A 61,781-nucleotide genomic window follows, 5' to 3' on the forward strand; every position below is an offset into this window, starting at 1 on the left:
GCCTGACAGGTGACACCAACAACAAAGTTCAGTCGCTCGCCGGGGTTACCGCCAGTCGGTGATTGAATGATCAGCACATGACCCATGCCTGCCACCTTTTCCGCCGGCGAACGATCATACACCTGCTCCAACTTATCGCCAATACGAAGTAATCGTTCTCGCCGCTTGTGGACTAGTGGACTTGCCAGCTCGGGTTGCTCGTCAAGTCAGTGGACTGGGTAACTGAAAATGCAAGTTTCCTTTTGCTCACGCCATGTTGGCGATATAGTTTACTTCTCTTTTCTCAAGCCATGTTGGCAGTGCAGATTCTGGTGTACTGTAAGACATATGTAAAAGCATTTAAAAGACACCCTTAGCTCTCGTACCTCGAGCTCGGTGTCTTGTGGACTAGTGGACTAGGCGAGCCCCTAGAGGGGCAACGCCCAGCATGTATCCCGCCCCGAGGCGGGGCCCTGGCCTTCAGATGGGCCTTGACCTCGGAGGCCCAATTGGCCCAATAGGTAGTACCCAAGCTCTATAAATAGGAGGTAGTTATCAAGTGTAGGGGACTTTTGGCTCATTGGATGAAATAACACTCGAAATTCAGCACACTCTCTCTCATTCTGATTCTCTCTTAGCACAATCCCTCTACCTCTAGGTACTATACCTCTCCTCAATGTTCATTCCCAGAACAGTACTGTACTGTGACTTTGCTGGATTTTCCATCCTCTTTTAATATTTAATTTCTTTGATTCTAAAAAAAAATAATATATAAACCCCAAACATTAAAGGGAAACAACTTATAAACCTCAAACAAAACCGCCTCCGGGGCTGCATCCAAAACAAGATCTATGAAATTTGGGTAAATACTAAATAGCTAGTTAGTCCTTAAAAGTGTCAAGCGCTATTAAGTTGATCCTAAACTTTAAAAATCCAGTCGGTGGTCCCTTAATGTGGCAAACTTAGTTAAGTTAGTTCCTTCATTAGTTTAGTTAACTATCGAAGATGACATGGTTATTCAATGCTGATGTGAAAAACGTCAGATAATGTAATCCTTAAATGTAACAAAAGTCTGGAGATTTAGTCCTCAATATAAATACACCCACAACAAGATGGTCAACAACCAACCAACCAACCAAAATCCTTTAATTCTTCATGTCGCTTCTTTTAAACCTTGTAAGATGATCAGTAGAAGATCAAGATCATCTTTACTACAAGATGGTCAACAACCAGCCAAATTGCAAAGCACCTCTAGACAAGAATACAAGAAAAATTGAAGACATGGTGTCCTGGTATCTATATGTAAAAAGTGCACCATTATCTTCTCCAACCTCCTATTATATTTAATTTGTACTACAAAAGTGGCTTTATTTCCACAATGGGTGCTGCCACACTTGATAAAATAATCTCTCACATTATGTCACTATTGTGAGATTCAAAAAAATTCTCCACCTTGCCAGTTTCATCCTCCCACTCAATGTTTGCATCTCCCACTTTTATTGCCTTACTCTTTCTCGTGTTCAGAAATCGAACACAGTGCAACAATTCCTCGTGTTCTACATGGTTGATTATTTTAATTAGTTTTTGATATGTGATATCAATTATCAATGATATGCATGCGATGGCATGTATCTTATCTTTTTAATTTTAGTAGTATCTCACAACCAACAGTTATCACTTATCAAACTAATTCTTCGGATATATGAGATTATCCTACTTTTTATTTGGGTACATGAGATTATCCTACTTTGAGTCATCATCATAATTATTGAATCCATGAAACTTTTTTTATTGAATTTAGGGTTAGGTACTAAAAAAATCAGAAACTGTTATCTTATCATGTCAGGATAGTTCTATCTCAACTCCCCGCACATGATAACTTTTACATATAATGGACATGATAAGATAAGAGACATGATTACGTTATTCTATCATGTTGGCGCAACAAAGAAGAGAATAATACTAGATATGATTACACTATCATATCATGTTTGCTTATTCCGTCCACCAAACTAGTCTTTATTAGCTAGTTCCACAAAGATTATTATTATTTTTTCTCTTTTTATTTTTTCTAAAATATTTGTTTTTTTTTTATAAAATTAAGACACTATTTTCTATTTTTTTCTTTTACACTCTAATTTAATAGCTTTTCTTTAATTTATCATATTTTATATTAACCAATCACAAGTTTTCTTCATACAATTCTTCTTTATTGAAAATATAATTTTTTTGGTACATCGGAGTTTTAATTGCACCCGCGAGGGACTGAATTATGTATCTTCACCTCCCAACCATATGTCCCCTAACTCTTACCACTTGAACTATCATTCGGGGACTCCAAAATAGAATTTATTAGCTACACATAATATAAGTAAAACTAAATAAAAATGATTTAGTAAAATAATTTTATTAATAATTTTTATTTTACTCTTTTATCTCCATTGTGCTATTCCCTCTTCATTAACATATATATATATATATATATATATATATATATATATATATATATATATATATATATATATATATATATATGAGTCGCCACAAATATTTTTGAAGCGAGAAAACGTCAGAAAACCCATAGAGCTGGATCCGGGAGTCGACTACGCGTAGGGAATGTACTGGCACCATACGACGTTCGTTTATGAATGGTTACCTCTAATATATATATATATATATATATATATATATATATATATATTCTATATATGTAAAGCTCACTTGAGCTATAAAATATTAAATGCATTAAATAATGAAGTTGAACAAATTAAATTTCTATTACTTTCAATATAATGTAACTTTTGAAACATGTCAATTTTTTTGTTTTTTTTTTTACTTTACACATGCCAATATACCATAACTTTTGAAAAATGCACAAAACCTTGATGAATTAAGAGATATTTGGGTGCTACATTATACCTTTTGTCATTTATCTTCATATCTTGCATCCAAACGTAAGGTACTCTTCGAGTTTTTAATTGGCCGAAACTACTAACATAACCTTTGTATTAAATTATGTAATAAAAAAATTCTTTTTATTAAATAAATTAAATATAAAGATTGAAAATTGAAAGAAATTAACTACGGACTATTTAGCTACCTACATTAAATAATAAAACTATAAACTAAATTTTGAATTTATTTTTTACTTTACTCATACAACAAAAAAATACATTAAATATAAGAGTTTATTTATTTATTTGATGCTTGTAATTCAGTGTGTTAGTGTGGTGCGTGTATTGCGTGAGAGAAACATTGTGGCAAACCAAGGGTGTAGTAGGGAACAACAAATATGGGTATATTGTGATCCAATGTAATTACCTAAATGAGAAGGTTGTTTCCATTTTTATTGCGTTTCAATAAAGTTTTCTTTTAAAAAATATCAATTATTAAATTTGAGTAATATTAATTATTTAGTTTTATCGAACTCTAATTCTATTCAATGAAATGTCTCACCTTCATTATTTTTTAATTTATTATATTTTATAATTAAAAATACTTTAATATTTATATATTTATTAAAACTATAAAAATTATATATAATTATAAGAATATTGTAAATCAACCCGTGCAACGCACGGGTATTATTTCTAGTATATATGTAAAGCACACTTGAGTTTTAGCTAGCATTAAATATATATGTATAAGAGAATTGAATTACATTAGTAAGTTGGCATGTGAGTGAGTGAGGATTAAGAAACCGTTAGAAATGAAAAGTCTTAATAATAATCTACATTGGCATGTGAGTGAGTGAGGATTAAGAAACTGTTAGAAATAAAGTCTCAATAATAATCTACATTGGTAAGTTGTCATGTGAGTGGTTTAAGGGGATAAAGAAAATTGGCCGAAAGGAAAAGCCCCTAATAATGGTTAAATAAATACATAGATGAATATATATAATCAACTTGGTGGGTTGATGTGTTGAGAAGCTTCAAATTGGAATGTATCACTTCTGCGCTAGGCTCTATCGGGTGTACATTACCTTACATGTTTGGTTATAACAGAGTGTCTTGGTGACTTTGTTTCTTGGTGCTCCCTAAGTACCTATCTTCTACTGCATAGTTGACTTGAGAGATTAAGATGGATCTGGCTTTACTATGTGGCCTTTGCAGTTTCGTTTGCTTTTCTTTCGACCATTGTTTGGGTCCTTATGTTTCTGATTTTCTGTTTTTGCTTGGTTATGTTGTTTCTAAACTTCTAGCTCACTTGGGAGAGCTTTTGTTCCCAAGACCTATGTTTATTTATCTACTTATCTTTTGTTCATTAGCACTGAAAAATTATGTACATAGCTTTGAAGGAAATATGTTGGCTTATCATTTTTATGTTTACATATTTTACTAATAAAAGTTGTTCAATACAGGTGAACAATGCAGAGATTGGTGGAATTGTAATTAAAGACAATGATTTATACAAGTTAGCTATCTATGACCTTGGGGTAAGTATCTAGGTATGTCGGGCATGTAGACAATAGATGATGATAGTTTAACTATTCTCAGTTCTCACACTGTTTATTAGAAAGGTTGTAATTGTTTAACTTTGAAAGCAAGGGTACATGTTTAGATAGATAGTAAAAAGATATGGTGAACCAAAATCATAGAGGACAGAAGTAACTTTCCTTAAGTTTTATTAGGTTTTATGGGTGTCGACCATGATTTTGAAAATAACCTATCCTGAGTTTTCCTTACTTTTCAGACGTTATCAGAAGATGGCCGGAATAAGGCAATCCCCAAACATATGAGTTAGCTGAAGAATGCTTGCAAACAAATTATTATGGTGCTAAAAATCACTACTATAGAAAAAATGAATTAATTAGCACTGATATGGTTCTAAATTCTAATTGACGTGAAAGGTTTCCATTTTTATTGTCTTATACTTTTTACTCTCACTAAACTTACTTCTTTTGAATTCTAATTTTTGATCTTGACTTCTTATGGTTTTAATACTTTCAGAGTAACTACATACATGCTTCTATAGGAAGAAATGTTGCAAATAAATTTAAGAATGTTTTGAAAGAAATAAAATATACACAATCATTAATTGTATGGTCTCAAAGAATAAAGAACAAATTATTATAATTAGAAAAATGCTACAACTATAGTCAAGAAAATAGCATGTAATGACTTTCTTAACTTTATAAAAATCTTACAATTAAAAACAAACCCATGCAACGCACAGGTTTAATTTCTAGTTAATTGTGTAAAACATAGTATTAGCTTTTAAACTTATTTCACCAAAGGAAATATTTATTGTTTTAATTATATATCTTAATAATTGAATCTAATTAAGAAAGGAAAAAATGATTATTTATAGATTTGGCCCGACAATCCTTTGAGGTTTGCGCCTATGTATCTCCTTTGTACAACAGAGTCTTCAAGGCCACGTAATTCTTAAGGCTTAAATATGGTTTTAATTTGGGGTGTGATGGAATCGCGTCTCAGCCTACGTATTCTCTTTAGAGAGACATCAAGACATCGTATTTCTGAAGGAAAGCTTGATCCAAAAGGATTGGGAAAAGCTTGAAGAAGCTTGATTATGAAAGGCTTAAAGAAGCCAAAACTTAAATTTTAAAGGCTTGAAAATTAAAGGCCGAAGAATATTATAAAAGCTTAAGCGTAAAGTTAAAGGAGATATTTTTAGTAGTCTTGAAAAGTTATTATGAATTCTTGAAAGACATCTTCTAAAATTTACCCAAAAAAGAAAGACATCTTCTAAAAATGTTACATGATATTTTAGGTTCTTTAATGATAAAGAAAGTATGTTGATACTAGTTGTGTTTTACACTTTATTATTTAAGAATTTTGATACTAACGCATTTTAGGATTTGGGTTTTATTGTTTATGACTTTATGCTGTTTTTTTAAATGTCATTAGCCAATTAATTATTATCTTTATTATCTTCCATTATTTAAATTATATAATCTAATTAATGGCTAAATATAAGGGAAATTAGAAAATCTAGCCAGGGAAAGAAAGCAGCGCCGCTGCATCAGAGATGGGGAGGAAAAGATGAGAGAGAGGAGGAAGATTACCAAAGCGGCGACAACACAACATGGAGCGGGTTCAGAGCGGTGGCTAGCAGGGACGATGATGGGCTGGTTCGATGGGAGGAAGAAGGAGAAAAGAAAAACAGAGCAAACAGCGAAGGAGAACCGTTGAATAATGTTATGTTGTCTTTTACATGAAGAAATAAGAGTTACAAACAGTACTAGATACGCAATAAGAATAAGAAATTAATCTATTGTTTTTTTTTAATTTAATACTTCATTTTAAACTCATCAATATGGAAAATTATTATATTGGCAATTTTCCTTGATCATGTTTTTTTTTCCTTTGCCTACAAGTCTTCACGGGGGAATGGGTCTCACGTGATTAATATGGCTCGGGATACGGTAGTGATGTCTCTGGTCACAAATTTATTATTTTTTACCTCAGAGGGATCAAACCCAAGCCAGAAGCCTAAGCGAAATTCCTTAAGAAAATGCACATTCACCACTTATGTCACTCCTTGTGGTTTTGACCATGGGTTGCTACGTCGACTAGATACTTCATAAGTTTTTATTTATTTATCTATTTTGGATTAAGATGCCAATAACACTTATATGCATGTATAAAATATTTAGAATGAATGAAGAAGAGTGTATAACTTACTTGATCACGGCAGCAAATTAAATCTCCTCTTTTGTGTTCTACCTTTAGAGCATCTTCAATGCAAGGTTCTTAGTTCTTATTTTTGAGTTAAGAACTAAGAACTAAGAACTTTACCATTGGAGGGGCTGACATGAAGCTCTTAGTTCTTAAAAATAAGAACTGAGTTTTTATATAAGGTGTTTTACTTTTTGAGTTCTTAGCTTAAAATATTAATTATTTCTCTTTCATCAAAATTACTTTATTACTTTATGAGTTTTGTTTTTTACTTTATGGAAATAAAAAAGTATAAATAATGTGGTTGGTGGGACCAAATGAATAGTGATAAGAACTAAGAACTGAGAACTCATGGTTAGAGCAAAATTACTTGAGAGTTGCTTAAGCACATGTGGCAATACGGGCCCACATGAATAGTGTTAAGAACTAAAAAATAAGAACTAGCATTGGAGATGCTCTTATGCAACTCTTCTCCTCTTCTATGCTTTCTTCCTCCATATCTTCTTCCTCAAGATGAAAACGTTGGGCGTGGGATTTGAGGTTTAAGGCAAGGTAGCGAATGACTTTTGATTTTCCGCAACTTCTCTTCCTTCCAAACTTAGGACTCTCACAATCAATAATGGATCTAAGAATTTCATATCGTGGAGGCAAAATATGTATAAAATATAACACATTACTATTAAAAATTGAGTTTTATTACTATGTACGCGTACATCGTAAAAAATTACACAACTAACCAATATAATCCATTAATTTGTTATCTCATAATTAAATTAGAGTTTAAAAACATTTAAAATTAAAAATAAAGAGATTGTAATGGGATACAAGTTTCAATCATTGATTTTCAATTTTTTTCTATGTGTTCCTTTTCAAGTTATTGGGCGAATGATATGTCCTTCTCTATTACTTAATTTGAAATTGAATCCTTGATTAGGATCTGGTAGGTCAATGTCCAAATTATAATTCAATTTGTGGAATAAGACAATAAAAACAGACAATCACAAGTTAAACATTTGGTTGGGGGCAGATGGTGGCAAATTAGTTAGATGAAATTTTAGGCAAGCAGTAATTTAATACATGAATAGTATATTACTCATACATTTGATGAGAATTATGTGGGGGAAAATGCTCCATAAGTGGCAACGTGCATCCGCCTCTTCTCGGACTCTTTATCTATTATTTTAAAATTATAATTCAAAGATGAAACCACAACTCATAAGTGTTCATTCAACTATTTTCTCTCACTCATTGAACATGCCTCTACTACTAAGAACCTTCTCTATTTATAACCGTCTACCTAAGGTTTGGTGCATCTAGCCTCCCTTTAATTTACCCTATTAAATAGCATATTCCTTTGAATCATTCCGAAGTATTATTTTAAAAGATCAAACGCTTAACATTTGAATCCTTTAATTATGTATGGCTTAATTGCAACTTTGGTCCCTGACGTTTACCAATTCCATGATTTTAATCTCCCACCTAATTTAATTACACGGATAGCTCTGACTTAGCTGGTCGTCTGCAACGTTGGTCCTACCGTTTATTTGTTAATGGAGAAGGTTTAGTGGATGGTCACTTAGCTGATGTGGAAGTTGAATTGGAGAGAGAAAGAGACCAGCAACCGATTCAATCTTCTTCCTTGCCTCCAGGGATTCGTTCGTTCTTTATCTCTTCCCTTTTCGCTCAATCTCAAGCTTCGAAACATCTTCCTCACGGTGCTCTGTTTTTTAAGGAGGAAGAGGGTAGAAGATGACCGTTGCAGGTCTCACGTGCAACTCGCATGCTTCCTCTCTCTTCAATCCTTCTTTCTCTCTCCAATTGGACATTCACGTAAGCCTCATCCGTTAACAAATAAATGGCAGGACCAACGTTGCAGACGACCAGCAAAGTCAGGGACCATCTGTGTAATTAAATTAGGTGAGGGACTAAAATCGTGAAATTGGTAAACGTTAGGGACCAAAGTTGCAATTAAGCCATTATGTATTGATCATTCTCTAGAATTATCTAATTTTGTTTTTAGAATTTATTATTATTTTCGGATTTATTTAATTAATAATTATTATAATTTTTCGAAAATTTTAATTAATTATTATTATTATTATTATTATTATCATAATTTTGAGTGTTGATATTTATATATTTTAGATATAAAAGCTATATTAAGTTAATATTATTAAGGTATGATAAAATTAGGTGTTCAGTAGAAAACAGCACAGAGCAACCAAAGCCACACAATAAAGTTTTGCCACGAGGAAACTTTATACTAAATTTTTTGTTGAAGTATCGGAAAATGGAATCTTCACGTGGTGGCCCAATGCAGTCAGATCTGTAACAATTTCTAAATAAATGTATGTATTTTAATAATTAATATCTCACTCATTTATTATTTATATAGTCCAAGAGAAATGAAAAAGAAAAAAAACAAAACAAAACATTCCCATGAAATTGGAGCTCCAAGAGACTCTCCTGTAATAGCTGTATGTTTGTTTTCTCAACCTTTTGGGTTTTTCCCTTCTTTCTGATTATTCATTTTTATTTTTTATGCTGCACATGTGAAGTGTTATAGATAAGAGGGACACTTCACAAACATGGAGAATCAGATTATGAAAGAGCCATTGTTGGAGAAGAAGTACTATAAGGACTGCCCAGGTTGTAAGGTGGATCAAGCAAAAGAGCTGAAAAAGGGTGCATCAGTTCTAAATCTTTTAATTATATGGATGTTGATGATATGTGCATGTAAGCATTTTACTCTAATTTCATTTTAATCCTTTTGGCAAAAACTGTAATATTACCAGTGTTTCTGTATCTTAGATGTCTGGAATTGTGTGAACCTAGCTCAAAAGAGGAGTGTCCTATCTGGGTGGGTGGTGTGGGAAAATTGAATTTAATAATGTTTTATGGAATTTTCAATCTAATATATATTTTGAAAAGATAAAATAAATAAGTGTTTGATGTCTTCCTCTAACAGTTGAACTGTCTTTTTATCTGTCTTGTGCAGCACTACCTATATCATGTCTCTATCCATTCCTATATTTCATGGTGAGTTTAACTATCTAGCTACTATGAACAGCTGGGGATTTAATTTTTATATATTGAGTATTTCAAGTTGAAGTTCAATTTCAGTTTATATTTTATTTTAGAGATAAATTAAAAGTGATTGTCGATTGCTTCCTACTGAACATATACACTAGTATTAATCAAATATATTGATCTATTCCCATGTCGTTTTGTTCATTTTAAAGGATGAATCAGTACTAACATTAATATGAAGATTAATTTTCTTCACTATATGAACTACCCTTCACAGTTTTCCGCACTATACCATGTCCTGTTTCCTCTCAACAACACTTTTGCAGAGTGACTGATAACTGCAATTACTCTAGTTGAATCAATAAGTACACTGATGCACATAATATACATTATACATACTCAATAATATAATGCAACATTTATTTTCAGGTAAAGGACTTCAATGTTGCGAAAACAGAGGCTGATATTAGTACTTATGCTGGTTATGTGGGTAAGATTACTACTTTTTGTATTTCTTTCCATTCTTTCAAGTCTAATTCTGTCCTTCATATAGTGATACATGTATGATTGAAAAATGTTGTAGGATCGACATTGATGCTTGGTAGAGCCTTGACATCTGTAGGCTGGGGATTGTTTTCTGATCGTTATGGTAGAAAACCTGCTTTAATTGTTGGGGTTATGTCAGTGTGAGTACTATATATTGGATTTGTCATTTTGTCAATGAAATAATGGATGCTTTCTTTTAGTAATGTTCTATCAATGTTTCCTTCATTTCAGTATCATTTTCAACACACTATTCGGCCTTAGTACAAATTTTTGGATGGCCATTATCACCAGATTTCTTCTAGGATGTGGTAATGGTATAATTGGACCAGTAAAGGTACGTTTTTTGTGCAGTTCAATTTTCATCCACCAGTAACATAACAGAACACATTTTCTGAATTTACACACATGGATACATGACTGTTTGAATGACTCAAATTCATATATATATATATATATATATTCACATATATTTATATTAACTCCTTTATTTAACAGGCATATGCTACTGAACTTTTTAGAGAAGAGGATCAAGCTATAGGACTCTCTACAGTAATTATGCCTCATCATCAACTCTAGTTATCAATTGTGACTTCTCATAACTGCATTTCCATCATAATAATTTGAAGTGTGATATTGTTTCATAGGTCAGTGCAGCTTGGGCTATAGGCCTGATTATTGGCCCAGCATTGGGAGGCTATTTGGCTCAGGTACTGTGGTTACTTTTTTGCCTTTAGAAGTATAAATGCATCTTGCAAAAAGTCTTGAATTTAGTATATATGCACATAAGAATGAGAGTAAGAATAAAGATAACCATGAAACAATATGGTATATTGAAACAGTTATGAACCAACCTTACAATTCATGAGCCGATGGAAATTGGCAACTTGTAGGATCAACTTTTTGGCTATATAAGAAGCACTTGGATTTAAAAGAAAGTAAGCTTTTGTGAGACTTTTTGTGAACTGAGGTTTATGCCATAAAAATCCAAACTATTGTTCTGTGTGAGAAACTAAGTGTATTGAGGTTTTGGGTATAGACTATAGAGTGTGACTGCTTTTGTTTTTTGTTAACTCGGTTATTTTAGTAAACAAATAAGAGAATTCACAGGGAAATCAGGGGACTAGATTCGTAACCTCGAGTTATTATCAGTGAAAATGTATGTGTTTTGTGAAGTGCATGAATGTGAAATAAAGCGTTCGATTGGTGTAGAAAACAATAAAGATCAAATGAAAAGAAAGATCAAAAAGCAAAATGAAAGGCAAACGAAAATGAAAAACTAAAGGTTTAAATACTCTGGAGGTCCCTGAAATTGTCTCCTATACAAAAATAAGTCACTGAAAAAAAATTCGGATTCCGAATCCATGGAATTTTTGTTTTAATCAGAATAGCTCCCTACTCGTGTTTCCGGCCTACGTGGTTTAATTTTTGGTGAGCCAATAATTCCACGTGACTTTTATTTTTTTTTAAATACTAATGGATTAAAAAATATAAAATTAAACATTTAAAATTAAAATTAAAATCTTATTAACCTAATTAACCCTAAATCCCTAAATCTAATTAACCTAAATCCCTAAATCACTAACAATCAGGTTAGTGACCCCTTTCCTCAATAAGATTTTAATTTTAAATTTATGTTTTTAATTTTATTTTTTTAATCCATGTGTATTTAAAAAAAAATATAAAAGTCACGTGGAATAATTGACTCAGCAAAAATTAAGCCACATAGGCTGGAAACACGAGTAGAGACCTATTCTGAATAAAAAAAAAATTTCAGTGATTCGAAATCATAATTTTTTTTTCAGGGACTTATTTTCGTACGGGAGATAATTTCAGGGACCTCCAAAGTATTTAAGTCAAAACTAAAATTGCATAGAATTGAAAAGGTGGTTCATACAGGGCGTACTTTTAGGCATTCTTGTGATCATTGTATGTCACCTGTATAGGATGTATATGTAGCTTTTTAGGGAGTTGCTTCGAGTGGTGATTTGCGAACCCTTATTACATTGTGCTTACTACTATTTATAGAGGAGATTTAAAACTACTTCTAAGCCGGCAAGTTACAGAATCTTCACACGTGTCCTTCGACGTGAAGAACTTCCCATTGGTTGCTTCGTTGCCTTTAGATTGTGTAACTGCTCCTTTGGTGTGGTTTCCATGTCTTTGATTCGAAATCTGCTAGTCTTCACTGAATGTTTGTGATTTTCACTAAGTAGTGGAAGAACGAGACTTTGACCTTCGACCTTCGATCTAATCTGAGCACTTAGTCAATTTATGAATTAGAATCTGAAAATTCTATCTCATGGCCTTGACCTGTGAAGGTCTTCCCCGTATTCCTACCATCGACCTATTCTTCGGTCTTGGTAAAGTTTCAGGTTAACTGTTTCATAAATCCTTTGTTAATATAAGATTTTCCTAGTCTAGGCAAAAACTGATGTGTTTCTTTCTTTAGATTATTATTTCTCCACCGTGTAATTTCTACTTCTGCACGTACGTACAAATTCTTAACTAGTGGCATCAGAGCAATTTGTTTCTAATAGATCTTGGTCCTCTTGATGACTTCTCTAAAGTTTGAGATAGAGAAACTTGACAGGGCAAATGCCTTAATCTTTGAAAGGTTAAGGTGGAGTTTCTTGGCCAGTGGGATTGTCAATCGACCATTATTGCCGAAGGTGGGTTGGGGTGATGCTAAGCATGTCAATGCAGAATGAAAAGCACATAGTACGATATTATTTTCCGTGACTGATAATGTGCTGCGAGTGATAGGCAAGAAGATAAGAACTCTATGAGTAGAATTGGAGAGCAAGCATGCACAACAAAAATCACTGAGCTCAAATCAAAAGAGGACTTTTGGAATCATTAAGCTCAAATAAAAACAGGGTATTGTTACAGGGCTTAAAGCCTGGCATGTGCCAACCCTAGGTGGTAGTTTATGTTGATTTTGATTATGCAGGTGACTTAGGCAAAAGACTTTCAATGACGGGTTATGTCTTTACAATTTTGGGCTGCACAGTGAGCTGGAAGGAAACATTGCAGTCAACAATTGCATTGTCAACTAAAAAGGTTGTATGCATGGCACTGAGTAGCTGTAAAGATATGATAATCTTAATCTAAAAGAAACCAAAATAAAATATCAACTCCTAAAATAAATATAACCTCCTAAAATAAACTAAAACTAGATATTAAGAAACCAAACAATGTATTTGTCTGTGTATAAGTAATGGCACACAATATTTATGTGCAGTTTTTCCATTTGCACCTCTAATACTAAGGGAAATTTCTTATTGCAGCCCGTAGTGAAATACCCGCACATATTTCCAAAGGACTCTTTTTGGGATAAGTAAGTGGAATTCTTCTGCAGTTTATTTGATTTAGGCTCCCATCTTTGTCTTTCTATCATTTTATCATTTAATAATATGTGAATTTTTATTTGTCAAAAATACAAATCATTTTGCAGGTTTCCATACTTTTTGCCCTGTTTTATAATATCAGGACTAGCAATTCCAGTTCTTATAGCCTGTATTTGGATTCCGGTATGTAACACAATTAAGTTCAAACATATCTGCTCATTAGCCAGCATGTTTCTATTAATGTTTTGTGGATTTTAGTTTTAACACTTTTATGATGATATTTTTGGGTGATTTTGTCTCTTTTACCCTACTTATTTTGTCTTCATTGTTTGCACGGTCTTGTATGTCTTACGGTCTCCTTCATTGATAAATTTTTTTAAATTACTTGCAGGAAACACTTCATAATCACAAAGGTGGAAATGAGTGCACAGATGATGCTGAAGCTTTAGAAAATGGAAGCAATAGGATTAACAAAGGAAATACAACCCAAAAGAATGAAAACCTCTTAATGAATTGGCCCTTAATGTCGTCTATCATTGTTTATTGTATTTTCTCACTTCATGACATGGCTTATACAGAGGTATCATTTTTACCCAATGAGGTTATCCATATATCTATGCTTTTATAAGTAATAAAATTCATTCCTTTAATTGTCTTCAGGTTTTCTCTTTATGGGCTGTCAGTCCACCAAGCCTGGGGGGTTTGAACTTCACAACTGATGTTGTTGGTAATGTTCTTGCAATATCAGGTGCATCTCTGAAACCTATAATAATGGTTTATTAATGTTGGGCATATTTACTTCCTTACTAAATTTCCATCCATAAAGAGTACACATAAATTTATATGGATATATTTTCCGATGTACCAAAAAAAAAATCTATGGATATACATAGGGCCATAATTCAACTAACTTGGGTTTCCAAATATTAGTCAAATAATTATTAATACAAAAATCTAGTCATTTGTTCATGACAACAATAGTGTTTGTTTAGAGTATGAGTTCGTTGATCTTATTAATCTTGGATCCCATTCTCAATAGCTTTGTAGCTCTACATAAGTATGTTTTGGTATCAAATGACTTTTTTGTCACATAACATATCATGCATGTGCTTAAGGGCCCGTTTGGTGGTTATGACAAGATATAATATGTGAACATGATAGCAAAAAGATAGGATAAAAGCATGATAGACTCTTATCTTATCCTGTGTTTGAGGTGCATATGATAATGACATGATATGATAAGGAAAAATGTATCAAATTTATATTTGAATAAAAAATACATTTAAAAATTGATCATTCTATTAAATTTAAAATTTTATACATTTTCATGAATGAGTGTATATTTTAAAATAACTAAAATTAATTTAAATTTTATTAATTAGTCTATTTTGTTGTTTTGAAAATAACCTATATTTTAAATAAAATTATGAACCAATTGGTTTTCATTTAGTTGTGACACGTGATAATTAACAATAAAAGTTAACTAAATTAAGAATATTATTGTTTTAAAAGTACTTTATATTTAAATTATAATTTATTATATAAGAAGATAAATAATTTTAAATAATAGGATATGAAAATAGAAAATTAGTCTATTACTATTAAAAAATCAATATTTGTAACTAATTGGTTTTCACTTAATTGTCACACGTGATAAATAATAAAAATTAACTAAATTAAAAATATTTTTATTTCAAAAGTAATTTATATTTAAATTATTATATACGTAGATACATATTTTTTAAATAATAAGAGATGAAAATATTAAATTAGTCTATTATTATTATTAATAAATCAATATTTGTAAGTGAGTAGTCTAATTTACTATTTATGAATAATAATTTTATTTTTTCTATTTTAGTTAAATTAATATTTTATATTTATTAGTTAATATTATTATAAATGATATAATATTAAAATAAATTAATTTTGGAGTTAGGATACTGAAAGAAAATATATAACTGGTATCCTATCTTGTTCTATCCTGACTCACCCCTCAGGATAATTTTTACACATGATGGACATGATAAGATATGAGAAAAGATAGTGTTATCATATTTTGTTGGCGCAACAGATAACAACAGGTTTAATATTTTCATTTTGGGGGTCACTATGTATGATTTTATAATTATATAGACTTCTGTATTCATTTTTCCTGTTAAACTTTTATTCTATAATTTTGTAGCAAGGTTTTTTTTAGAGTTTAATGAATATGCATCGTTAGTGTAAAACAGTTTTACACTGACAACCAATCACAATATGCCATGTAGGAGAAAGAATAATTTTCATAATGTGTCGGAATTCAATTAGATGACTGTGGAAAATATGTTTACACTGACGGACGATGTTATTCTTTTAATTCTTCTTTTTATCTATTTATTAAGAAAATAGAGACATAAAAAACAAGCAAGTATACCATAGTTCAAAATTTTGATAAGTTTGGAACAGTAGTTTCATTGCCACTTGAATCATATTAAACTTATTCATTTGTTTCTACCCTTCTTTTAAAATTACTAATTATTTTTGTTTGCTAGTGATAAATGAATGTTGGGCCAAATAAAGGGTCAAATAAAGGAGATGGTTTAAAATTCGGGGGATAAAACTCCACATTGAACTTTAAAGAGCAAACCATAAGTGGGCCAAACACCACATCTTTCATCCAAAACATTAAGGAAATGGGTGTATGAGTCCTCACACTTATAAACCACTCAAACTTATCTTTATCTTCCAATGTGAGACTTACTCACACTTGATACACAACAATCTCCCCCTCAAGTGTGAGTCCATCTCAAACGAAAGTTGGGCTTGTACTCAAACAGAACCTTAGAGACCATCATTCTGGGCTTGTGCTCTCCTGAGTCTCAGAGGCCCATGGTCAAACAACCATCGGCTCTGATATCACATGTTGGGCCGAAGAAAGAGCCAAACAAAGGAGATGGTTTAAAACTCAGGGGATAAAACTCAACATTGGGCTTTAAAGAGCAATCCATAAGTGGACCAAACACCACATCTTTCACCCAAAACCTTAAGACAATGGGTGTATGAGTCCTCACACTTATAAACCACTCAAACTTATCATTATCTTCAAATGTGAGACTTACTCATACTTAATACACAACAATGAATATATGTTTACATTTCGCGCTAACCTTTTTATTTAATACCCTATTAAATAATTGATATTTAGTTTAATTACTCTCAAATTGTCAGGTCTTTTACTTATTATCTACCAGCTTACCCTATACCCATATGTGGAAAAAGCTTGTGGACCTATTCGGATTTCCCGCATTACAGGGGTTAGTTTTTATTTAATTGTGGCAACTTCTGCAATTCAGCATGTCATTATTTGTTATTTGAAATATGTATTGTTAATGAGCTACTGTATGCAGATCTTATCCATACCACTTCTGCAAAGTTACCCTTTTATAGCAATGTTGTCAGGCGTAACACTATACACTGTGATAAGTGTTGCTTCTATTCTGAAGAATATCTTGTCTGTAAGTACTCCTCTTTTTACATATTTAACCATTCATCATGCATGAGTAATAATGAGATTTTACAATAAACTGAACTATATTAAGTGCGATTCACTGTAGCATGTTTGGACTAGCATCTATAAGCTACTCAAATAAACTTCTGCCTAAACTTAATTTTGCTTTGAAAAATAATTGTAGAAGGATTTTCAAACAAGCAAGAGTCCAACTAAATTGATTTTTACAAGGTTCTCTATGTTACAAATGTGACTGACTTTATTTTTTTTTCAGATGACCATCATAACTGGTTTATTTATTTTGCAAAATAGAGCAGTGGTAAGTTTTCAAATAATTTTATTCTTCTTTTTTCCACAAGAAGTTTGAAATTGTTTTTTGTTAGGTCACCACCATATGACATGTTTATTTTGAAAACAGAAACAAAACCAGAGGGGGGCAGCTAATGGCATTTCTGTGACTTGTGTGTCCCTATTCAAAGCTATTGGCCCTGCTGTAGGTGGTGCCTTGTGAGTATTCCTTTGATCTCTTCCGCTTTTATTTGACTTGTTGTAATTTAAAATAGTGAATGTAGATCTCTTCAAGTGATGCTTGCTATAAAACTAACAGATTAATGTAAAGATTTTATATGTTTCATCACATAGATTGATTTGATTTATCTTCAGCTAAAACTTAATATTAAGTTTGTAAATGTTCAGGGTTTAAATCCACCACCAAAGCTAGTTCAAGGGTGACGATTGACTTATCTACCCTCTATAAGGACTTATTTAGATATATCTCTAACTAATATGGAGGACATCCTTAAACTTTTATCTGTCAATGTATACCTTGATCAATTATCTGTGTAATAAGAGTTCATAGAAATTACTTACTCTACTTTGATCAATTTTAAGTTGACAAATTTTTCAACAGTAGAAGTTTTAATACACATATTATCTGATTTAAAGTTGGATATTTTGAAAACAATCTTCAACTTTCTTCTTATTGTCTTGAATTTTGACAATCCAGATTAACTTGGACACAAAAGCGGATGCATGCTTCTTTCCTGCCAGGTATGATGTTCAACTAACTCGTTTGAGCCGATTCATATGTAATTACTTGCAACTTATAGTTATATATTTAATTGCAGGCACACATATGATCTTCTTTATAATGAATTTAGTTGAAGGACTTGGAATACTAATGATGTTTAAACCATTCCTTAATGAAGAGAAGAAAACACACTCAGATATGTTACACTAACATCAATAAACTTTGCCCGAGGCACCAAGGAAGGGTTCCATTATTGAGGACGATGAGGGTAACTAGGTTCTCTACTTTGTCATCAATGGGACGATTGGTTTTGTACGTAATATATAAGGTTGTTGCGGTGCTTTGTGAAAAAAGAAGAATGAACAAGACAGAAATCGGAAAAGCATGGGGAAAGAATAAAGAGAAATACCATATGTTGTTGTGCTTATCGTAAGATGAAGGTGACATAATTGCATTTTACTTCTGGCTTTGTAATACATAAAGTTGTTGTTTGCTTTGTGAAAAAAATAATGAACAAGACAGAAATCGGAAAAGGAGGAGGGAAAGAGTAAAGAGAAATACCAAATGTTGCTATGCGTTTCTTAAGATGAAAGTGACATACTCACATTCTACTTCTGATTTAATAATAGATTAGGCCTAAGCTACTTATAAAAGTACATTTTAGTTCGGCTGAAAAAAGTGAAACCAAGAAGAAAAACATAACGCTGTGTTTCAAATGTTTATGTTAAAACTACCCTTAGGTTCTGAAATCCATTCATACCAAGAGAAATGAAATCCCTTGATCCTCCCCTTAAGCCAAAGCCATGCTTGATGTTGAGCTCTTTCTAACAGAACCATCCCTTCTTGTATCGTCCCACTGTTGACAATCAAACCGTTCCAATGGTTCCAATTCCTCCAAGCTACCGCGAACCACACGAATTGGAACATCAGATTCTGCTTCAAGTTCATGAAGGGACAGTAGTGTTGTAACAAGAGAGCATGGGAACAAATGGGGCAACACGCTTCCTCTGCTGATAAAATGATCTTTCTCTTGTGAAGGTTAACTCTAGAAGGCAAGCAATCTAGCACAATTCTCCAAACGAATATGGAGATATTCGAAGGAGCGCCCAGTCTATTAGAATATAGCTAGAGTGCAAGGACCAAATCTTCAAATACTTCCTAGTTAGTTAGAAGAGTTAGTCTTGTGTATAAGTATCAGTGTCTTTGTAATGTTCAATTAACTTTTTACAATGTAAACCTTTACTCTTTGCTATGGCTTCTATTAGCTTTTGGGTTTACAACTTTATCACAGTTCCCAAACAAAATGAAAAATGGGATCTGTAAACTCATTTGAAGAAGCCCGTAAAAACTTGTAAGCTGTTTGTACTGTGTATTGGCCCTCCGGATTTGCTGTCCAGCTCCAAGAATCATTGGTATCCTCCGACAATGGCACACTCTCAAGCAAGTTACACAGATCTGCCACTAATAAGTTCTCCCGAGTGCTTGGATTCCTCCTCCTTATAAAAGACCAAGTCCATACACCTTCCACCCTCTTTCCCAAGTTTAATATGAGTTCATTCTTCTGCAAGAGATAAGTGATAGAGCTTACAAAAGCTAATATTTAGAGGAGTCCCTCCACACCAAGAGTCCTTCCAAAACCGGGTTAAGTTCCCATTCCCCACTCTCCGGCACACCCCATTATCAAACCAACAGCCCCCCTCATCACCCGCAAAACATAATTTAAAAATATCCCGCCACCAAATTGAATCATAAGATAATTTTATTACAAAATGGGAACAGATTTGAATCTGAAATTATTAACAAACTTATGAGTCTGTTTGTTTAGCTGAGTACGCCTACAACATTAATACAAATTGTCGACTTTATTATTCAGAAATCGGATTTCTTGTAGGAGATATGAATCATTGGTAGAAACGTAACATGTTGTTTAATGCTGAAAGATAAGCCTCAACACTAGAAACAACCACATCTGTTCCACCTCCAGTCCCACTACAAAAACAAAATGTCAATGTTGTATAAGCACGATTGGAAAAAACAGAAATTACTATCAATATACATATTTGCTTATCAAAAAAAATAAAACAACTAGCTATAGTTGTTGGATTCAAAATACCTGAATATTGGATGATTCATATCTTCATGGGAAATTTCAACACTTGTAGTAGCAGTTGCATCCATGCATCCTGTGATTGCACCTAGTGTGTACTTGACAAGTTTTACCGGTTCCTACATTAAGTAATATCATATTCCTCCATCATGTATACCAATAGTGATATACAATAAATCACCTTAAAATATTTAATTTAATCAATTGCTTTCATTCATAATAACGTTAGCTATTAGTTATTGAAATCAGAGGAAGCTTAGACAACCTCTGCTGCAGTACTCTGCAGAGGATCTAGACTAAACAAAACAATGAAGAGGAGAGCTACCAATACTTATTTCAGCACGCTCTCTTTTATAGGTTGAAATTCATGTGCGGTCCACAAAATTATATGGGTCTCATATCTAATTTCATTTTAAGTGATAAAAGAGATAATGTTGGAAAGATAGAGCCAAAGTGAGTGTTTACTTGTGTTGAATTTTAAAAAATTAAACCAATCACAAGAAATTGTGTTAGGGGTATGTTTAAAATAGTGTGTTGCTAGCATTTCTCTACCATAAAAATGGTTAAATGCTACACATGCAAAGAGGTGTCCACTATAGCTTTCAAAATCAAACAAAATGGAGCACAAGTCACTTAATGAATTTCAAACCTTGACAATGTGATTAATAGCCTTATAAGCTGAATCCACGGGTCCTGTACCAATGGAACAAGCAAAATGCATGCTTCCATCTATTGAGAAAAGTTTGACAGTGGCAGTTGAAAATCCCACAGTTCCACAAGTCACCTACATCGATAGATTTGATTAGTTCAATTTTTGTTTAATTGTTTCAAATAATCAAAAGCCATTTGATCAAATATCTAGTTTCAAATTAAGCATTGTTTAAATCACCTGCAAATCACCAAGCCTCCAAATAGGTTGTGCATCCAATGCTTCATTAGACACTAGAGCTCTGAGGTCTGCATCAGTAATTCTCTAAGGACATGAAACATTAAAGTCAAATAATCAGAAGATAAATATGTCTGAATAGTGAATACAAATAATAAAATATAATTATGCTTTGAATTTAATGGAGGGATTATTTCTCATGTGTGGTTGTTGCAAATTCAAAAGGAAAAAAGGAAATAATACTAGTACTTAACCTTCTTTGTTTCGGCCACTGCTTTGAATTGCCAAAATACACTCTCAACTTCAGTATCCTTAAGTTTATAGCCGAGCTGTAATAATAAAGATTAATTCATGAAACATAGAAACACTAAAATACACTATTCACCGTCAAACAACTAATTATTTCAAAAGTTTAAACTGGTTAAAGCCTCATGAATAAATGATTTAATATTATTATTTCTAACATGTGTCATCACACAAGAGCCTGTTTGAGCTTGTTTGTTTGGGCTTGATTGCGGAGAATGCACAAGTTCAATTATCATGTGCTTTAATTCAACTTTTTATTAGAAAAATAGGGGGTGACAGTGACTCTGATATCATGTGCTTTAATTCAACTATCATGATCTAAATAACTGCAATGATTGAATTATGAACCGCGTAACTAGTGACAGTGACTCTGATATCATGTGAAACAACTACTATGCTAAAAACTTAAGCTATTAGCTAAGAGTCATATGAATGATTATATTATTATTTGATTTATTTCTGTACGTTGACTTCAAGTGCAATGCTTGAATACCTCTTCAAGTCGATTTCTCAATGCCTGACGCCCACTGCATCAATTGGTATGCAAATGTTAACAAAAGGGATAAAACATATGAAAGAAATTAAAAGCCAAGTCAGTGATGTTTTACATGGACATTTGATGAAAAATTAAATGATTTACCTAAGCTTCCCCAATACAATAGTATCTCCAACGGATCTGTCAAGACCAATATCCTCAGGAGATATTATTTCATATGTACCTCTATGTTTTAGCATTCCATCCTGTGAAGAATAAATTATCGAAGAATGCTTTTATAAAAGCTTAGACTATAATTCATTGGATGAAAATGGAACATGTAAAAGGAATGAAAACAACTGATAATAACCCCTATATAGAACCACTTGTAGAAATAAGTCTTTAGAATATGTAAGTGAAAATTCATATATAAACATTAGTCTTTAGAAAGACAATGATAAATGGAATAAACATCACCAACCTGATGGATGCCACTTTCATGAAGAAAAGCATTAGCACCAACAAGAGCCTTGTGAGGCTGTAAATGTAGACCAGAGTATTTTTCAACCTATTCATAAAGATTATGAAAATTTTAGTTAAATAAAGGTAAGTAAAAGAGACCAAAAACTCAGAAAAAAGTAAGGTCTCGAAATAGAACCATCTTGCTTGTCTTTAATATGTGCCTTGTATTAATCCTAGTATGTAGACCGCCTAAGATATCATTCCCCCTGCATGTGAGGGCCATCACAACCTTGAATGAAAAAACAAAATGAGGAAATGAGTGATACCATATTATTGATAAAGTTTAAGACCATGTATTATTGAAGAAATTTTTCATATTTATAATTTATGTGCTTTTTATTTGTTTTGAGGTAATCAAGTTCCTTGGCAAGTATCGACCTCGATCTATTTTCATTTCTTTTGGCTTATTTGACACAATTCTACCTGATTTGGATGATAAAAAATTGTAAATCTTAAAAAATATAGTGAGAAAAAAAAACAAAATCTTGAGAAAATTTCCCATCAACCGCCTCCAAGGAAAACATTTAGCGGTGGTTTCAATAAACCGCGGCTATGTAACCAACGCTAAATCCCGTGTTTTCTAGTAGTGTGTGGACAAGGTTCCCCACATGAACCAGAATCCAAGCTATAGAGTAAAAAACAAGCAAAAACAACATAACAAACAATAAAAGAAAAAACAGCAAAAAACAGAACAAAACTAAGATAAAAGAACAGCTAACAGGGGCAAGTAAAGCGACCAACTTAATCGACGAATTGGAACAATTGGAGGGGGAAAAATGTAGATTATAATCAAATTTGTTCCAGAAAAGTTAAACATGTAATGGAAAAATGACGATAATTATGTTGAGACTACAGACACGCTGATAGTAGTGGAAAAAAAAGAATTGGCTTTTATATGTTATTCACAACAACCTGATTTTCAAGGGAGCAGAAGACTTCATGGTTGTATTTTCTAGTGATGAATCCTCTAATATGTGTCTAATATGTTATTCAGGTGGTTAGAAGGTGTTGAAATGGCTGCTAGTTATGTATTTGATTACTTTGAAAATACGATGAGGTAGCAATCAATAGGGATCAATATCGAAGAGAAAATGGAAAGGATAATTTCAATTAGTTCATCTAAGACTTCAATTTGGAGTTTTTATTTCCTAAGCTCAAGGTTTGGAGATCAAATTAAGTGCAGAGACCGAACCTGGACTTCAATTTGAAGCTGCAATACCATTTTTTTTTCTTACAAAAGAAACAAGTTGCATGCAATACCAATCAAGTGATGAATTCTAATTATTTCACATAAATTAACTATTTGGACAGAGTGTACATTCAAATGAAATTTGCATAAGTACACTTCATTATTAATGCTTATGGATAAAAGAAGATTGCTACTTACCTCTTCAAGTGAAGCATTACCAGCCCTTTCACCGATACCATTAATTGTTACTTCCAATTGCCTTGCCCCATAACGAGCACCCTAAAAACAACAAAAAAATCGATTTTTTTTTCCAAAAAAAGGAAATGAAATGTCTACTTATAAAGTTTAGCTTTTTAAAAAATATTTTATTTTATTTTATAAAAATAATAATATATATATTTCAAAATATTATTTTTTATAAAAAAATTGGATATGTAGGTCATATCAAAAAATTGTTTTCTAATTTTCAAAATTAAAATAGTAAAAAAATGGGTTAATGGTCAAATTAGTCCCTAAGTTTTTTTTTTTGAAAGCAAAATATATTGATAGATAGTGTTGAGAAATATGTCCTCTCAACATGGGTACAGTAATCAAATTAAAGCAAGTCAATAAGTCGGCAAAGACCCAATTCAAACATAAAATACCTAAAAACACCTCGATGGCAACCCCACAAGCATACACACATGCTAAAACGCCTAACACAACGGACCCTAACAACACCTCAAAGAGACAAGATCAACCCAAGAACCACAACTAACTTCAAAGCACGAATCACAGTGACAGATGCAGCCATAAAACCCAAAGAAGAACAACCAAACCAAATAGAAGCTTCAAAAATCGCCAGAAGGAAAAGCAATAGCGTGGAGCGGCAACAAACATTAACAGCCAAATGGAACAAAAAACCCCAGACTCAACAACTCCACAGATCTACCCTGCCTCACCTGACCAGAAGCAAAAGGAGCAGACCGAAGAGCCACCAAAACCAAACAAAACCCACGACACCAAGTGTCCTGCAAACCTGACGCACCCACTCCTGACCAGGGCAACTAAACAGCCACTGCAACTTGTGGAATGGCATGGAGGAGACCCAGCCAAATCTGGAGGAAGCAGATTTGATTTTAGTCTCATTTGAGGAAAAATGACATTTTGTGGCAGTCTTTCTTATAGTTACTAGGGTTTTTTACGGCCACTAAACGTAATTTTTCTTCAGATGGGCTAAAATCAAATTTCCTTCCAAACTAAGAGACTAATTTGACCATTAACCCTAAAAAAATTATTTATTATAACTTGTTTTCAAGAAGCACGCGCGTGATGCTGTAACTGATAAAGTTGTGATTATATATACCTCAATGGTGTTAGAAGTAGCAAGTCCAAGATCATTGTGGCAATGGGTTGAAATGATAGCATTTTCTATCCCTGGAGTATTTTCTTTTATATCCGCAATCAGTTTTCCATACTCAAATGGCATTGCTATGCCCACAGTGTCAGGGATAGTCAAAGTTGTTGCCCCAGCCTTGATAACTTCTCCCAAAATTTGATAAAGAAACTCTCTGTCCGATCTAGTTCCATGCAGATAGAAGAATGCATATATAAAAAGTCAAATTTACTAGTATACTTTAAGATATACTTTTTTAGGTGACTTATTTTTGTTAAAGTAATTAAATAGTTATCTTGGTTTTCCTAATTAATATCGATTAGTTTAGTATATGTGAAATAAAAATATAATTGTCATTTTAATCACTAAATAATAACATGAATTAATTTAGTGCAACTAACCTTGCAGCATCTTCAGCAGCAAACCCGATGTCAGTACAACCTAAACTCCTGGCGTACTTCACCATGTCTCGTGCAATCTCAAGCACCTGATCTTTACTCTTTCTGAGCTTGAGCTCCATGTGAATGGGGCTGGTTGCTATAAAAGTAAGAATCCTTGGCCTTTTTGCATGCTTGAGAGCCTCCCATGTAGTGGCAATATCCTTCTCATTGCACCTGCACACTCCTCCAATGACAGGAACATACCCATCATCATCAGTCAAATTGCCAACCTCCTCAGCTATCATTTTCACAGCCATGAAATCCTCCTTTGACGCTGAAGGGAACCCAGCCTCGATGATGTCCACGCCAAGCTTCACGAGCTGCCGGGCAACCTCGAGTTTCTGGTCACGCGTCATTGCAGCGCCAGGGGCTTGCTCACCATCGCGGAGGGTGGTGTCCAAGATGCGCACGTAGGTTGAGTCCGGAATGCGGCCCGGAATGTATTCAGGGCGGTTACGTTTGATTCTACAAGATTCAATAATTGAAGTTATGCCTGCCATGGGATGGGATCGATGTATGAACTACTATTTCTTTCGTCAGCTCAAAGTATTCACTGCCGATACCGATTAATACCTTGTACTCACACTTAGTGGTAATCAAGTTACTGCAAAATACTCGTTTTTCTGTTATATATAGATATATGCAGGGACTCATATTATCATTGCTGGTAATGCTGGCTATTTAAATCCTTGCTGTGTATGAACGTGGGTTAGGTGGCACTAATTACTAGGACTGAATCTCTCCAGGTGTGCTTGTTGCAATAGTGGCCAAGTTTGTGTGGCTAGTATATATGTTCTGTTCATTATTGGCACAATGGAGCCTATTATTATATTTTAATGTTATATTTCCTTTGTCTTTAAAAAAAATAAATTCTTATGAGTGATAATCGAGACGCCAACGTTATTGTTTTTTTATAAGTCGAGCTTTTGTATTTAAATTTAGTACAAGGAGTGCTAACTTAAATTAAACAGGAAAAAAAGTGTCAATTGTCAAAATATAAATATAGATAGATAGAGATGCTAAAAGGAAAAGGGAAGGGGATAACAACAGCACTGGTCCACCCCTGCAACAAGCTTGACAACATTTTCAAGTCCCTCCGCTCACGACTCATTCATTCATTAGTGATGTGCTAGCTCACACCTAGGGGTGGAAATCGGCCGAGCCGAGTCAAGCTTTGCGTGGTCTAGGCTTAACCTGCATTTTTTTTTCGTGGCCCAAGCCTGGCCTGTGGCCTATTAATAGGCCAAATTTTATGGCTTGGCCTGGCCTTTTCTAGGGCCTGGCCTGGCCTACAAGCCTTCTTAAAAACCTATTTAACAGACAATTTTATCAAAAGAAGGTCATTAGACGGGCTAATAAGCCTTTTATATATCATTGCACTTTCTTTTCAAATAAAAAAAACCTGTATCATTGCATTTCAAAAACTAAACCTATATCATTGGAGGAGAGGTGGATTTGGCAGCGATAGATCGGTAGTGGCGGCTGGCTGCAGCCTGTGTCCTGTGTGGCTGAGGATGTGCTATGTTGAATATGTTTGGAACGTTTCTAACCTAGGTTAGGATAAGGACCTAGGGTTTTCTTTTATACTAAAGTATACATCAGTTTAAAAAAAAATTATATATAATTAAATTATATTTATTTATATTATTAATAAAAATAATATATACGTAGGCCGGCCTAGGCTAAATAGGCTTTTTAAATTGTTTGGACCTGACTTTTTTAGTTAAATAGGCCTTTTAAAAAGCATAAGCCTGACCTTTTTAATAAACGAGTCAGGCCGAGCCTCAGACGAGCCGAGCCATAGGCCCCTGACGAGCCGGCTGGCCTATTTCCACCCCTACTCACACCACACATCTCAAAAATGTGATTTGCTAGGCCGACCAAAAAAGCTCTATCTAACGTTATGGTTAAGTATGAGGTGAGCTAATAACCATATATGATTTCAGTTAGGATTAGTTACGTTGTTAACTTGTTATTACTTTAATGAGCCGCATATGTCGCTAGCTGTTAAAATTAGATTAAAGTGACCGATAATAAAATTTATTTCATGAAAAAATGCATTAAAAGTAGTATGTATAAAGGGTCTCCAACTCTTATTAATATACATAAGAGAGTATAGATCTTTTCCGATGTATTAAAAATAAGAGAGTATAGACATAAAAAGAGTGAGGGTTAAAAAACAGAAACTAAATTGAAATTATTGAAATAATTGCCCAATGGGGACAATTCAAGCTCCTCAATTTATTCCAGCAATAGCAAACCTTCCTCTGACACTAAGGCACCCACGGTCATCACATAGCCCTACATATTGCTACCCAACGAGAAACAAATTGTAGTACAAGAGCAGATATGTCGACATTTCCACCCTTAAACACCTTCATATTTCGGCTACACCACACGGTTGCTATCCAGATAATCCAACCTTTATTCTCTTCTCAACCCAAATTATAATTTAGTAAAAAAATCACAACTCAAACATTTTAGAACGTAAATATAGATGTTCACTATGGGGGGCAATGTAATACAATGAAACACTAAATGAAAACTAGATTAAAGTGATAAACAATAAAATCTATTTTATGAAAATGGATGTGTGTACGTGGGGGGAATATATTACAAGACAAGTAGAAGCTGGAAAAACATTTTGCCAAACAAGGGTGTGCAATAGACAATGCTTTCGGTGACAATCATTTTCGTCGTTAAAAACTTACAAAATCGTCACTATGAGTATTTTTTGACGAAGTTTGTAATCATCACTCGTTACTAATACTCAAGTCACTAAAACATTAGTGACAATTATTTTAAATCTCAGTACTAAGGTTGACTTTTATTGTGACTATAATATTTTCACTAATATTTATACGCAATAATGACAAAAAAAGTCGTCACATATGCAAATATCAATAGTGACAACTTAATCATCACTAATTATTTTGTAAATTTATGAAAAATACAAGTCCTCACAAATACAAGGTATTTATAGTGACTACTTAATCACCACTAATAATCTTATGCAATAATGACAAAATATAAGTCCTCACAAATACCACTACAATAAGAAAAAAGGTTAGCCAAAAGCCAACGCTATGATTGGTTTAGCGTCGGCTTATTGTCAGGGTTGTGGCTGACTCTACAAGAGTCAAAGCTAAAATTTAGAGTCGGCATTTTAGCAACTCTAAATTTAGCACTTTACAAAAAGCTGACACTAATATTTTTTTTTTTCCTGAATGAGAGTGATGTATATATTCTCATTATCTTTATATTTTAATAATCAAGTTCTGTTTATGCTAAATGGAGTATGCTAAGTGGAGTATCTACAATTGTCGGTGGCAGTAAGAAGGATTGCTGCTTCGTGTGTAATTTCCCCAACGAATGGTGGACATGAATCTTAAATTATTTGCTGTCTTACTACATTATTTGTGGGCTCAGGCAAGCATTTATTTATTATTAGATGATGTTGATTAAAAATTTTATTTTATGTTAAATGACGTACTATAAGTGGGGCTCTGATTTAAGACAGCAAATAATTTAAGATTCATGTCCACCATTCGTTGGGGAAATTACACACAAAGCAGCAATCCTTCTTACTGCCACCGACAATTGTAGATACTCCATTTAGCATAAACTAAAATCATTAATCAACGTCATCTAATAAATGCAGACTCCAAGGCAAGTTTTGTGCTGTTTTTTTGTTGTAAGGTTTGGTTACATTGTTTCTCGTTTTGTTGCTGTGTGTGTTGTGTGTGTTGCTTTTCTTCTGGTTTTGTTCTCTTCTGTACTATGGAGGCACCCTTATTAATATGACTAATCTATTATTTCCATTCTTTATTAACTGTTCACTTTGAAGAAAAAATGTGTTATTATATATCTATCCACTTAACATTTCAAGAAAACATTAAATAATATTTTTCCTATTAGTACCTTGTGTGAGCAATAAATAACAACTGCAACAAATGCTTGTTTGGTTTAGAATGACGAATGCAATTTATGAGAGGAGGGTGTAGTTGCCCCACGTAATTTTCATAAAATGTTCTAGTAATGTGTTTTTTTTAATAGTTTATCAATTCAATACAATTTCTACTTGTAGTATTCTTTTTAATAACAGAACTTGATTATTAAAATATAAAATAATGATATAATATATATATATCCCTCTCATCAGGAAAAAAATACATTAGTGTCAGCGTTTTTGTAAAGTGCTAAATTTAGAGTAACTAAAATGCCGACTCTAAATTTTAGCTTTGACCCTTGTAGAGTCAGCCACAACACTAACAATAAGTCGACGCTAAACCAATTGTAGCGTTGGCTTTTGGCTAACCTTTTTTCTTGTAGTAGTATTTGTGAGGACATATATTTTGTCATTATTGCATAAGATTATTAGTGGCGATGAAGTAGTCACTATAAATACCTTGTATTTGTGACGACTTATATTTGTCATAAATTTACAAAATAATTAGTGATGATTAAGTAGTCACTATTGATATTTGCAACTGTGACGACTTTTTTGTCATTATTGCGTATAAATATTAGTGAAAATATTATCATCACAATAAAAGTCAACATTAGTACTGAGATTTAAAAATATTGTCACTAATGTATTTGTGACTTGAATATTAGTGACGAGTGAAGATTACAAATTTCGTCATAAAATACTCATAGTGATAATTTTGTAAGCTTTTAATGACGAAAATGATTGTTACTGAAAACATTGTTTCTTGCACACCCTTGTTTGGAAAAATGTTTTTCCAGCTTCTACCTGTAATATATTGCCCCCCACGTACACACATCCATTTTCATAAAATAGATTTTATTGTTTATCACTTTAATCTAGTTTTCATCTAGTGCATTGTATTACATTGCCCCCATAGTGAACATCTATATTTACGTTTGAGTTGTGATTTTTTCACTAAATTATAATTTGGGTTGAGAAAAGGAATAAAGGTTGGATTATCTGGATAGCAACCGTGTGGTGTATTTGGAACTAATAATGATATATACACACCTCATTTTTTTTATAATAATAGAGGGCATACACACTTAATTTTTTAAACATTTCATTATCACATCTTATACTTAGTGGGAGTATCTAGTGAGAGGGAGGTTTTTATGTGAAAGTGAGAGGAATAATTATCAATGATTAGATGAAAATGAATGGATGAGATTTAAAACCTTCTCCCCCATCACACCGCCAATGCACCCACATCCATTGAAGGCCTGCAACATTGTTGAATCTTTTACTCAATTAGTTATAAGTTATAAATGTACCAAACAAATCAAATTGGGGATAGAATTGAAGTCAATGGCCATGGATGGTTGTGATCAATCTGATTATCAATTTAGCAAATAACTCTTCACTGCACCATCGCATATAGATTTTTGCTTCACAAAGCTTTTTTATTTTTGACAAATAGCAGCAACAAATTTGGGGATATTAACCCGCCCCTGAATACTGCAAGTTTGCAAGCCATGAAAAATGTCAGTTTTGTGAGAGAACCCAGTGGTGAGCGGTGACGGCGTGAAACAAGGTAGAGGAAAATAGGGTTTTGCAAATACATGAAAAATGGAAAGGAAAGTCACGTGAGTATTTTTTAAGAAGGTTTTAATCTGAACCATTAATTTAGATCTAAAAGCTGAAAATCATTCTTCTCACTCTCACGTAAGAAACCCCCCTCTCACTAGATCCATCGTCCTTATACTTAACCATAACGTTAAATAAAACTGATGGGAGTTAGATAGAACTGTTTTGGTCGGCCTAGCAAGTGCACATTTTTTACATGTGTGTTGTGAGCTAACAACCACATCACTAATGGGGTAATGATATATACACACCTCCTTTTGTATACACTTCATTTCCACTTATTTTTATTTCTATCTCTCTCATCCAGTGTTATCAGACTCGGACCGGTGATCGACTCGGTCGAGGCACTGGGTCAATGAGTCAATGGTTCAACCACTGGGTCACTGGTTGAACCGTTTGACTCGGTGTACATTACAAAATATTCAAAATGTATAATATAATAAGATAATATTATTGAATAAATTCATACTCTATAAAATTGAATATTTTATCCAAATAACAATCGAATTTATTAGTATAAAAAATATATTTTTTATAATTTATGAATAAAGTATTATGATTTTTTATTATATATTTGTATTATATATTATTGGTTTCTACGTATATGTTGCTCGTCCAAGATTTCTTTTTTAAACAATCCTAACAGCATGAAGATGGTAACAGGCCCAAGTCTCATTTTGTATACTTTGGCCCAATTAGTATGTGTTGTTGACATAATTTTGACTTGTCCTTTATTTGTTAGTGATATTATATTCAATGAAAACTTGAACTTGAACCGGCCATTATAGCTGTAAAGCATAATCTCCACATATTACTGTCACATTTTGGCAAACGTGCATCTCCCTCTCTCTCTTCACAATCTCAGAAAAATAGATCTAAAAATATGTTTCTCTACAACTCTTTCCTTAATCTGTTGTTCCAGATTCAGATCTCACTTTTTCCTTCTTCTTCATTACATACAGTACAGAGAGAGAATCATCTGATGTGAATGGGGATAAAGAATCAAGCTTTTCATCTTCTTCTTTTCAACTTTCAAAAAAATCCTCTTCTTTTTCTCATTAAATGACTCATCGGTTCATTCAAATCCGGCCGAGTCACCGGTTTTTCGTAAAACCGGCCGGTTCACTCCGGTTCGTAACGGTTCGATTGCATGCCCGATCTGATCAGTGACTCAAACCGGTCATGCTACCGGTTCACGGTCAGACCGGTTCAACCGGCCGGTCCGGTCCGAGTCTGATAACACTGCTCTCATCTTATTATTTATCATATCTTATACTTTCTCTCTCTTACTTTTTCTTTTTATCATATCTCTCTCATCTTCCACCTCTTTCCACCTCATTTAAGAGGTGTGAACATAACTTTACTTTTTCTTTTCATCATATCTCTCTCATCTTCCACCTCTTTCCACCTCATTTAAGAGGTGTGAACATAACTTTACTCTAGGAAGAAAAGAAAAAGTAAGAGAGAGAAAGTATAAGATATGATAGATAATAAGATGAGAGAGATAGAAATAAAAATAAGTGGAAATAAAGTGTATACAAAAGGAGGTGTGTATATATCATTACCCATTCTGGATTCTTTCTATCTCTCTCATCTTCCCCCTCTTTCCACCTCTTAATGAGGTGTGAATATAACTTTACTCCTGCATTTATTGAATGACGTTGATTAATGATTTTAGTTTATGCTATATGGAGTATCTACAATTGTCGGTGGCAGTAAGAAGGATTGCTGCTTCGTGTGTAATTTCCCCAACGAATGGTGGACATGAATCTTAAATTATTTGCTGTCTTACTACATTATTTGTGGGCTCAGGCAAGCATTTATTTATTATTAGATGATGTTGATTAAAAATTTTATTTTATGTTAAATGACGTACTATAAGTGGGGCTCTGATTTTTACTTGGTAGGTGTGACCGCAGCCCATTATTTTCGGTGGGACGTAGGGTTGATTATTGATAAGAGGGATTGCTGCTTCGTTGAAATTTCTCCAAGGAATTGGAAAGAAAAAAGTTATCCACAATTAGAAATAGAGCATATACATCCATCATACTCACTAAAATAGAAAATGTTGTGTGGCACGACGTGGGATCCAATGCACCACGCACGAAACATTTTCTTGTAATTGGTTACCGCCTAACTAGAAACAAAATTTCAAAAACCATGTAAAGAGTTAATGCCTATTGCAACCGGTTACATGCCAACAACTCGTATTTACCCAGTTACATTCGGGCTGTAACTGGTTATACAATTCTGCTGTCGCAGAGGGACTCTCTACATACACTATATATATATACGTCTTAGAGCAACTCCAACGCTGGTTTCTTAGACCAGTTGGAGTTGCTAAGGAACCGTTTCTTATTTTTTGCAGCATTGGAGCTGATCTATGTGGCAGTTTTAGTTTCTTAACTACAGTGCAGAGTTCCTTGTGCAAGGAACTCTGCTTTTTGGTTCCTTAACATTAAAAAGTAATATTTTCTCTCACTTGCTTCAACTGAATCCAGAGGGAAACGAAACAGAATGAAGGAAATCAACACAGTGCTTGCTCTTAAACCAGAATTCCAGAAATTTTATTCAACAATAAAATAAATACAAAATTATAATGAAATGTTTTAGAAGAAAGAAGATGTACAAATTTATTTACAACAGAAGATAAATTTTTTTACATAGAAAAAAAATAAAAAAACACAGAAGCTGAAAGGGAAGAACAGGAGCTCCGATCCGCTCATTTTCTCTGATCTGGTGGCGGTGGCAGAGGGTGGCCCTTGAGGAAGGCTTGCATGTCTCCGATCCAGTGCTTGAGGGGCGATTTGGGTCGAGATTGAAGCTTTGGTGGCGGCTGGGGTGTGTTTTGGTTGCGGTGAGGGGGCGGTTTTGGTGGCGGTGAAGGTTGTTTGGTGGCGGGTCAGTGGCGGTGAGGTGGTTTTGGTTGTGGTTGTGGGTGTTTGGTGGCAGAGAGGTGGGTTTTGTTTGAGGTTGTGGGTGTTAGGTGGCGGTGAGGAGGGTGGTGAGGGTGAGGAGGCCGTGAGGTGGCGGTGGTGAGGGTGAGGAGGCCGTGAGGTGGCGGTGAGGAGGGTTTGGTGAGGAAGAAGAAGAGGACGAAGGAGAAGAGGACGAAGGAGAAGAAGAGGACGAAGGAGAAGAGGACGAAGGAGAAGAAGAGGACGAAGGAGAAGAGGACGCAGGTGATCGGTTGGTGATGTTTGGTGATCGGTTGGTGAGGTTGGAGAAGAAGAGGACGAAGGAGAAGAAGAGGACGAAGGAGAAGCTGCGTGAGAGAAGAGAGGAAGAAGAGAGGAGCGGCTAGGGTTAGAATGGAGAGTGAGGGAGGAAAAGTAGATTATATAGTGGGTGACCGGCTGAGCCGGTCATCCCACCGGCTGGTGCCGGTTTTCTGCCCGTTTGGGCTTTTTTTTTTTTGAATTTTTTTAAATTGACCGGTTTGACCGGTTTTTCTGCCCGTTTTCTGACCGTTTTTTCAATTCTCCGACCGTTTTTTCAATTCTCAGATTCTTTACCTTATATATAGTGCAGTAGACCATTTGAAACACCAACATTTACTCCCACAATTTCTCTCTTGTCCAAAAATTCTCAAATTTCTCACAATGTCTAATCCTTATGAGCAATATTATCCACTGCTCGACAATGAAACACCTCCTACAAGTGAAGGTTTGCAACCTTCGCCTATGTTTCCGCCACAAAACCAACCTCCGCAGATGATTCACCTGCAAAGCCAACCTATGATGGTGTTCCAACAACAAAACCAACATTCGCAGGTGATTCGCCCGCAAAGCCAACCTATGCCGATGTTCCAACAACAAAACCCACATCCGCAAATGTATCAACCACAAAGCCAACATCCGCAGATGTGTCACCCTCAAAACCAACCTCCTCACACCGGTGGTAATGTTCAAAATCCTTCGTATCAAATGTTTCCACAATCGTTCTACCATCAAAACCAACCTCAGGGTCAAATGGGATCATATCCATCACAAATGTCTTATCCAAACAATCCACAATATTGCATGTATCCACCACAATACCAAGCACCTCCTACTGGTAGCAGCAGTAGTTCAAAAGTCTCAAGTACACAATGTGAGGCTATGCCCGATGAGCCTGAATTTTCTACTCAACGGGGTCTAGATGATATTGATCTTGAAGAATCCGGAAAGAAACGCACCAAATGGAGTGGTAAAGATAATATACTTCTTCTTCAATCATGGCTCAACGTTTCTACCGATCGGGTCGTGGGAAATGAGCAAAAGTCAGATTTGTTTTGGAATAAGATTCGAGCCCAATATGAGGAGTACCGCGACGATGCCTCTCCTTCGAGGACATGGTTATCCCTGAAATCTCATTTTAATAAATTGAATGCTGATCTTCAAAAATTTGTCGGTTGCCACACTAAAGCCGTCAATCATTGGAAAAGTGGACACTCAGATAAGGACATCATGGCTACGGCGCATCAATTATATCATGTAGATACAGGTAAAGATTTCAAACATGAGAATGAATGGCGGTTGGTGAAGGATGAACCAAAGTGGAAGGGAACATTTATGACAACCAGTTCAACGAGGCAGAAGAAGTCAGTAGATGGGGTGTATGCAACATCGTCTGACCGGAGTGCATCAATCGAGGGCGACGAATATGAGGCCACACAACCAGCAACCCGCCCGTTGGGAAAAAAGAACCAGAAAAGGAAGGCCAAAGTAGGAGACACAGCTTCAAGTGATCTCGATTATGTTCCTAACTCCGAGATGATAGCCATCGGGAAAGCTAAACTGGGATTCCTTGCGAGTTTTGAGAAGCTCAAGACTGAAGAACTGGAGGTGAAAAAGGAAAAAAACAAACTTCAAAAGGCGCGGTTATTGAAGGAATACAAAGATATCCTTATGGAGGACACATCACAAATGAACGAGGTGCAGTTAGCAACGCATCAGCGCCTAGTTGAATTCGCCATGAAAGAACTAGGAATGTCTTAATTCTTGTTGTTGTCTTTCTTAGCGTGTGCCAATGTTGTGATTTTAGCATTTCTACTTATTGATTCTGCATTAGTGTTGTAATTTTAGCATTTCTACTTATGTGTATTGCATCAGTGTTGTAATTTTAGCATTTCTACTTATGTGTATTGCATCAGTGTTGTAATTTCAGTATTCGAATTTTTCTTAATGTGTACTGCGTTTCTACTTATGTGTTCTATATAGCCGTTGGGGAATATAGCCGTTGGGGAATATAGCCGTTGTGGAATATAGCCGTTGGGGAATATAGCCGTTGTGGAATATAGCCGTTGGAGAATATAGCCGTTGGGGAATATAGTCGTTGGGGAATATAGCCGTTGGGGAATATAGCCGTTGTGGAATATAGCCGTTGGAGAATATAGCCGTTGTTGTTTCTCTTATTTATACATGTCATATTTCATTCATCTCAACATTCAAGAGTTGTTTTGTCCTCTCATATTTTCTTCCTCCTATCCAATTACACTGATAGTTTCTCATTGTGTCATAGAATGGATCCAAACAATATGGCCGACTTGGACATTTACGACGTTGTCATTGACGAACTTATCAATGACACGACTATAGAAGATATGATGCAGGAGGAGATGGAGTTTTATCAACGACGTGCCAACACCGTTAGGCCCAAGCGAACAAGAAAGGTGATAGAGAGAGATCGTGAAGCTGGGAACGAGCGGTTGTGGAATGACTACTTCTCCGAAAATCCTGTGTACACGGAAGAGCTTTTCCGACGAAGGTTTCGAATGCGAAAGCATGTGTTCCTCAGAATTGTAGGGGCCCTTGGGTCTCATGACCCGTACTTTTTAATGTCTGTCGATGCAGTTGGAAGACAAGGCCTGTCACCATTACAAAAGTGCACCGCCGCTATTCGTATGTTGGCGTACGGATCACCTGCTGACAGTGTTGACGAGTACGTTCGAATTGGTGAAAGTACTGCAATTGAGTGCTTAAAGAATTTTGTGGAAGGTGTGTGTGCAGTATTTGGTGAAACATACTTGAGGCGCCCGAACCAGGAAGACATTACCCGCTTACTTCAATGGGGCGAGTCTCGTGGATTTCCAGGTATGTTGGGTTCTATTGATTGTATGCATTGGGAATGGAAGAATTGTCCAGTTGCGTGGAAAGGTCAATTCACCCGAGGTGATCATGGAAAGCCCACAATCATGCTTGAAGCAGTGGCATCACAAGACTTGTGGATTTGGCATGCATTTTTTGGCATTGCAGGTTCTAACAATGACATTAATGTGCTAAATCAATCTCCGGTTTTCAATGAGGTTTTGAGTGGAAATGCTCCCATGGTGAACTTTAGCGTGAATGGAACAATGTATAACATGGGATACTATCTAGCAGACGGTATCTATCCCCCGTGGGCTACATTTGTGAAGACCATCCCAATGCCGCAAGGAGAAAAAAGGCAAAAATTTGCGAAAAGACAAGAAGGAGCAAGAAAGGACGTTGAACGTGCATTCGGCGTTCTCCAATCTCGGTTTGCAATAGTTCGTGGTCCATCACGCTTTTGGCATCCGAATGAGATGAAGTCAATAATGTATGCTTGCATCATATTGCACAACATGATTGTTGAAGATGAGCGCAACACGTACCGAGGTAATTTTGTTTATGATCAGGTCAATAATGACATATTGGATGCTGAAGTAGTAAGTGGTCCTATTCCCGCTTTTAGAAATATCTTGGAAAGAAGAGCACATCAAATTGATAGGTCAATTCATCACCAGCTTCAAGCAGACTTGGTGGAGCATATTTGGCAGCTTCCCGAAAACGAGAATAATGAAAATTAACCTTCAAGTGTTATTATGTATTTCATTTCAAATGTATTGTTGCTTATTTTTCATTGTCATGTATTTTCTTTCGTCTTTATTTCTATCATTCAATAAAATTGTTTTTGCTAGAAATAACACAATGTACTTTTTTATTTTTGTTTCAAGTTAACATGCCGATATTTAAATTTAATTGTTTTAAATATTAAGTAAAATTAAATTTAAATTAAATTCGTATTAATTTTAATTAAATTATTTTTAAGTTGAAGTATTGATTTAGTATTAAATTTTAAATCTAAATTGGGTGAAAATAAATATTATTAATTTATGTTGTATGGTGGGACACGGGTGGGACCCTTCAAATAGTAATTTAAGAAACCATGGGTTGGAGCAAAATCTGCTTCAGTTTCTTAGGAGTTTCTTAAGTCTGATGTGGCAGACAGGGCCCACAGAAATAGTGCTGAATAGTGCTGAATAGTGTGTTAAGAAACCAAATAAGAATTTTGGGGTTGGAGTTGCTCTTAGAGGCCTAACTCGAACTACAACTTTTAGATTACCAAATTTACAAGTTTTTGTGTGAATTCTCAAATCTTTGTTGGACCAAAAAATTGTCAAACTTTTGCGATTCTGAAAACCTTTTGTCTTGGGTGATATTGCGCTTAAGAGTAAAACTGAAAAGGATTAAAATTTAAATTCTTTCTTTTGTAGTTGGGTTAGGATTATTTCAGCTATGACAATTCTTCTTTTTCTTGTCTTTGAATCAAGTTTGTTTAACATAGGGTTTGATGAGTGTTTTGTAACAAGAAAGTGATGTGCTTTCTTGGGGAAATAGATGTTCTTCAGAGTACCACTACAAGAAATAATGCTTTTAGTGATGATCATTTACGTCATTAAAAGTCTAAAAAATCGTCACTAAGAGTATCTTATGACGAAATTTATGTTCGTCACAAGTACTCAAGTCACTAATACACTAGTGACAATGTTTTTAAATGTCACTAATGTTGAGTCTTTTTGTGACGAAATTATTGTCACAATATTTATAAGCAATAATGACAAAAAAGTCGTCACAAATGCCAAAATTAATAGTGACCACTTAATCATCACTAATGATTCTATACATTTATGACAAAAATTATTCGTCACAAAATGATTCTAGTTTTTTTTTCCCTTTTTATTTTCGGTTAAATATGTTTTGATCTCTGAATTATAGTGAATTATTGGTATTAGTCCCTAAATAAAATTTTCACTGATTTGAATCCCTTAACTTGTTGGCACATGAAGATGAGAGAGTCAGAGAGATGCATTTAGATTGAAATTTCATCAACAAAAAACGGGGATCCTGTGTTGAGCGGGAGCAATATGAGAAAATTTCATCAACTGATTTTATTTTTGTCCGCAAGAAAATTGGAATCAGTGACGGTTGTGATTAAAAAAAAACAGAGGAAAAACAAATTATTCAACAAACTACAGAGAAGTGCGTAAGAAGATAAAAATTTGAGATTTGGTGACTTTACATTTTCTTTCAATTGATTACATAAGATGAAGTTTGTGATCATCTATTTTTCTTTCGAAAGGGTCCCGAATACACCACCAAAGCCACCTCTATGCAATGAATCATGATGTGACAAAGTTGTGATTTAAACTATTTTTTTTAAATGTAAACTATTGTTTTTTTTGTTTTTGAACGTTAACTATTGTTTTTTTTTACGGTCACGTTAACTATTGTTAATATTTTTTTGATTCATTGGAAAACAACTATTGTTAATGTTAGTTGAAACTTAAAATTTAATACTAAACTAGTATTAAATTTTAAGTTTTTTGAGTTTTTCCGTGAATAGCTATTAGATTAGAGTTTTAAAATTAATAAAATTCCTTCATTAAAATTTGAATTTTAATATCAATCATGATTTTTTTTACAAAATGAAAGCAAGAACAAGAGCAAAATAAGAAAGAGAGAGAACGGGCTAGTCCCCCGCCTACGGCCTCGTAAAGGAGATCCTAAGAAATCAGCTAGCAACAAACTACCCAAGCCTGCCGGAAGGGCGCCACCGAGGGCAAAGGCACATCTTGCCGAGCACCAAACTTTGCCAAAAAAACTAGTACAAGCATTCCCTTATCGAAGAGTACGTTTAAGCTCCACTACCCATGACCGCTCAAACATGTCCTTGATATCCCAGATGAGCGGGGCATAACAATGACGCTGAGGTGGCACCGAGTTCACCATGGACAGAGCCTCCATAGAGTCTAAGAAACATTCTACCACACAACAACCGTGGTCCCAAGCCGAACTCAAACCATGATGAAGAGCTAAAAGCTCAAGCTAGACAATTTCAGGGGCATCCAATAAACCAAAGAAACCCCTTATCCACATGTCGAAAGGGTCCCGAACAGAGCCGTGTAATGCTTTAGGTTAATTAGGCAATTGCCTAAGGCCCCAAAGTTGCGCCCCAAAAAGGTTTTACCTTATAGTATATTCTATTAAGACTTAAAAGATGTAATAAAACATCATCAACAAATCATTTCATCTTAACTGTGATATGGACAGTAAAATGAGGGATCTCGAAAGTGAAATGCGGGAAATGCAACTTTAACAGTTATTAGTAGTAGTATTTTAAATTATCAAATTTACATTTTTTCAAAAAACTAATTAAAAAAGTATCCGTTATTTTTACATTTTCAAAATTGAAAAATTAATTGTGTTTACTCGTAATTGTTAGTTTTTTTTACTTGTATATTTGTAGTTTCACTCATTGTTTTTTCTCTAAAAAAAATTCATTGTTTCTACCTTGAATTGAATTATCAAATAAGATACGTGATATTAAAGTGTTGCAAAATCTCTCAGTATTTCATTCCTTACGTTTCAAGTTCTATTAAAACTTTAGATTTTGGTTAAATCAACAATATTGTTACAAGATAGATTGAATAATTGAGTATCTTATTTATTGAAGCGAAATGTTAGAAATATTTGATTATAAAACTTTAATAAATGATTTCAAAGCTTCGTAAACCTAGAAAATTAATAATTTATATAATACATTAAATCTCTTCAAGATTCTTATAAAAAAATAACTTTGACATTTTCGCCTAAGGTCCCAAGTTGTCTGTACACGGCCCTGGTCCCGAATACACCACCAAAGCCACCTCTATGCAACGTGCCAAGCAAACTACCATTTTCAACAAAAAAAAATTGTTTCATCTTATGTTATATCACTAGTGGTGATTTTATAATAAAGAATTAATTAATTAGTGACAATTTGTTTGTGACATATATATATATATATATATATATTTTCATCACTCCTTATAAAATCATTAGCAACGATTTTTAATTTGGTCATTATTACGAATGGTATTAGTGGGGATTTATAGTTTGGTCGTTATTACGAGTAATATTAGTGGCAATTTTTAATTTGGCCACTATTGCGAATAGTGTTAGTGATGATTTTTAATTTAGTCACTATTAAGAATAATATTAGTGGCGATTTACAGTTTGGTCACTATTACAAATAGTATTAGTGACGATTTATATTTTGGTCACTATTAAGAGCATTATTAGTGACGATTAATAGCTTAGTCACTATTATGAATAGTATTAGTGATGATTTTTTATTTGGTCACTATTTTCAATGGTAGTAGTGACGAAATAGAAAATTGCCATAATTAATAGATATTCTGTGACAAAATTCACAGTCGTCACATCTGTTTTGTCACTAAAAGACATAATTCTTGTAGTGTACATCAATTACATAGTGGAAAAAACTCAAATCATATCAGAAGCGCGGGACTGGGACTGGGACATAATCCACTACAAAAAAAACGTTATTTAGTGGGATTTTTTTTGCATTTAGTGGGGGTTTTCAACCCCCGCGAGTTACTTAGAGGATGTTTTGAAAAATCCCGAAGTTACACTCCCCACAAATCATTAACGGCGTTTTTCAGCAAACCCTGGTATATGCATACACACTTAGCGGCGGTTTTAAACATCCCTTATCTGCAAGCTTTTTTTAACGGGAGTTTTCAACCTCCCTTAAATGCAAGAGATTATTTACAGCATTAAACCTCCCTTGGTTACTAGAGTTTATTCTAGAGACATATTTAACCTCATTTAATTGTTGAATTTACTTAATAACCATTTAAAGAGGAACTAGTCTTCCTGTCATAAAAAATATCTACATACAATATTATTCACCTCTCTAATACATAGTTATTGAATATTTAAATGCACATGATATGAATCCATGCATATGATAGTATGGAGGGCCTAGATTCAGGATAACCTCTGGAAAAACAAAGAGCAGAAAGTTGTGAAATACATGGAAGAAATCTCTGTATTTTACAACATTTCAATTTTTGGTTTTCATTATGAATTTCTTGCTTATGCTTCTGTTTCACTACTAGAAAAAAGACTTTTCACATCAGGGTTTTCACATCGGTTAATCAATTACCTGATGTAAAAGATGACGCGGTGGCAATATTGAAATTATAGTGAACTTTTATGATAGTTTTCACATCAGTTAGGAATATGTCTGATGTGAAAAGTAATTAGGAAACACTTTTTACAACGGTTGTTAGAATAAGCGATGTGAAAGCTAAATGCGGTGGCATTTTTGAAATTTTAATGAAGTACTTTTCACCTCGGTTATAATATAACCGTTGGAAAAAGTCTCTCTTTTCTTTATTTTTCACATCAGTTATATTATATAACCAATATAACTGATGTGAAAAGTACTTCATCCATTCACGAAGAAACCTTAAGTCCCTCTTTTCTTCGAGAACTTCCTCCACCGTTTCCTGACCTAAGTCACAACCATCACCTCCTCTCTAACGCCGGAGCTTCCTCCACCTTTTCCCGACCTCCTTCCGCCACGTCAATCACCTCGACCTCTCATTCCTCTCCTCTACTCTCACAATCCTCTTCACTTCGTGATTTTGATCTCTCTGGCAATGGTAAGCGCTTTTCATCGTCTCAGATTCCCAATTCCAATTACACCCATCGTTACTCCTCCTTCTTGAAACTTCTTCAGATCAAAGGGTTGTTTTCGCGGAATATTCCAATTCCTTGTTTGGTTTCGAGTTTTCATGAACTTTGATAAAGTGAAATCAACATTCAGCCCCACCACCTCGCCCTCCGACTCCGCCGCGCATTCCTTGTTTGGTTTCGACTGCTGTGCGTTTGGCTTCAGGTACAATGGTGTTTTTGCTTCTTTTTTAATCGACGTATATTTGCTTCTTCTCAATTCGATTATGTTACTGTGATTCAGTTTCCGTTCCTGGGATTCAATTCTTGAGAGATGTGAATCAAAACCCTAATCTTAAACCTCTTCGACTCTTCCGTTGGTGGTGGCACCGTTGGTTTTGTGTTCCTGCTTCGAATCGATTTGTGTTCCAGACTGCTCTTGTTCAGTTTCCGTTCCTGCTTTGAATCGAATTATGCAGGAATTGAATTTTGTAGTCTTTTGAGCATTCATTCTTTCATCTTTCTACTCTGCATGATACTCTAAGCCATAATACAACTTTAAGGTCTCACCATTTTGTAGATGCTGATTCACTTGATTTTGAATTGATTGATTCATAGGCATGTGGTTATACACTTGAATAGTTGGATTGAGTAAATATTTTCAATGTACCCATGAATGAAAGAGAGGTGTGTGATCAGAGCTCAAGGGTAGTTGGTTTCTGGGAAGTCTTTTCCATGATAATTTATTATGTGAATAGACTCTTAGTGGGTTAGTTTCTATACTCAGGCTCTAACTAATTCTATTTCTGTTAAAGAGCTCAACTTGTACAGGGATTTATATACCCTCATTCTACTGATTATACAGGGATTTATATATCCTCATTCAAACAACTTATAGATAGGTCATAAGATACATACATAAGTACTCATTGATGCTCTGTTGTGGTTCAATTGATAAGACTTTGGGATCATAAGTTACATGTTGATCTATTTTACTTAACTTTAAGCTTAAGGGCATCTGAGGTGGGCTTAATCTTCTGTTTAATTTAACATCTTACTGAGAATTAGTAGTTTTTCGTCACATGGTTATGGTGGTAGAAGAGTAACATTCAGATGTAAAGATAAAATTTAGTTTGTTAAAAATTCATTTCATTGTGGAAATAACTGCTTCTCATTGTCTTTTGTGTTTTGTAGTTCAGATTTCCTCAAGCTAAGAAGATTAAGCAAAGTTCACCAATATATTAAAAGCTGCCTTCTGGAGACTAAATATGATGTGATGCTCCTCCTGGTCTCTTCGGAACTGCTGGAAATGCTGTCATTAACTTTGGAGGTGAATAGACCAATTTAACTTTCTCTTAGAAACACTTCAGCTTCAGTTGTTAACTGTGTTGTTGAAAGAAAAGTAAATTTATCATTTAAGGACTATTTTCGTGTGTTTAGCACTGATTTTACTACATGTGATTTTTGGGATTTAAGTGGCTTTGGATAGTGATTATATCTTACCTTTCGGCTTGAGAGAGCAACCTTCATTATAATACCAGTAATAATTTTTGCATTTCACCAGAAAAATTATAAGAACACAACTAAACTATAATAGTAGATTCGCAAAGAAAAGCACTACCAAACCTTATACTCCTCTTAGCCTTTTATGCTCCTGTTTTCCATTCATAGGATCAATAAAGTACTGATTTTGTTTTCTTTATAATCTATATCTTTATATTAGTTTTTTTATTCATCTGCACATATATATATATATATATATATATATTGATTTTCCTTAAGATATGATTTCTCTACATCTTTATATTGGTTTTCTGATTTATATTTTGTTTTCTTTATAATCTATATCTTTATATTAGTGTGTGTACTCTTGTTTGCATATTCTTCTAAACAATCTCATCTTTTCTATAGTCTCCATTAGAATGCTATTCTCCTTTTAGATTTGGATATGTTCTGATTGCTGAGGGTGTAAATTTGTATGTCTAATATGGTTGTGAAACTTCCATGTTTTTGAATTCTTTGAGGTGCGGATGTAGATATATTTAGCTATTGGGGCTACTGTTTCTCTAATTTCCACCATAGCTTAGAGATCAGAGAAGTTATTTGGCTTAGTAGCTGAGCACCAACCTCTTAGGTTTTTTTTCCTGTGTTGTTCTTAAGATCTTGGCAAAGCCAAGAATATGCCGAAATCATTTTGTTCTTTGACGCACTTAGGGGATAGTTATGACCATTCTTCTCCATATTCATGACATTTGGCAGTAGTAGCTTTTGAGTTTTAGTGAAAATGTATTCCTTTATAAGTGAGATACTAGCATATGATATATGAGTACCTAAAGCCATAATAAATCTCAAGTTTCTAGGAAAGAAAGCTTCATCTATATTACTCCATACAAGTGTAAAAATCTAACTGTTTTTGAGATATTATTTGAATTTAGTCATTGACTTGATTGACTTGATATATCTAATATCTTATATAGTGCTACTTAGTGCAGGTTTCTTTGTTAGTGACAAGAAAATTTTACATGTTAGTATTGATTTGTGGCTTTATTGTTCTATTGTTAGTGTCAGTTTCCTAACTGATTGGTACTTATGCCCCCTGTACAAGAAACTGATTGGTACTTGCTATTTTATATAACATGTAAAGCACACAATGTTGCTATGGTTTTTGCCACAAACATGACACAGGTTTGTTTAAGCCTTGCTGACTAGTGTTGGGTCATTTTCTTATCTGATAGCGGTGGGCAGTAGATTATGCAATTAGAGTGTGTTGTGTAATTGCTAGGTTCTATCTTTGTTTCTTTGTTGGGTTATTGTGTCACTGTGTTAGTTTTCCAGATATTAGTTGGCTCTTGTGCTAACCTTTTCTTCTCATTTTCATGAACCTTGCCTCTTCATTCAAGCATCTTCTTAAAGTGATTCTTAGAAGTGATTATGATGCTTTCTACATAAGAATTAATTAGATTTCTGATTCATGAGTGATTTAATTTCACTTATTGTGGGTGGCATGACAGGATTTCTGGTGAGAACAAGCATTATGGGATACCAACCAATCCTCTGTTGTCGTCTTGCATTCCTGGAGGTTCTTCAAGTGGTTCAGCTCTAGCGGTAGCTGCTGGCCTAGTTGACTTTGCTATTGATGAGTTTACTTGGTTACCACTTTCATGTTCCATCATTCATTTCAAAAAATGCTAATCTGTCCATTTATTTATTGCCTTTCCATGTTTTTGTTATTTATCAGACGTCTCAGATTTACACCTTCCTCTTCACGAATTCGGCGAACTCTTCCAGCCACTCTAGCTCCGGCAAACTATTCCAGCCATTGCAAAACTCTTCCATCTTGCTAATCTGTCCATTTATTTATTGCCTTTCCATAGTTGCTGTTTAACTACATTTACTAGAATTGCTGAATTGTTCTAGTTCTTTTAGGCTATTATGTTTTCTTTTTTGCTGGGACCTTGGATGTTTAACTCACTTGAGAGAGTGTGTTCTCAAGATCTTTTTTTATTTTAAGAAATTTTCATTAAAAAAATATGTATATTCAGGTCAAATTCGTGTGAAAAAAAAAAAGAAAAAAACTGGTTGAGCATTCACATCGGTTTTCAGTCTAAACCGATCGGTTTTTTGTCTAACCGATGTGAAAAGTATACATTTCACATCGGTTGGATGACAGAACCGATGTGAAAAGTGTACATTTCACATCAGTTGGCTGACTTAACCGATGTGAAAAGTGTACATTTCACATCAGTTGGTTGACTTAACCGATGTGAAAAGGTTAGGAGATACCACATCAACATTGTTTACATCGGATAAAAACCGATGTTAAAACTCAAAAATACCCGATGTGAAAACTAGTTTTTCTAGTAGTGTTTCTCTAGATTTAGGTTTTTAAATATTATTTTGACTACTATGTTGCAAACCTGATTCACCCCATTGTTATTTTAGTGTTCTCAAGTTCGGCCAATGTACATAAACATATCATTTATTCCATAACAAGTACAATGAGTAATTGATACATAACATAAGATAATTTAGTGCGCCTACAACATTAATACAAATTCGCAACTTTATTATTCAGAAGTTGGGATTTCTTGCAGGAAATTTGAATCATTAGTAGAAACGTAACATGTTGTTTAATGCTGAAAGATAAGCATCAACACTAGAAACAACCACATCTGTTCCACCACCAGTCCCACTACAAAAACAAAATTTCAATGTTGTATAAGCTAGCACAAGTGAAAAATTATAACACTAAAGCAACTAGCTGTTGGATTCAAAATACCTAAATACTGGATGATTCGTATCTCCACGGGAAATTTCAACACTTGTAGTGGCAGTTGCATCAATGCCTTCTGTGATTGCACCTAGTGTGTACTTGACAAGTTTTGCCGGTTCCTACGTTGAGTAATATCATATTCCTCCATTATATATACCAATAGTGACACAAAATAAATCACGTTAAAATATTTAATTTAATCATTTGTTTTTATATATAATAATAATAATGTTAGCTGTTGGTTATTAAAATCAATCCCTATAATTGTGCATAGATTGTTGTCTCACTTCTATTTTTTATGGAAGTCTCACTTCTACTTCAATAGATCTTATTGAACAAAATATTTGTTTCGTCCATTTTTATAAGATCTCTTAGAAACATTTTTGCGTTCATTAATACAAGACTTCTTACTAAATTTTAAAAATATTAATTATTTTCTTCCATATGTACTCCTTGTATTTATTTAGTTATCATAATTTCAAAATTTGACTAACACTTATAATTAATTCTCTTACACACTCTAATTAAGGGTAAATAAGAAAGGTTAGATAAACTTTTTAAAAAACTAATATATTTATTGATCTTATTACATGTTTTCTTAATAAACATAATTATCTTAAGGGAGTTTTATAAATAGGAACATGTGAAGTAATAAAGAGGAGAGCTACCAACACTCTTTCTTTTATTGGTTGAAATTGTTGTGTAGTCTACTAAATTATATGAGTCTCACGTGCAATTTTTTAGAACTAGTATGGATTAAATTTAACTAATGAAAGAAATAATTTTGAAAAGATAGTGTCAAAGTGAGAATTAACCTTTTAAAAATTAAACCAATCACCACAAAATGCTTAGGGGTATCCTTAAAATATTATGTTGCTAGACTTTATTGGGCTAAATGCTACACATGCTAAGTGGGGTCCACTATAGATTTCAAAATTAAAAAAGAAAAAGTGAGTATAACCAATCACTTAACGAATTTCAAACCTTGACAATGTGATTAATAGCCTTATAAGCTGAATCCACTGGTCCTGTACCAATGGAACAAGCAACATGCATGCTTCCATCAATTGAAAAAAGTTTGACAGTGGCAGTTGAAAAACCCACAGTTCCACAAGTCACCTACATTGATAGATTCGATTACATAAAAAAAATTGTTTCAAATAAACAAAAGCCATTTTGATGACATATCTAGTTTGAAATTAAGCATTGTTGAAACTACCTGCAGATCACCTAGCTTCCAGATAGGTTGTTCATTAAATGCTTCATTAGACACTAGGGCTCTAAGGTCTGTATCAGTAATTCTCTAAGGAAATGAAACATTGAAGTCAGATAATTGGAAGAATATTAAAGTTTTCAAAAATGATCAAGGTGGAGGGTGCATAGATAGCTCAATTAGAAGAATATGTCAGAATACAAATATAATTATGCTTTGAATTTAATGGAAAAATGATCAAGGTGGAGGATGCATAGATATAATTAATACAAAACACTATTTATATACTAAACCTTCTTTTTTTCAGCCACTGCTTTGAATTGCCAAAATACACCCTCAACTTCGGTATCCTTAAGTTTGTACCCGAGCTGAAACAAAAAAGATTAACTCATGAAATATTGGAACTAATATTCAAAATGCTTTTGACTTTATATAAATGAAATTCTTCAATACCTCTTCAAGTCGATTTCTCAATGCTTGGCGTCCACTGCATCAATTGGTGTGTAATTTTTAACGAAGGGGATAAAACATATGAGTTACAAATTGATTGCACAAGGTCCAAGATACAAGAATAATGAAATAAATAATGTTTTACTTGTATCATTCCATCTATACAAGAATAAACTAAATGGGAAAAGAAAAAGCCAAGTCAGAATTAAATGATGTTTTACTTTTATCATTCCATCTATACAATTTGATGAAAAATTAAATGATTTACCTAAGCTTCCCCAATACAATAGTATCTCCAACGGATCTTACAAGACCAATATCCTCAGGAGATATTATTTCATATGTACCTCTGTGTTTTAGCATTCCATCCTATGAAGAGGATAAAAATTATAGCAATAAAAAGAGTAAATAATCGAAGAATACTTTTATGAAAGTTTAGGCTATAATTCATTTGATGAAAATGCAACATGTAAATTTGCTACTATTAATTTATTCATTCTTTTTGGCCTTGTAAAAAAATATGTAAAAGGAACGAAAACAACTGATATTATCCCCTATATTGAACCACTTGTAGAATTCAGTTTCAATTCTCCATATTAATAAAAAGAACCACAAATCATACAATTTTGAATTTCAGCGTGTAGATCAAAGCATTTTCCAAGACATTTGATTTTATTGGTTAGTTTCATGGAGGAGAAAAACAAAGAACTGTAAGTGAAAATTCATAATGTAGAAGTTATATAAACTTTAGGCTTTAGAAAGACAATTGATAAATATAATAAACACCACCAACCTGATGAATGCCACTTTCATGAAGAAAAGCATTAGCACCCACAAGAGCCTTGTGAGGCTGTAAATGTAGGCCAGAGTATTTTTCAACCTATTGATAAAGATGATGAAAATTTTAATTAAATAAAGGTAACTAAAAGAGGGTTCAAAAAAAAATTTGGGTAAGCCAATTAATAATATATATATATATATATATATATATATATAGGAGCACCAGAGGTGCTAGAAGAAGTACATAGTCAACTCAAGGAACACAAAGATACAGGAACCAGTAAGGAGAAAGACAGAGTAATAGAGCAAAAACAGAGGTGCTCAAAAATAGTAATAGAACAAGAAAGCACTAAGATAGGAGGCAAATAGGGTTCAAAGAAAAAATAATAATAATGTCTCAAAATAGAACCATCTTGCTTGTCTTTAATATGTGCCTTGTATTAATTCCAGTATGTAGACCGCCTAAGATATCAATACCCCTGCATGTCAGGGCCATCACAACCTTGAATGAAAAAAAGGAAATATATGAGTGATACAATATTAGTGAGATAAAGTCTAAGACTTTGTATTATTGAAGAAATTTTTCATATTTATGGAGAGAGAGCTATCTAATTTTTAGGTAGCTAGGGAGGGAATGTTAATGGACAGATTGCCAACCAAATCAAACCTGCTGCAGCGAAGAGCCCTACCTGCAGATGCTGATTTGAATTGTATTTTCTGTATGCAGGAAACTGAAACAGCAAACCACCTATTTGTGAGATGTCCTTTTACTCTCAGTTTGTGGACTAGATGTTATAGATGGTTTGGAGGTCTATTAGCGACTCCGGGAAATTGCAGAGATCTCCTACTGCAATTTATCTGGCCAGGATTATCATCGAAACAAAATGCAGCTTTCAGAATGATTTGGTTTGCGATGAATTGGTCATTGTGGATGCATAGGAACGGGATAATTTTTAATGGGGGAGAGCTGCTGCAACAAGATGAACTCTTTGACAGGGCACAAATCCGTGTATGGCATTGGCTTTCTGGGAGGGCTACAGGATTCCATTGTTCTCTATATGAATGGATCTCACAACCCATTCTATGTCTCCAAGCGGTGCATTAGAAGGATATTACTAATTGTTTTTCTGGACATTGCCTTACTTTTCCTTATCTATTTGTAGGATGCAAATCTCCTTTACTCGGTGATTTGCTGGCATAGTCATGGGCATCCCTTGTATTGTTTTTGCTATGATCCTGTTCGGTTTCTTTCTTCCTCTGTTTTTTCTCCTTTTTGCTTAGTTTTTCCCTTGTAATGGGTGGCACCCCTTGTGCCTTTATAATTAATATTACTATGGCTTATCAAAAAAAAGGGAGGGAATGTTAATCTTATGTCCCATCTAATTGCAGAAGACACCATGGTTGTATTTTCAAGCGATGAATCCTCTAATATGTTATTCAGGTGATTAGAAGGTGTTGAAATGGCTGCTAGTTACGAAATTGATTCCTTTGAAATTAAAGTGATGTGGCAGCAATAAATAGGATCAATATCGAAGAGAAAATAATGCAATACCAATAATATTGTGGATAATGCCAAATTAGTTACATGTAAGACTTTAATTTGGAGTTTATTTTTTAGAATATTTTCACAGCTCACAACCATCATCATCAGATTGATTTTCTGAAGTTTAGAGATTATATTAAATAGAAAAACTTCTCTCAAAAAATCATTCTTCATATATACGCATCATTCAACGACTAAACCTAAAGTTCAATTTGAAGTTGCAAAAACAAAAAATTGTTACAAAAAGGAAGAAGTTGCAATACCAACTTTTATTTTCGGTTACATAAGGATAACGAAGAAGAGTTGCAATACCAATCTAGTGATGAATTCTACTTATTTCACATAAGCTATTTAGACAAAGTGTACATTCAAATGAAATTTGCATAAGTATACTTCATCATTAATGCTTATTAAACTGTCTAGATAAAAGAAGATTGCTACGGACCTCTTCAAATGAAGCATTACCAGCCCTTTCACCGATACCATTAATTGTTACTTCCAATTGCCTTGCCCCATAACGAGCACCCTAACAAGTAACAACAACAAAAAAATTAGGTAAAGTTTGCAATATATTTTTAGATCGACTAAACTTTGTGAAAAAAAGGAAATGAAATTAGGGATGGGTCGGGCTCGGGCTCGGGCTCGGGTTTTGAATCCCAAACTCAAACCTAAACTCTCATATTAAATCCAAACCTGTCGGGTTTCGGGTTTACCCAAACCCGTTGTAGCCTCAAATTCACGTCCTAGCCTAACTTGATGTATACATTTTTTTTACAAAACAAAATGCAACTTGTATTATTTGGTTGTGAAAAAATCTTTTATATCTTTTTTGCCAAAAAATATGATACATTAATGTTCAAATATGATCAAATTGTTAATAAATTAAGTTGTTAACATGATATGTAAGAGTAGTTTTGCAGTTTCATATATATTGTTCGGGTTCGGGTGCGGGTTTCACCAATACCAAACTCAAACCCAATCATATCGGGTTTTACCGTAAAATCGGGTTCGGTTCGGGTTCCGTTGCCATCCCTAAATGAAATGTATAATTATAAATTTTTTAGCTTTTTCAAAAATATATTATTGATTTTATAAAAATAATAAAATATATATTTCAAAATATTCATTTTTGTACAATTTCAAACATTTAACGGATATGCACGGCATAAAACTGTTTAAAATGACAAAAAATCATAGCATATTACGAGGAATGACATACTTTTTAATTTTTTTTAATTAAAACAAAAATAAATGTTCTAATTTGGTGAAATTCTTTGACAATACACACATTTAATCCAATACTTATTTGTCATAACTTGTTGTGCTTTAACTGATAAAATTGTGATTATACCTCAATGGTGTTAGCAGTAGCAAGTCCAAGATCATTGTGGCAATGTGTTGCCATGATAGCATTTTCTATCCCTGGAGTATTTGCTTTTATATCTGCAATCAGTTTTCCATACTCAAATGGCATTGCTATGCCCACAGTGTCAGGGATAGTCAAAGTTGTTGCCCCAGCCTTGATAACTTCTCCAAAAATTTGATAAAGAAACTCCTTGTCCGATCTAGTTCCATGAAGATTGAAGAATGCATACATAAAAAGTCAAAGTTCCTGGCAGAAAAATATTACCCAAACTATATTTACTAGTATAGAGTATACTTTAAGATACATTTTGTTTGAAACGACTTTAAGATACATTTTAAATGACTTATATTTTGTTAAATCAAATACTTAATTATGGTGTTCCTAATATCGATTAGTTTAGTATATGTGAAATAAAAATTGTCATTTTAATCTCTAAATGATAAATCACTTTAGCCCATAACAAAATAGAAAAAGTGACCAAACTAATTAATTACTAATTAAAATTAAAAGAAATGATTGGTTCAGTCTCCAAAATGATTAAATTGGATTATTTTTATTTTTATTTTAATATAAAAAAATAAAAAATAATAATTTTAGATATCTAAAAGGTAATAAATCATAATCTGCTAATTAAAAAAGTCTATTTAGAAAGAAAAAAAAATTAAAGCTTTCTTGAGCAAAAACTTAGGGCATGTTTGATTGCAGTTCTAATTTTCAGTTTTTAAAACGGTTTTTAGAAACAATTCTTAAAAAACAATTTTCAAAATAAGAAAATAGTTTGAATGACATGTTTTCAAACATTTAGAAAACTGATATCTGAAAACTAAAAACTGAAACTGAAAACATCTTTTAGCTGTTTTAGGGTCTGTTTGATTGCAGTTCTAGTTTTCAGTTTTTAGAAACAATTTTTAAAAACAGTTTTCAGAAGAAGAAAACAGTTTGAATGACATGTTTTCCAACATTTAGAAAACTGATATCTGAAAAATAAAAACTGAAACTGGAAACATATTTTACCTGTTTTGGTTTTTTAGTTTTAAAAACTGAAAAAGAGAAATGTTTCCAAAAACTGTTTTTGAAAACAGGTCGAAACAAACAGGCTTTCAGTTTTTAAAAACTAAAAACTGTTTTGAAAACTGCAAACAAACAGGCCCTTAGTTTTTTAGTTTTAAAAACTGAAAATGAGAACTGTTTTCGAAAACTGTTTTTAAAAACATGTCTTGCCAAACAGGTTTTCTTTTTTTAAAAACTGAAAATTGTTTTGAAAACAACAAACAAACATGCCCTTAATAAACAGTTGAATCACTTGTAAGACATGTGGTCAAGCTAAATTAATAAATAAACAATATGAAGATTTTTTTAAAATCCTATTCAATTAAAATGTTAAGTTCAAACCATTCAAATAATTAAGTATTGCAAACCTAACATACGGTTTTATTTTATTTTCTCTTTGTTCATTTTCCATGCACATTTGAGGGCATGACTAATTTGTTTTAAAAATTGTGAAAATCTCTCTAAACATACCATCCTATTTAAGTAAATATATTTTTTCATTGTTATTATTTTTTAAGGTATATTTTTATTTTAGTGTCTCGACATTATGTATATAAAAAAATATATATACATATTCACATATTCATAGATTTAAAAATGTTGTCTATATAAAGTTTAAGCATATAAGTCAATTTGAAAATAAACTTATGTGTATTGTTTATGCTTTAAATTCAAACGGGAAATTCAAAAAGACTATTGTGTGAGAAAATGTGTTAAGAATAATGATATAAAATCATTCATGTAATGCGACCGAAATGAAGAGAGAGAAAAAAATGAGTATCAAAGTGTGGGCACTATTTGGTTGTACAGATAAAAAAAAAAAAAAAAGAGGAAACCAACCTTGCAGCATCTTCAGCACCAAATTGGATGTCAGTGCAACCTAAACTCCTGGCAAACTTCACCATATTCCGAGCAGTTTCAAGCACCTGATCTTTACTCTTCCTGAGCTTGTACTCCATGTGAATGGGACTGGTAGCTATGAAAGTTCTCAGCCTCGGCCTCTTCGCATGCTTGAGAGCCTCCCATGCGGTGGCGATGTCCTTTTCATTGCACCGTGACACACCAGTTATCACAGGCACATATCCGTTGCCATCGACGCAGTTCCCAACCTCCTCCGCGATCATTTTAACCGCCATGAAGTCCTGCTTAGACGCGCAAGGGAACCCGGCCTCAATGATGTCCACGCCCAGCTTCGCGAGCTGCCGCGCGGTTTCCAGCTTCTGGACACACGTCATTGCGGCTCCCGGGGACTGCTCACCGTCGCGGAGGGTGGTGTCCAAGATTCTGACATAGGTTGGGTTCGGAATGTGGTTGGGAATGTATTCAGGGCGATTACGTATAATGGAATTTTTGCTTGCCATATCTGGTATGAAGATTGGAAAAAGATCTAACAGCAATACTATATGAATGAAATGAATGCAACAATGAATGAAAGCAACAATTGGGGAGGTTTTGATCTTATATAAAAGGTCGTTCCGGAAAATATATACGACCTTTTTTAGTATAGTTAATTTGGGGTTTAACATTGTTTTAGAATAATTTAAAGCCCAACACCTAGGTGATAGTTAGTCTCTTTGAGCATCTAATCTAGGTTTGGATCCCTCGGCATGTTAGAAATAATAATATATAATTATTAAAGTAACTATTATTCAACCGTTTAATTAAGTTTTTAAGATAATTGACTGTTTGATATGATGTCTCTATGATTATGAACAAGCGGTCTAGAGTTTGGCCGTTGCGGCTTTCAATGTTTTTGGGATAATTGGTTGTTTGACGACAATGTGTATAGAGAGTGATTTGTTGCTAGAGGCCTACCCACTTCATATAATTTCCAAGTTAAATCGATGGTGCCCATAAAAAGTGAGTTGTTGCGACTTGCGAGTCCGAGTCTCGATAAGATTAGTCTTATCGTTGTTGGCCATGGACATACTTAGAAAAAAAATTAAGAGTACTTTTTTCATTATTATTATTTTAATACATGTTGAGGTTTTAATTAATTACCTCTTTAGGATAATTAAGGACAGTAGGTTAATTTATTCGTGTGGGTTAAAATATATTGGAGACAAACACATCCTCACACATCTCAAGAGACGGAAACACATTACTTGGAATCTTGGATATAGTTTGCATTTGCAATATTTTGGAATAGTTTTTATTAGCAGAAAGCCTGACGAATTATGGTGCCTTTAAGTCGATACGAAAATTAAATCAATTATATATAATGTTACAAGATGAGTCTAAGTTATTGAATTTTGTTTGAAAAAGGCAACAAAAATCAATATTAAATCATCGAATAGATATTTAGGATTCATCAAAATGAAATTTTATTTAATAAGTGAAATACCACTACGGCTCATGCTGGTTTAATGTGACAATTTCTCGGTATATTGCAGTTAACTTCTCATACATGTCAAGTTCATGCTTAGTTTATAAGAAAATTAATGGTTAAATTAGTCCCTGAGTTTATAAGTGATTTTGATTTTAGTCCTTATGAGAAAAAATAACATTTAGTGGTTGTCATTTTTATAATTACTGGTGGTTTTTTACCGTCACTAAACATTATTTTTTCTCAGAGGGGTTAAAATCAAACCCGCTAACAAATTCAGAAACTAATTTGACCATTAATAAATAAAAAATCATGCTAAGAATGAAAGACACTATTTTGTCAAAAACCAGGTCTTTCAAGTCTTCTAGGGCACGTTTCCTATAGCCGTTGTAATCACCATTACCAAACTTCGTGTGCTCGACTTTGTTCGTCGCCATTCATCTGGCTGTCGTTTGCTCGCCGTCGGGTTGCCTCTGTTCACCCATGTTTCGATGTTTGTCTGTGGCGTTTGGTTCGTGGTTGACACAATTTGGTGTACACGACTTGGCAACGTTTGGACACTAGTTTTGGTTCGACTTGGAAGCATTTGGATAGTTTTTTTATTGTCGTTCATCTTGGTCAACGTTTGCTCGTCGCTGGTTCGCTTACGTTCGCCCTTGTTTCGCTGTTTGTTGTTGACATTTGGTTCCGTGATTGTCGTCGTTGTTTGTACATGACTTGACATCGTTTGGATGTTTGTCTTGGTCGTTGTTCGTCCCTGTTTCCTTGTGCTACTTGGTGTTTCTGGTGTGGTGAGCGGTCTTTGATTTTTGCTTGTTGTTGTTTTTGGTTGGGTTGTGTAGTCTCTTTTCAGTTTTCTTTTGGCTTCCTTGCACAGTTCTGGCTTTTGTTATGCCGTGATGGCTTCGTCGGGTTGTGGGGGTTCAATGGGCAACGTTGATGGATTTGCAAAGTTGGTTGTTCGGCGTGAGGACATGTTGCTTCATGATGAGGATGGGTTTCAGGTTGTTGCGGGTATGGATATGGAGGAGTATGACCGTGGCGGAGCCAAGCGATATCATCAAGGTGTTGATCGACGTCGCTCATCCACATTGTTCCTCGATGGTATTTTGGCGGCGATGACATATAATCAGAGAAGCATGAAAGAACAAGGAACAGAAGTGGTTGAGATCAAGATTTCCAACGGAATTGAATATGAAATCACGATTACAGGATATAACAAATATAGAATCACTCTTCTAACATTTTCTTTGGTCTTCATTTGTTCATTTCACACATTGTTAGATTTGGAAAGTGATGTTGTGATTATTTCTTGATTGTGTAGGTATGGGTTCCGAGCATAACGTTGGATGATGAGAAGGAAGGAGGAGGTTGAGCGGTTTTGACTTCCCTCCCACTCTATTCTATGCAGGCTTTATGTCTCTTTGAATCAGTTTTGATTATGTGGATAAAATTTTCCCAAACCAAGGGAGGGTGATACAAGAGTTGGAATTTGGTGGTATGGGATGCAAGAGGGCTGGCCCAAGCCAAGGCCAAAGACACCAAAGTAAGGGCTTTAACTAGGCTCAAAAAAAAAATTTACTACGTAAAAAATGGCCAAATTTATTTTTACCAAGTCAAAAAAGCCCCAAAAAATCAAGCATTAATACTAAATTTTTTTTTACCAAGTTAAAAATTTCTCATTTTGAAGTTTATTTTAGACATCATTTAGTGTTAGATCGGCCCTGAGATGCAATCACTATTCCTAAGTCCAAGGGAGAATTAGGAATATTAATAATACTCGTTTTGAGTAAATATCAAATAGATAAAGTAAGAGGAAAACACACAAGTGATTTTATCCTAGTTCACCCTTAATCATTGGGCTACGCCTAATCTTTGGCACTCACCAAGATTATCCACTAAACAAACAAGTAATGGTCTCCACTTACAAACACTATCAAGGGCTTCTCATCCACCAAGTATTCTCAAAGACTTCTACTTTCACAAACTATGAAAGAGTGTGAGTTTTGTTGTAGTTTTTTTTTTTTAAAGGTTGTTGTAGTTGAAGTAAACAAGAGATGATAGTAGTAGGTTAAAGCTTCAGTACTATTGTGTATGTGACTATGTGCTAAGTGATAGAAATTAAAGAGCACACTGAGATTATTACAAAAATGAAACTTGAAAGACCTAAGCAAAAGATATGCAATATAAAATCGTGTTCAAGTTTTCTGTAAGTTGTTCATTCGTCTGGTTGTTGTATTGTCAAATTTTTTTCTAAGTTCTCATTATATAGTCCCAATACGCATATGGCTGTTGGGAGCTAGGGTATGGCTTGTCTTCTTTGATCCTTAGCTTTGCAAACTTGGTTTTAGTGCTTCTTCTCCTTAGCTTGTTGCTATTAAGTTTTTCTTCGCTTTTCTATATCTTATGTATTGGGTGGAAGTACCCCTTGTACTTCTCTTAATATATTTTATGGCTTATCAAAAAAAATCTACTGAAGGTGCATTAAATATCATTAAAAGCATTTGACTGTGGCGATGAGTCTTCTCAACTTGGATCTTTGCAAAAAATGGCCATACAAAAAGCAATGTTCTAGAATATTGGTATGATGCTTTCCAATTTTTGTATGAACATTTGTTGAATCTCCATGGTATTATCATCTACTGAAAAATAGATACAACCAAGGACAGTGGCGGATCCAGGACCTGGGTCAGAGGTTCAAATTTTTCAAATGAACACATCGGTAAAAGTATAATTAAAAACAACTTTAATATGTTTATATATCATAAGTTATACAAATCATAGTTTTCCTCTACGTGATTTCATATTCTGAAATCGTTGGACAATAAACTCAGAGTCAAGGTTATTGAATACATCACTCTTAATGTAAGTAACTAGACAATCGTTCATCCATGTATCTCCAATTCGGTTATGCAGCCTATTCTTCACAATATTCATAGCAGTTGCTACTTATTTTCCAGGTTAGCTGCTGATTAAGGAGGTTACAAGACACTTAGTATTGTTGTGCTGGTGCATACAAAGAACGCCTATATTCATCAAAGTTCTGATCACGGTCAACAAAGATAATGACATACAGGGCATAAATTATACCAGGAATATAGCCAAAAATAGTAAGAAGCAAGCAAATGATGATTTCAACCGCATAAAACCAATCATAATCACTAATTTGTAAAAAATCAAATTTCAAATCCAACAAACTAATAGTTTAACACTATCATATAACTTTAGATTGGTCAATTAATATCCAATTAATTAAGAACTCAATTTATTTCACAACTTCAATAGTTTTAATTTACTCAATATTCAGATCAAAACCCAGAAAGGGAAAAACCGTGAAAGAGATAAAAAAAAACTGATTTTGAGAATGAAAAAAGAAAAAATAAGTCAAAGGGGTGTTGGTATGAAAAATTGGGGCAGATTATACATCCGGTGCACAACAACCTGTGAAGATCGACGAGCAAGGAGGGTGGGAGGAGCGGCGTGACGGGCGAGGACGAGGAGGGAGGTGCGATTGACTGGTTTGGTGGCTTGGTGGGTCCTTGGGTAGTTGGGTGGGAGCCTATGAGGGACTTAGGGTATGTCGTACGCGAGAGAAAGAGAGACATAATGATTGAGTGAGAAAGAATGAGAGAAGTAAGTGAGTGTGAGTCTTCGTTGCAAATAGGTGCAAAACTTGGTCTACTAGTATAATTTAAAATTTTCAGAGGGTTCAAAAAAAGTTATATACAAAAAAAAATCATATAAAGGGATACGTGCAAAAAAAAATTGTTCAGGAGGTTCAGATGAATACAATATAGGTCCGCCACAGACCAAGGATACTTTTTACAACCTATGATAGATGATAGCTAGATGATAGAAGTCATCACTAGTCTATCTTGTCTCGGTCTTAAGTCACCAGTATACCATGTAAGATGGAGAGGAGGATTTCCCACCCAACTACTTATATTTCACACCCTAAATTTTTGGATTTTTATATTCCAAATTATTTTGGAATTTAATATTCCGAAATTTAGATATTTAGTAGTGCAAAATACAACGTAACATATCACTTTTGAGTGAGAAAATACTTCGGAAATTAAGTTTCCGAAATATTTCGGAAATTAAGTTTCCAAAATATTTCGAAAAAGTTTCCGAAATGTGTTTTAAGTAGGGTGACATTTCTAATGGGTGGGGTGTCAAATCCTCCTCTCTGTAAGATGATGCAAATCCATAGACGATGTGTTCGAAGATTCAGATGATCCATGCTAAAGTTTTTCAGATGGTGTCTTGTGTTTGAGAGGTAGACGATGTTGCCTTCAAAGGTAAGACGATCCAGAAGTTAGACCAAGGGATTTAAGGATCTGTACACGAAATTTTAAAACACTATATATTTAAGGACTTTTTTTTTTTGATAATTTGGAGGGTCTGAGACCCAAAAAACAAAACTAAGATAGTCTAAGGGAAGATTTCCCAATTACATCATCTTTCAACAGACTAATAAGGAAATGAGGGACCGTTTGATCATCAAAAGTCACCTCTGTTACTCTATGACCCAGTCTAGCAATGGCATCTGCACTAGCATTTGCTTCTCTAAAAATCAGGTTGAAAGAGACTGACCAATCTAGGGAGGTCAGTTCAAAAATCTCACTAATTGAAGGAGCATTCGGGTGGGCAGAGGGGCATCTGTTAGTGATTAACTCAAAAGCCTCCTTGGAATCTAGTTCCACTTCTACACGGTTGAGATTGAGATCCTTGGCCAGCTTCAAACCTTTGATAACCCCCCCAATTTCTGCAGCGAGGGGGTTTCCCTCACAGAGTCTGCTTGCAAAGCCCTTAATGAGCTTCCCTTCATGGTTTCGAATCAGTCCACCACAAGCTATGCTTCCGTTGTGTCTCAGGAAGGATCCATCACAGTTAATTTTCCAGGTTCCAGTAGGAGGCTTCCTCCAGGACACAGGGGATAACTGCATATGTAAATTGGAGAAGTCATTTGGGATGCTAATATTCCTGGAGATATCAGCAGCAAGGCTTGAAATACTTATGATCAAGTTACAAGGCAAGGTAATGTGGTTGTTGAAGATGAGATCACATCTATCTTTCCATAATTGCCATGCTATGATGCCAAAGAGTGTAGACCAATTGAAACCTGAATTGTTCACACAACGATTACCTAGATTTCTGTAGAGCCAATTCGAGAGGCCCTGGCTGTAGAAGGTGCTCCAGTCACGCCTATTTAGGAAGAAATTCCAGATTTATTGGATGTGTGTACAATCGCGAATGGCATGAATCACAGATTCATCTGCACTAAGGAAACGGGGGCAACCAGTAGAGGAAGTCATGTTTCTCTTGCTCCTTTCAAGGTTTGTGAGGAGTTTATTATGGGCCACCTTCCAGAGGAAACTCTAGATCCTAGGAGGACCTTTATAGTTCCAAATAGAATTGAAAATTCTCGAGCAGTCTACATCAGATTGGTTGTGGATGAGAGGGTACACTGAGCTTAATTTGAATTTACCATCAGATGTGAGATTCCAGAAGATGTTGTCATGATCTCCCATCCTCGTTGGGGCCTTAATTAAGGCAATTTTACTGCAGATGTGATGGGGCAGAAGAGGCCTGAGAAGGTCCCAGTTCCAGTTATCGTCTGAGGCGTAGAAAGAGACTGGGAGATTGCACAACCAGTTATCTCCATCCTCTGGCAGATACTCCATAAGAGTATTTTCAGAGGGGATCCATTGGTCTTTCCAGAAGCAAGTAATGTTACCATTTCCAATGTTCCACTGAGCTCCCTTGGTAGCAAGGTTCCAAGCTTGGCATATTCCTTTCTAGGTGAAGGAGTTATTTGGCTTGGAGATAGGAGGGTTTCTCAAAGTGTAGCTGAAACCATACTTAGCCTTGAAAACCTTTGTCCAGAGGGAATTCTGTTCAGATATTAGAATCCAAGCAAGTTTAGTCATGTAGGCTTTGTTGATATCCTGAAGGCTCTTAAATCCCAAACCACCGTGATCTTTAGGAGTGCAGATTGTGGCCCAGTTGATCAGGTGACATTTCCTTTTTTCTGTTGTGGAGCCCCATATGAAATTCCTACAGATGTGTTCAATCTCCTTGCAAATACCAGT

The 61,781-nt window shown here is 34.2% G+C and overlaps 4 protein-coding genes across 6 annotated transcripts; 2 read left to right on the top strand and 2 right to left on the bottom strand.

Moving 5' to 3' along the window:
* The first annotated feature begins 9,014 nt into the window (after positions 1-9,014).
* LOC130729596 (protein ZINC INDUCED FACILITATOR-LIKE 1-like) lies at positions 9,015-18,674 on the top strand. The gene is made up of 18 exons (XM_057581402.1): positions 9,015-9,097; positions 9,179-9,356; positions 9,619-9,659; positions 10,080-10,140; positions 10,234-10,336; positions 10,428-10,530; positions 10,692-10,745; positions 10,841-10,903; positions 13,484-13,533; positions 13,651-13,726; positions 13,935-14,123; positions 14,204-14,291; positions 16,754-16,839; positions 16,933-17,040; positions 17,308-17,352; positions 17,452-17,540; positions 18,040-18,083; positions 18,161-18,674. The coding sequence occupies exons 2-18, from the start codon at positions 9,209-9,211 to the stop codon at positions 18,271-18,273; spliced, it is 1,461 nt and encodes a 486-aa protein (XP_057437385.1). The 5' UTR covers positions 9,015-9,097; positions 9,179-9,208; the 3' UTR covers positions 18,274-18,674.
* Positions 18,675-19,804: 1,130 nt separating this feature from the next.
* LOC130729595 (probable 2-isopropylmalate synthase) lies at positions 19,805-26,097 on the bottom strand. Of its 2 annotated transcripts, XM_057581400.1 has the most exons (12): positions 25,325-26,095; positions 24,894-25,107; positions 23,747-23,827; positions 22,496-22,588; positions 22,319-22,405; positions 22,003-22,103; positions 21,856-21,889; positions 21,311-21,385; positions 21,060-21,143; positions 20,820-20,954; positions 20,177-20,289; positions 19,805-20,052 (listed from the first exon to the last, which is right to left on the bottom strand). In XM_057581400.1, exons 1-12 carry the CDS (start codon positions 25,861-25,863, stop codon positions 19,965-19,967), a joined length of 1,644 nt encoding a protein of 547 aa, XP_057437383.1. In that variant the 5' UTR covers positions 25,864-26,095; the 3' UTR covers positions 19,805-19,964. The 2 variants fall into 2 exon arrangements, with proteins under 2 accessions (XP_057437383.1, XP_057437384.1); XM_057581401.1 differs by lacking the exon at positions 23,747-23,827 and having other exon boundaries at positions 25,325-26,097.
* Positions 26,098-36,147: 10,050 nt separating this feature from the next.
* Positions 36,148-37,914, top strand: LOC130729597 (uncharacterized). Its single transcript, XM_057581403.1, has one exon. It carries the CDS (start codon positions 36,445-36,447, stop codon positions 37,747-37,749), a length of 1,305 nt encoding a protein of 434 aa, XP_057437386.1. The 5' UTR covers positions 36,148-36,444; the 3' UTR covers positions 37,750-37,914.
* Positions 37,915-46,641: 8,727 nt separating this feature from the next.
* Positions 46,642-54,866, bottom strand: LOC130729599 (probable 2-isopropylmalate synthase). Of its 2 annotated transcripts, XM_057581404.1 has the most exons (12): positions 54,201-54,866; positions 52,296-52,509; positions 51,390-51,470; positions 49,811-49,903; positions 49,415-49,501; positions 48,890-48,990; positions 48,625-48,658; positions 48,465-48,539; positions 48,178-48,261; positions 47,943-48,077; positions 46,965-47,077; positions 46,642-46,877 (listed from the first exon to the last, which is right to left on the bottom strand). In XM_057581404.1, the coding sequence occupies exons 1-12, from the start codon at positions 54,719-54,721 to the stop codon at positions 46,793-46,795; spliced, it is 1,623 nt and encodes a 540-aa protein (XP_057437387.1). In that variant the 5' UTR covers positions 54,722-54,866; the 3' UTR covers positions 46,642-46,792. The 2 variants fall into 2 exon arrangements, with proteins under 2 accessions (XP_057437387.1, XP_057437388.1); XM_057581405.1 differs by lacking the exon at positions 49,811-49,903 and having other exon boundaries at positions 54,201-54,821.
* Positions 54,867-61,781: the final 6,915 nt, after the last annotated feature.

The sequence above is a fragment of the Lotus japonicus genome, chromosome 1 (assembly GCF_012489685.1).
Source record: "Lotus japonicus ecotype B-129 chromosome 1, LjGifu_v1.2".
Classification (NCBI taxonomy): domain Eukaryota; kingdom Viridiplantae; phylum Streptophyta; class Magnoliopsida; order Fabales; family Fabaceae; genus Lotus; species Lotus japonicus.

Bases quoted from the DNA above. Each gene is read 5' to 3' on its own strand.
- LOC130729596 (XM_057581402.1), top strand. From the start codon at position 9,209: ATGGAGAATCAGATTATGAAAGAGCCATTGTTGGAGAAGAAGTACTAT. The intron at 10,337-10,427 runs GTGAGTACTATA...CCTTCATTTCAG, and splicing joins ATTGTTGGGGTTATGTCAGT to TATCATTTTCAACACACTAT. The intron at 13,534-13,650 runs GTAAGTGGAATT...ATCATTTTGCAG, and splicing joins AAGGACTCTTTTTGGGATAA to GTTTCCATACTTTTTGCCCT.
- LOC130729595 (XM_057581400.1), bottom strand. From the start codon at position 25,863: ATGGCAGGCATAACTTCAATTATTGAATCTTGTAGAATCAAACGTAAC. The intron at 23,828-24,893 runs GTATATATAATC...TGTTGTTTTTAG, and splicing joins CTACTTCTAACACCATTGAG to GGTGCTCGTTATGGGGCAAG. The intron at 22,406-22,495 runs GTTCTATTTCGA...CTTTATGAATAG, and splicing joins TATTAAAGACAAGCAAGATG to GTTGAAAAATACTCTGGTCT.
- LOC130729597 (XM_057581403.1), top strand. From the start codon at position 36,445: ATGGATCCAAACAATATGGCCGACTTGGACATTTACGACGTTGTCATT.
- LOC130729599 (XM_057581404.1), bottom strand. From the start codon at position 54,721: ATGGCAAGCAAAAATTCCATTATACGTAATCGCCCTGAATACATTCCC. The intron at 51,471-52,295 runs GTATAATCACAA...GTTACTTGTTAG, and splicing joins CTACTGCTAACACCATTGAG to GGTGCTCGTTATGGGGCAAG. The intron at 46,878-46,964 runs GTATTTTGAATC...TTGTTTTTGTAG, and splicing joins ACGAATCATCCAGTATTTAG to TGGGACTGGTGGTGGAACAG.